The sequence below is a fragment of the Euprymna scolopes genome, chromosome 9 (genome assembly GCF_053919585.1).
Source record: "Euprymna scolopes isolate OS-2025 chromosome 9, ASM5391958v1, whole genome shotgun sequence".
Taxonomy (NCBI): Eukaryota; Metazoa; Mollusca; class Cephalopoda; order Sepiida; family Sepiolidae; genus Euprymna; species Euprymna scolopes.
Genome location: NC_136490.1, coordinates 99785927 through 99858015, shown reverse-complemented (window position 1 = coordinate 99858015; position 72089 = coordinate 99785927).

Here is a 72089-nt window from a genome sequence, read left to right as displayed (position 1 = left end):
AAGCTATTCTAGGAAAATATAATGAATGCATAACCTAATATATTACAGCATTACGTATTGATTATGTATATGTATGTTATGAATTGAATTTTAAAAAAATCTTAATACTGCAATTTTTTTAAGTTATAAATTCATTTTATTTTTTCTAGAATGTTTTGCTGTTTTCTTTTTCAGTTTTAACAACTAGTCCTTTATTTTTCCATGTTTAAGCGTAACCATATTACTTTTCATTCTCGCACTTTTCTATTATAATATATGGTTTCTTCAGCCTTCCAATAAATTCACTTGTTCTTTGTTTAATTTTTTTTTGTATCTATAAACACATATGTAATAACAACGTAGGACACTCGTCTGCTTTCAATAAATCTCCCAAAATATCTCGATTTTATGCTTTCATTAGTAAACTAGTAGCAACAGAATCGCTGAAGCGACGTGGTTGCTATGTACACCAGTCATAAAAAGCCTCGTTCACTTTCTTACATATTTTTACGATTGGAACCCCAGACAATTACTCATAAATTCTGTTTCACTGAACGAACATGGAAACACTTACAATATATATAGCTGAGAAGGCGATCTATAAACTGTTAATAATTGAGTGAGCGGTGAAAATTTAATGCAGTCAAAAAAGCCTAAAAGTGGCACTTTATATATATATATATATATATATATATATATATATATATATATATATATATATATATATATATACCGTGTTTGAATGATATATTATTTTTAAAATTAATACAAAAATATATTTTAAGTTATTATAATCAGTTTTATTTTTCTTAGAAATGTTTTCTTTTAATTTTTATATTAATTACTAACATGGTACAAACACTGCAATTTTAATTATATTATGAAAGTTGGTTTGTGATTATGATTTTTACTAATTTGTAATTACAACTTTATAAACATATTCATTCATTTATAAGCCTGTATACATAGTTATATTATTCCGATTGAAATTTGTCTGGGTTTCTATTGTTTTATCATCATCTAGTACCACACACTTTTTAAGCCCCACGAAATAATTGTTGTTGTTTGTCAGTTTTAGAAGCATTCCTGACCCTACTTGCAGAAAAGCATATAAGATATGCGAATGAGTCAATTACGCTGAGATTGACACACATTACTACAATATATCTGTAAATATATATATATATATATATATATATATATATATATATATATATATATATTTACAATTATATAAAAGTCGCTTTAGTTGTATGTTTTTAATTCCTTCCTAATAAGTTCTGAAACGGCTGAGCCTATGTTGTGCGAATTTCACAAAACAATAAATTATGTCTAGTCGTTGCAGCAGATAGGAATTGTTCAGAAATATATAATTGCATAAGAATCGAACATCAAAACATTTGACTCTTAAACTAGCTTTTGTCTATTATAGATAAAATAAATAATTGTGACACTGGAATATTTTCCGTTACACCGTTCAAGGGAGATAATAAAAATTAAGCGTATCAACAAACATATTTATTACAATCTGTAGATAGCCTATTGGTAGAGCATTCGAATAAAGTTCGAACACTCACCCTGTTCAAGCATGGGTGTTCCTCGCCATATTACCGGTTTATTAATGGCATCAGTTTACGATAACAGAGGATTACCATTTAAAATCGACGCAAGTAATTTTTCGTCTGTACATATTAAAATAAAGATAAATGAGAAGTGACTTTCAAGGGCATTCACACGTACACACATGTATATATATATATATATATATATATACACATATTTATGCAGATATTTATATATATATTCATATGCATATATATGTACATATATATGCAGGTACATAATTATATATAAACAAATATATACATAAATACCCACATATAAACATATATGTGTACATATATATAAATACACATGTATACATATATATACATATACATGCATATATATGCATACATATATATGCATATACATACCTCCTAATACATATATATGCATATATATAATATACTATATAAACACATATATACATGTAGATATATACATATATATAAACATACACATATATATATATATACATATATATACATTCACATATATATATATGCATATACATATATACACATATATATTCATACACATTTACACACACATAAACCGATATAGATAGCATATACACGTATATACATACATAGCCACATATATACATACATGCATACATATATACGTATGTAGAGAGAGACATAACTATACACACATACACATATATATATATATATATAGATGCATATGTATACATAAAATCATTCCTATATATATAAATATAAATACATATATACATATATACGTATATACATTCGAACCCATCTGTACATATATACACATATATACACGTATATATATATATATATATATATATATATATAAAATTATATCCATATATATAGCTATATACATATATATTCATATATATGTATACATATACACATACACACATATATATAGATATATACATATATATTATATATACATATATATCATATATACACACACATATATATATAGATACATATATAGACACATAAGCACATATATATTTATGTAAATAGATACATATATACAAACATAATCACATATATGCATATATATATACATATGTATATATATAAAGACGTATATATGCATATATAAACATATATACATATACATATATATAAACATATATGCATATCTACATATATATATGCATACATATATACATGCACATATGTATACTTTCATAAATATATACATATATATATATATATATATATATATATATATATATATATATTATATATATGCTGTTTATGCTTATAATTATGAAGAAATTATTTTGTAATTCCTAACTCCTGAATCGGCACTGTTAGATTTCAGAAGCAAGGAGAACTCCAGGACGACTCGTAACATGCAGCACTTAGATTCTTAAATGGTTACATATTTAGTACAGCCCAGATTCAACGTTGCTTAACTTCGGTGATCCAGTGGGAACGTGTTGGTCAATCGGATGACACACACACACACACACACACACACGCACACATAATATATATATATATATATATATATATAAATATATATATAACATACACATATATATGCACATATATACGTATATACATGTGTATATATGTATGTATATATATATAAATATATATATATATAGATATACATATATGTGTGCATATATACATATACATGTGTGTGTATATGTATGTATATATATATAAACATCTATACATAAAAATTTAGGCATATAAATAAATATATATATAAATATATATATATATATACATATATATATATATATATATATATATATATATACATGCATACGTACTAGCAAGAGTACCCGTCGTTGGCTGGGTTCAAAAGCAGCCTACAGAAAATGGACTCTGATTTATGAAAGTATGATAGGTTATGGAAAGGAAGGGTTGTAAAGAGATAATTTCGAATAAGGGGGTATCAAAACCAAATCAAAATATGACGAAAATAAAAATAAAATAGATAAACCCATAATTTATTATACCATACCTGTTCACACTGAAACACTTATCCCAATATTCTGTGGGTCGTTATACTTTGTGGCATATTTTCATTCTATCGAGGTCAAGCGCGAACGAATACCCCATAATTTTTTTTATACCATATTTATTCAAACTGAAACATTATCAAAGTATACTTACGCAGATAGATATGAAAAGTATTCATTAAAGTTTGTGCATGTTTCTATTCTATTAAGGCCAGACGCGAACGCAGGACCCGCAATTTTATTATACCATCCCTATTTAAGTTAAAACATACTTAGCAAAGTAGCCTCATCTATATCAAAAACACTTGTATACGTTTATTTTTAATTTTTTTATTTCCATACTTTGCTGACCAGGCAAGAATGCAGACCCCACAATTTTAATGAACCACTGTTCTGCCAGAACAAACATACCCATTCCTATGTCTCGATACATCTTCTATCATTATATGTAATCAGTTTTTTTTTAAATAGCCAATCATATAGGAGCCTATTCGTGACCAGTCAAGCAGACACACAGACATTCAGCGTTATCTTATAGATGTAGATATATATACATACACCCGCCACAGTCAGTGTTCAATTATTTTCCTATTAAACAGATTTGAACTACATTTGTACAATGTGTGGATTAGAAATCTAGATATAGTTATGTTCAGTTCATGTTTGGAATTCTTATTGAAACGCTGATTCAGATTTATTACAACAACTAAAGTAAATTAATTAACTATGAAAAATTATAGAGATTTAGTAATAAATAATAATTCAAGAAATCTTGATGTGTTTGCCACTAACTACTATTGCTTTAATTCAGTTCTTCTCCAATGCGTTCGAATTATCAATAGGAGTTTGTAGTGTGTCCAGAGACATTCATCTAAAAATACGTCATCATATTTTTATTTCGATGCCGCAATTTATAGTACGCTGGTTATTTATCTATTAATACTTAATTGAATATACAATCAGAAGTAAAATGAGCATAGAAATATTCGATGTGTACAATAAAAACAATACACGAAAATAGAGTGGCCTAACTAGTACTAGCTGTTTGTATTTGTTATCTATGGCATGATTCTTTCTTATTCAATATTATAAATAAACTTACAATGTTTATATATATATATATATACATATATATATATATATATATATTAGTATATATATATTAGTATATATATATATATATATATATATATATATATATATATATATATATATATATATAATAAAAACAAACGTAAGGTACATATATGCACATTAAGTAAATTAACTTTGCATGTATATATATATAAGTTTATAAAGTTTATGTGCATATATATATATATAACTTATATTTATTGTGTTTATATATATATATATATAGAGAGAGAGAGAGAGAGAGGAGAGAGAGATAAGTGAACATGTCTTTCTGTCTGTCTGTCTGTCTGAGTACATTTCCGACAAAAGAACTCTGTTAATTTTTAGTTTACAGACTCGGAATTTGATACACAGGTTATGGAGATTTGGCTGTTAAGGGGTGAAAATTCAAAGATGTGATCTTTGAGAACTCTACCAAACTGCTCCGCCAATTTTAGGTATAGACACTTGAAGTTTTAGATATAGGTTCCTTGGACATGGATGTAACTTAATGATTTTATAGGAGCCCAAACAATATATGTTATGGGGTCATAATCGGGGTTGTAGTTTAAAATAAGTTGAACTCTGCGGTCTCTACCAATTTACTAAGACAATTTAAGGTCTAAACATTTGAAATTTTACATAAAGGGTATTCAGAGATAGGGCAAGGTTTTAAATCGGTTTGAATCGAACATTTGAGCTACCAATATATATATATATATATATATATATATATATATATATATATATATATATATATATGTTTGCATGTCTGCCTAAAACTTTCGACAGAGGGAACGCATTTTCACAGGATCAGTATCGTTTTAAACTAGACACTTCAGACGACAAATCCCGAAACATTGGTTAAAAACATTAATTTCTTCACCCTCAACTGGGAACTTTCTACGGGGAGGTTCTGCTTTTTTCGCCGAAATTTTCGGAAGTCACAATTTTTCCGAGTGTCTAGCCTTAATTTAAACCTGCTTCACTTCCGGTTTGACGGTGGTCGTAACAGGAAAGACGTCACGTTTTTCCCGTTTATTTCCTCCTTCACGGTACGGGTTTTAGCCTGCCTTCATACTACCACCTCCAAACATTCGGCGACACTGAGCTGAAATGCTAGTATATATATACATATATATATATATATATATATATATATATATATATATATATATATATATATATGAGCAAACAATTAAGAAAATATGTTAAAAAACACTTTGAAATGAGTTAAAAACATTTTTAATCTGAAAAGGAAACACTAGATAAATGGATAGTCATTTAGGTAAATTCAATTGTAATTTTCAATTTTATTATAAGCTCCAATTTAGTTGAGCTTTTTATTCTCTCCAGATATGTTTGAAAAGGAACACATGCCTCTGTCTGCCAAAAATATCCCTATTCCTTCCCAACAGGAATATATCTTCAAATCTGTTCTCGTTTTGAACGCTTTCCTTAAACATATAAGGCGGAAGGCTTATCATCATGACTTAAGCATTAAAAATAAACTGAAAGCGCCTATTTCCTCTGAAGACCAACTTCACCCAGAAGTCTTAAATGAACTCCCTATCAACACTCATAGAGAACAAAAGAAATTCGAAAGAATTGCTGCCAACTTTTATGGATTAAAAACTACTGCCAACCTTAAATAAAACCCTTACGTCGAAGAGTTTGAGAATTCCATGTTAAATTTTGTCCAAAAAATTAAATTAAAGAAACAAAAACACCATTATAATCCGGTTACTCGAAAAATAAATAGCTTTGCCGAAAAAGTTGAAAAGAATAAACATATATTCGTCCCTGCTGATGAGACAAAAAATTATTATAACCTTGACTATCCTACATATAAACAAGTTTTCTATAAAGAAATAAATAAATCTTATAAAATAGTGCCTCCTAAGACTTTAGATTCCATTAATTCTGAAGCTAAACTTTTACTGACTTCTATGAACATTCATAATTCACTGAAATAATTTCTTCGGGTACGCCTAGATCCCCCTCAAAGATCATAATCCTAATTTCAATGACACCCCCTCCATCAGATTGATCTGCCCACTTGACTCTGACTTAGGAGCTGTAAGCAAATATATCTCAGATAGAATCATTCCTTCTATTAAAGAAAAAAGTAAGTTTCCTTCTTTGGCTGAATTCAGATTCCGTAATTAATTGGTTTGTCTCCCTTAAAAATAAACACCTCCTTAACTTCATCACATTTGACATCCAAAATTATTTTCAATCAATTTCTCCGATCCTTTTAAATAAGGTTCTTATCTTTGCTAAAAGAAATTCTGACTTAACTAATTTAGAAATAAAATTAATTCTCCTAGCGGGAAAGTCAATTAAACAATAAGCTTTGGACTAGAAAGGATACCCCTGAAAATTTTGACATCTTGATGGGTGCTTCTGACTCTGCAGAAGTTACAGATTTAATGGGACTCTTCTTACTGAAAGAACTTAAATACCACTTTAAACATATCCAAGGGGGTCTTTATAGAGGCGATGTCCTTTTTACAACAACAGCCAGGCAAGGAAAGTACAACAAAACAATTGAAAAATTACTTCTTCTTCAATAACTTTGGCCTTTCTATAATTATCGAACCAAACAAAAAAAAAATTCAATTTTTCTAGATGTTACACTTAATCTTAACACCGAAACTCATAGCCCCTATCATAAACCTACTATTACGCTTTTATACGTCCATAAATCTTCTAACCACCCCAGCTCAATTATAAACTCTACAGTACCATCTGTCTCTAGAAGAATGTCTGCTCTTTCTGCTGATAAAACACTTTTAATCAAAATGCTACTTTCTTCAATAATGCCTTATTGAACTCGGGACACAAGGAAAATATTACATACAACAATTATGCTCCTCCTGCACGCCGCCTTAAATATGTAATCACACACAATCTGACTCGTAAGAAAGCAGTTCAAATAACAAGATCTGCCGCTATCAATAACAATGAACCAGTTTACATTTATAATCGAAACCAAAATACTAATCGCAATGCCTCTAACCCACCTAGTCGCATTAGAAGAAAGAAAAATATTTCGTTAATTCTCCATTTAACCATCCTCCATCTGATATAGTTACTAATCCAATACACCATTCGAGCAGCCCTTCCATCTACAATCATGAAACTAGTAATAAAGATAATAATAATAATAATAATAATAATAATAATCATTATATTAATGAAAATAATAATATTTCTCCTAACAGCCATCCTTACGCTAACAACACTCAAAAATAGTCCTCATACAGAAATTATCCCACCATTTGTTGAACATTCTGAACAAAATTCAAACTATTTAACTAATACAAATCAGCAAATTAATATTAATACCAGACCTCGAGCTTTTAATAAAGTACATACATATATCGGCGCTACGTCAACATTAATTAAGAAAAGAATATTAAACCACATTTCTTCTGTTAACAACCATAATTCTAATAATAACCAAGGAACTTCTCTAACCACTTTAATTAAAAAAACTTAACTCTAACAATACTCACTTCTCAATCAAATGGACTATTATAAAAAAAAGTTAAGTCTTATACTCCAGGCTCTAAGTCATGTCGCCTCTGCACAACCGAAGCTATAACTATAATTACTTCCCCTCAAAATAACAATATAAGAAATTATAAAAATGAACTGATCTCTTTCTGTAAACATAAGTCCAAATTTAATTATGGCAATTTTGAAATTACATAGTTATTACATTTACCCTTTATATAGATATAAAATATTTTTCTTTAACTTTATCGATTTTGGACATACTTCTTAATACTTTATTATTTAATAATCCTTTATTTTAATTCTTTTTCTCTTCTTTGCATGGCCGGTTTTTTATCTGTATTTTCTATTTTATTCTTTAAACTTTCCTATCTATCTAATATATCAAGCTACCCACACTTTCATATATTGTATGTATATTTACTTATATTCTACTATATGAATTTACTTACTTTTTTTCTCCTGAAATTGCAGATACCGGCCATCTTCTCCCCTAAAATATTTTTTTCATTTTTATTCTTATTTTATTTTATTTTATATTATATATTATATTTTATATTTTATATTTTATTATATTTTATTTATTTATTTATTCTTTATTTTCTATTTATTTATTATATATTTATTTATTTATTTTTTATTTTCTTTTAGTGTCGTTTAACAACTCTTGCTGACATTTTTTTAAGTGATAACCTGTACATTTCAGTTGACTTATATTATATTATTTTGCCCCATATATATTTTCGCGCCTTTAACATTTCCTGTCTAGGTCATTTTGACTTTTGTTTCCCTTTATTTTATATTGAACATTATCATTTTTTCTCTCCTTTCTCGTCCCAGATCTTTTTTATTTATAGTTATGTCTCGGAAGTAGAGTGAAAAGCACATCTTATTTTTCTTTTATTAATATTATTTTTCCCTTGTACACATTTTTGAGAATTATTCCATGGATATCTGCCTTTGGATTATTATGGACCATTGTCTTCCAATTATGGGATTTCCTTGGATTTTACTTGTACAAATGGAAATTCTTTTAACTTTCTTGAAGTTTTACATTTGGATTTTACCGTCACGGGATGTTTTTATCTTCCACCAGACTATCCATTCATGTGTAATCACCTTTTCTTTACCATATTCCCTCTGCTTTACGTATATTGTTTTCAAGTAACATCTTTGACTTACTTGTTGTTTCATCAAGTACTTCTGCATGCAAAATCCGATCCCGCATTTTGCTAATTCCTACCCTCTGATGAGAAGGAGAGTATTTCTTCGAAACTCCGCAGATTAAGGACTATCCATTTATCTAATGTTTCCTTTTCAGAGTAAATATGTTTTTAACTCATTTCAAAGTGTTTTTTAACATATTTTATTAATTGTTTGCCCATATTATAAGCTCTATTTCCTATTTGGTTTTATCGAGCTTTTATATCTGGCTGAGATAAGTTTATAAATATTAATTTTTTTAATATTTATAATTTACTTTAATTTTACTCTTTTGGATCATTTTGGTAAATTCAATTGTAATTTTCATTATATATATATATATATATATATATATATATATACATATATATATATATATATATGTTACAGACAGACGCATCGTTGCAGGTGAGTGAATGAGGATCAACGAATATTCAACGCTTCCATATTTTTGTCGTCATTTATTTTGATGAAATGGACTCTACTTCAATTAATACGATTGACATCGCTGTTTGTGGTCTTGTGTCGAAATATATAGGAACTCCCGTTTTCATATTGTATGATGTTAAACAGTATACACAAGTGCACCAGCGGCACATATACTGTCGCACATTTTGAAACCTCAAACTCTAAACTATCTGAGGACATATTTACACCAGCATAGCGCGAAAATATAAAATAAATAAACACTTACTGGATTGGAATATTTTACAATTCGAATTTTAAAATTTTTATTTTAATGAACGGTTATGTTTATTTAAAAAAAAATTGACTTGTCTTGTCCTAAAAATAGCTTTTGAAATTATATATATATATATATATATATATATATATATATATATATATATATATATATATATATATGGGGGGTCGGCGTGTGTGTTTTTGTTTATGGGTATGAATTTTACGCAATGAATAATGTATCTAGCTACGTGCATTTTAATTAGTTACTTGTTAGCAGAAATGTTTTTTTAACGGTGACTGGCCAGATTTTTTTTTTTTTTGGAATTTACGTTGACTTATTGTTAATGTTTGAACGATTATCGCTTCAAGTTAATCCCTCTAAAAAAATGTGTGTGAAATAAAAATAAAAAAATACAAAGAGAAATCTTGCAGCAAATCGGAAAAACACCGATTCACCTATATTATGAAAAGGATCATGTTTAAATTCTCCCGGAATTATTTCCAAGTAAATTATTAAGATAAATTCAATGGTAATATATTTAGTTTCGAAAATTGATTTTTCTCCGAGTTATATCGATGTCGTTAATACAGATTTTAGGGTGTTTTTTCGTAATGTTCATGCAAAAAAATCGTAATTGTTTCAATTTACAATGCTTTATTTTAACAAACAAAGCAAAAGTAGTTCATCTATTATTTTTACTATGAAAAACCCTAATTTTGTAATATTCTTTTTTTATTTAAACAAAATAATACATTTTCACTAAGATTCAAATAAATCTTCATTATATAGCGTGATCAGAATTTCATAAATACTGAAAATTTCATTACTTAACTTACTGGATTGTGATGAATTTTAAAATTAAGATAAATTTAAGATAAATTGTTTACACATGTCGAGCATCGGCTATTCATGTTGCACGTATCAAATTTATCAGATAACAGTAACTCTAGCATATGCTGCATTTTTTATGCAGCCAGGTTTGTACATTCACCTTTAAAATATGTTTTATATTGAATTTAAGCTATTGTGTTTTATATAAGTACTAGATTGCGTGGCCGGCGTTGCCCGGTTGTTTGGAGATGTGTGCTGAGCAAAAAATTAAAAAAAAAAAACAGAAAAAGAACAAAGTTATATTCGGCAGGCAGGCTCGAACCCGTGACGCGAAGACTGAAAAGAAAGTGGAAGTGTGTGTAAGCGTGGTGGTTAAGCAAAACAAACAAACAAAAAATAACGAAAATTGCGAGCGCATAAAAATAGTGGCAGTATGCAGGCAGGCAATCGGGCTCGAACCAGTACCGGAAGGAAAAGAAAGTTCTAAAAAAAAAACGTACGCATTAGCTGTTGCATCCATCACACAAGCGGAAGTGACGTAAGTTGAAAGGCTAGACAACCGAAAAAAGCAATGACTTTCGAAAATATCGGCGAGAAAAGCGACCCCAACCCTGTAGAAAAGTTCCCAGTTGAATTGTAGAAATTAATGTTTTCAGCCAATTTTTATATATTTCGTCACAATTGTCGCCCTTCACAATAATACCAATATCGTGAAAATCCGTCGCCTCTGTCGAATATTTTTGCGAGATATACACACATACATTTCAAAGACATGTGAAATTAATATTATATATGTTGATTTAGATATACGCATACGTTTGATATGAGGATATTGTATGTTGCATATTCAATTAGTTATTCTGAACACGTATTACGATTCTTTATAAGTAAGTTTTTCTGAATACGTATTAGTTATATGCGCTGACACGGGTTCTAGGAGGACAATATTTCTTAGATTAAAAAAATGTGTTTATTTAATCAATCAAGAATCACTCTTTTTACGATGTAAATTTTCCTCTACAATATACCCACATGCTCTAACAACCTGCCCTCGTATGAATCCTTAATTAATATATCAGCTGGCACTATTACACTGTATTTGTAAAACGATTGGTTTCTCCTAAAGCTATTATTTTTTTGTAACCTAAAAAAAGAAATATGATGTGCTATTTGTTACACTGTACGGTAGTTTTATTGATATGCTAACCAGGAGAGGGATTTGTTTAACTAGATGTCAGAAAAAAACACTTATTCAAGGGGCATTGGTAATTAGAATCGAGAAACGAAAAAAATCCAAACTTTTTGCGTTATCGGAATCGGAGAGACATCTTCCTAACAGATGCCAAAACGATTCTTGTAATTGTTTTCTTTTGTTTTTCTTTTGTGCTCATATCAATCTTTATTTTCTCTGTGCGTGTTGTAATGATAAAATGCTAAATATGGAGTTAAACGACAAGTAAAATTAAAATTTAACGCAGCTTCGACAGAAAATGGTCGCTGAGTTCTAGTTTTATCTAAAAAGTGAAAATGAAATAAAATCGAAATAAAATTGTAAGTAGTAACTAATTGTACAGAAAGCAACCCTAATATTACTTCACATAAAACAATAAGCAATAGCTTTTAAGATCCGCCAAACCGGTCTTGTAAATCACTTTTACGATAATGATTTTTTTGCTGAGTTATGAAATAACAGTAGTTCAATTTGTAACAAAGTTCGCTGCCAGTTTCGAAATGATTCAACGGATTGCTAATAGTCGGTTAATTACCACGAATTAAAAGTAATGAATCTGTAATTTTTCCTGTTTATCAGTGTTATTAAGAGTCAATTGATAGTTATAGATGCAAATGTTAAAAATAAAGATTTCGTCGTACAATTATTTTAAAAAATAAAAGAGTGTGTTAATACTTTAGTAATACGTTTATATTTATTTCGTTCCAGATTGTTTTAATATACCACTGGAACTCGGCAACTATTTTCTTTCTACACCGCTGGGGCTATACATTGCTATCCTCACTTGGTTCTTGATTCTATTCGCCAAAATCATAGTATTTAGATATATTATGAGAAAAGGAGGTAGTTTGGATATGAATGGATGCTATCCAACAAAATTTTAAACGATGTGCACTACCAGAGCTGTCACCTGCACCTCACTTTTCTACGCAACATCTAAGGCATTTCTTTTATTTCTGACCAAAGATTTAAATTATAGCGTGCATACATTACTGGATACTCACAGCGTGTTCTCCTAAGCATTTTCTCCTATTAGATGGATTGAAGTATCGAGGAAAGGCTATTCTCTATCAATTAGAAGAGCGTTTGTTTATCAATGATCGTTTGAGGCGTATCGAAAGGGGAGTAGTGACGTGAAAGGCGTACGAATTTTTTTTATTTACAGTTGATACCGCTCTTCGATGCTCTTGTGTGGCTTATGATCTTTCCTGTTTGTTTCGGTCATGTACGACCAATATATTGATGTTAGCAAATGCAATTTATCTATACGGGAATAGTCGATTTAGCACAGGAGTGAGGAGGTAAGTGGGTGGTTGAATTTGCATGGCTGCATGCGCACTAAATATATTCTTAGAGTAGCAGAGCTAGAAATATTTGAAGAGAGAGGAAGACAGGACGAGAGAAGTTAACAAGAAAAAGGAACATGAAAAGAGGAAAGGCGGCGCTGCTATGAACATAGTATAAAGGCGACTGTCAAACAGACATCGATGTTGTTGGTTCATTTGTAACCAGTTAGAGACCCACGCACTCTACGCTCCACCTTGTTCAACTGTATATATTATAAATTGTTTTCGTCACGTTTAAAGTATAATTGACAGTGTACGTTGTTTAAATAAAAGAGGAATTGCAACCTTCATCTGTATTAGAAAATCGACACATGTGTGTATATAAATGTTGTAAATAGCACAAAACAAAAAATATATATGAGTGTGTAAGTGCGTGTGTGTATTACCGTGATACTTATTAAAATGCTGAAGTGTAAACGTGTATTTCACTGAGGCTTTTTATATATAATTTAGTGAGAGGTACAACTTACCAACATCTCCCAGAACTCTTACATAGCGTTAAGTTTGAGAAAAAAATGGCATGTTCTAATACGAAATAATATGTAATTTGTAATAATTTGTAATAAACTAAACAATTCACCCAATTGCCGGTTACATAAGTATTTCTCTTGTCATCGACCTCTCTCTTTTGTGCAAACATTATGTCATAGTTTTGTAATGTGTTTACATACATTTACAGAAAGAGTGTCTGTTTTTTCTCATCATCAATATATAAGTGCCATAAGTGTGAATTTATACATCACACACTCTGAATATATAAATATATATATGCATATATATGTCTGTGTGTATATAAATTAATCGAAAGACGAAGTCATATTTACTTGTACGATACATATTCTAACATATCACATAATTGATATAATAATGTATTATAAAACATATATCGTTATATATTATGTATTGATATAAATCTAGGAAATAATATTAAATTTGAGCTACTAAGTGAATGCAGTGATGTTAAAAATGAGTTAATTACTTAATTAAGACATTATACACTTCGTCTCTGTCATGCTAATATATTGATATAATTAGTCTAACATTTAATCATGTATTTTATATATGTATATATATATATATCATTGTGTATACTTTATCAGAAGCACATACACATAATATGTATATATATATATATATATATATATATATATATATATACATTATTTAAAAAAGTTAAATTGTCTGTCTGTCTGTCTGTGTGTTTCTGTGTGTGTACATTTCCCTCCGAAACTGGTCTCTCAAATTTCAGCCTACACACTCATGAATAGGCATAAACGGGTATAAAAATGTGGGAAAATCTTTTAAATCGGTTTTCGGGCAGAAATTGGGCTGGCACGGAGTCAAAGTTCAAAGATTTATCCTTTGAAAACTATACCAAACTCCTCCCCCAATTTTGGGTCCAAACACTGTGATTTTAGATGTAGGTTGCTTTGACATTGATCAGACATTTTCATTTGATTTGAGTTCAAAACACTAAATGTTAAGGAGTAATAATTGTGGTCAAAGTAAAAAAATATATATGAACTCTTCGGTCTCTATAAAATTACTCAGTCAAATTTAGATCTAAACATTTGCAATTTTACAAAAAGTGTATTCAGACATACGGCAAGCTTCTTAGTCGGTTTTTGGCCGAAAATGTGGCTGCCAAAGGTCAAAGTTCAAAGATTTTACGTTCGCGGTCTCTAAAAAACTATTCAGCCAAGTATTAGTCTAAATATTTGAAATTTTACATAAAGGGTAACAAGACATGTAGCAAAATTTTAAATCAGATTTTTTGGGCGATAATTTTTCTGTTAAAAGAGTTAACCATTGCAGACTCTACGAAATCCAATCGGCAAATTTGCGTCTAAACACTTGAAATTAAAGATGTAGGTTTCCTGGGCATGGGTTAAACATTTTATATATATATATATATATATATATATATATATATATATATATATATATACATAAAGAACAGTATAGGGCACGAGAAAAGCCAGGCTGAACTGCTAGTATATATATATATATATATATATATATATATATATATATATATATATATATATATATATATATATATACATAAAGAACAGTATAGGGATCGAGCAAAGCCAGGCTGAACTGCTAGTATATATATATATATATATATATATATATATATATATATATATGTATATATATATATATATATATATATATATGTGCGTGTGTGTGGGTGTGTGTGTGTGTGTGGGTGGGTGTGCGCGCGCGACCATAGAGAAAGGAAAATTCTGCTGTCAACTTCGTTACTAAAGCAGTGTTTGTGAGGTAAAAACAAAATTTAAATGGAACATTCGACTATCTATGCATCTTATATTGGGACTGTGTTTGCTTTTAGAAGGGGGCACTTTGATTTCTGAAAGTTGATGTAAAATAAAACAATGTATATAACAGCATATGTTATAGAGATTGGTGGTCAAATCTATGCTATATGTATATAAACTATATCTCTCTGTGGTCATGTACTTCATATACTTCGTTGATATATAAAGATTTATATATATATATACGTATATGTACATACGTATATATATGTATGCATATATATATATATATATATATATGCATACATATATATATATGTATACATATATACATGTATATATGTATACATACATATATATATGTATACATACATACACATATATATGTATACATACATAAATATATATATGTATGCATACATACATATATATGTATATATATGTATGTATACATATATATATACATATATATATATATGTATACATATATATATATATATGTATACATACATATATATATATATATATGTATGCATACATATATATGTATACATACATACATATATATGTATGCATACATATATATGTATACATACATATATACGCATACATACATATATATATGTATATATACATATATATACATGTATATATACATATATATATATACATGTATACATACATACATGTATATATATACATATATATATATATCTTTGTGTTTATCTTTGTATATAAATATTCATATACCTACGCAGACAGGAAGTTTGCATGACTTCAGAAACATAATGGAATAAGATAAAGCTGATAAAAGAATGATCAGTGTTCGCTGACAAATAATAAATTTTATCGAATATTATTATTTTCTTTTTAAATTGGCTTTACAAATAGACACAATAGACTAAGTCCCAGTGACTCTACATGCTCGGATGCCATAATTAGCTATTCTAAATTATGGAAAGCAGAGCAAACTTTTTATCCTGGTAAATCTGCAGCCTGAGCGTCGACCGTTCCTCATGATAAAGACTGTCTAAGCTTATATTTATTACAACTGAAGAAAATTTTGCGTAGCCATCAACATAAACACAGCCACACGTACAGTTTCTCAAACACACCTACACACTCATATATATGTGTATGTATACGTAAGAATTAAAGCATGAGAAAAAACAGAATATTGTAAGCAAGGCAAGGATAAATGTTTGTCAAGTATTAGTAGCATGACATATTATTTAATCAACTACAGTAAAAATCTAGCTTTTCTCTCGAAAAAGCTTAAACAAGAGTCTTAGTCTGACGTAGGCTAACTTCTGAAAATCCTTATAGCACAAATTAGAAAAGATCTATGCGTATTGTAAATTAAAAATAATTATGAATTCCAAGGCAACCAATTCCTTCGATAAGATATCTTCACACACACACACACACTTATATATATATATATATATATATATATATATATATATATATATATATATATATATATATATATATATATATTCAGAATGTGAGGGATTATATAAATAATCCATAGGGATTTTAAAAAGTAAAATCTAATTTTTAGACGGCATGAATGGATTAGAGAGAATTTTAAATTACATTGTAATGATGGCTAAACTTATGCATTCATAGTCTGAATGTTTAATATCTCTGTTGCAGATATTAACACAGTAAGTGTCAAAGAAAGCAACATCTTCGCGTCAGAACCAGAGATGTGTCATGAAATTCCTCCAAATATGCATTGAGTATTGTAGTGTATATCTGGTAAAATAAAGTCGTCGATCGTTTTAATGGTATTACTCCCGCCTTCGTATCTCTTTAACCTTTTTAGTTAATATATAGGAGGTTTACTTTTTGGCCGACACTGGTATGGCAAATGCGTCCAGGATGCCAATGCACAGCCGCCCTATATCGCTGATAGAACTGCATTTAGAAAGGCGTTTGATATGTAGAAATATAAATTCTGAAGCACAAAGATTTGCTTTTGGCACGACTTTGATATACTTTACAATAAATTTCATATATGTTTTTGAATTTCAGGCTTAAACTAAAAATTCTATTTATCTGAAGTGAACATGTAAAAATAGATTGTCTGCCCTTAACGTTATATCAAATATATAAAATTATAGCAATTAATTGGACCGAAAATAGTATAATACGCAACCAATACTGTTAAGTCCTTTGCCACTTCTAATATTAAACTGAAACGTTCAGAAGAATCTAGAACTGATCCAATAAAAATATTGATATACAATTCATATCTAATATTTAACAAAATATGCCTTCTTGAGTCAAAATGTTGATACTTTTATTCCCGGAAACGGAAGAAGTAGGTGGCTGTGTAAGTTCTACAAATATTTTATGGTGTTGGAATAGTAACACTCTTGAAAGTCACATTTCCTAATAAGATTCTCATTTTAAATATTTTGTGTTTTATTATTTGTTTCAGTCTACCGATTTATTTTTTTTATTTTTTATATTCATTATATGAGCGTTCCATTCAATTATTTGAAGGCAATCAAGAATTATTGAGGAGACGATTAATAATGAAAAACTGTAAATCAACTTGCGTTCAGTTGCCCTGATGTGCGTATAATTTTATTTTAAGTAGCGCTATATCGAACACTTTTGAAAATAGACATTGTTTTTCTGGTTCAGAACATTTATAATATATATATATATATATATAAATATATATATATATATATATATATATATATATAATATGTGTGTGTGCGTGCGTGCGTACGTGTGTACGTTATTCTTTTACATTTATATAGACAATAAAACGCCTACACGTAATACCGCAATATGGTCTGTGTAAACCAGATCCAAGGACAAGAATTTGATAGTTTACGACATATATGTATGAAATATGCTAACAAAGACGAGAAAAATGATATAATAATATGTCCTGCTTTTAAATTTATCGTAAACACTCAGGTAAAACCAGAAGAACCCAGTAGCCGATCTAGTGAATGGTTGCTATCAACAGAAGAAACCACTTCTATTAAAAGCAATCGTTTATTAAGTGGCATGACGAGGAATACTGGTTTACACAGCCCATTTGTCCGACGCAATTGTATGTCCAATGTCGCGACAATGTAAATTCGTATATATATATATATATATATATATATATATATATATATATATATATATATATATATATATATATACGCATTTACATATATATACGCATTTACATATATATTATATATATACGCATATATATACGCATTTACATATATATATACGCATTTACATATATATATATTATATACGCATTTACATATATATATACGCATTTACATATATAGTATATATATACGCATTTACATATATACACACATATATATATATATACACACATATATATATACACACATATATATACACATATATATATACACATATATATACACACATATATATATACGCACACATATATATATACACATATATATATACACACATATATATATACACACATATATATACACACATATATATATATATATATACACATTATATATATATATAGTAGAACACCGGCGTTAAAAATTACCTGGTTCTTTTTAGTGCGTCTACAGAAAAGAGTAGCAGTTCTTTATCGTTCATCTGATTTTCGCTAGTGAGAAAAATGTGTACACGAGATGAAGAAGGCTGGCAATCGAGTCATTGTGTGCTTATGTCATCAATTCCAATTTATTTTCACAAGGATCTGTTTTATATTTCCGAATTTGAAACGATAATTATTGGTAAAAGGTAAATGTTATTAACACGTACCTGAGAATATTTACTTTATTTTAAGAGTTAGGAGGAAAGCGAATTTCAACGCATTGCATAACGAAAGGATGAAGCAACTAGAATAATTTGATTTTTAGTGTTTGTAATTCAGGTGACACCCTATATGTGAATGAAATATGACACACTCTACTAGTGCTGATCATGGGAACAATAATAAACCGTATTTTTCACAGCATTTGACGGAACCTCGTGTGACGAAAAAGACTTAATATTTTCATTGTAAGCCTTGCTTTCCTATAAGCTGTACAGCCTGAAGAGGTCTCGAGTTACTGGTAACTTGCTGACGAAAACATGATCATGACTGTGTAGCAACATATTAATGCTTGTGTAAAAATACATAAATAAATATACATTGCGTGTCAAATTATTAACAAGATAACATTTTCTTACCATTTTCAGAAACTTACCAGTGGTGTCGTATCAAAAGCTACGGAAACATTAGCAATGCTGAGTTGCGCGTATTGTGAAATTTTCGTACTTTTCCGAAATCGGAATTGCTGAATCCATTGTATTAGAGGTGTGTAAAATTATTAACAAGACAATTTGTTTAGTCAATAAAAATCGGTCGTAAAGGTGGTTTGAGTTGTTCTAGAAAGAGTACTATTAAAGAACAGTTAGCAAAAGGTAAATCTACATTCGAAACATCGAAAATGATAAGTAGGTACCATCAAACTGTGAATAATTTGTATAAGACCCTACAAAGGTACAGAAGAGCGCTGATAACGGTAAATCTAGAGTTGTTTTACGTCGTTCCCTACTCCAAATTTAGCGTAAAGTTATTAAGAACCCTGGGAAGACAAGTCGAGAAGTTTTTACCAAGCCGAATTAAAGAATGTTACAAAAAGTACTCGATGTCGGCTTCTGAAAGAAATAGCAAAGTCCGTTCAGCCTGTAACAAATCTTACATTAAAGCAACATCATATACAAAACCGATTGAAATAGGCAGAGGACAATAGGAAAACGAATTTTTCCAAAGTTATGTTCACGGATTAAGTGCGTATAACACTTGATGGCCCAGATGTCTGGAGCAAGAGATGGATCCTAGATGGACTACACCGTTATCAGCGTTTTCGGCGCCAACAAGGTGGTAGTGGGATAATGATTTCGTCTGGGATTATCAGAGGTACTTTAGTTGGCCCATGGAGAGTCCCAAAAGACGAAAAAATGACGTAAAATGCTTACATAGCTTTCCTACAGGAGCACTTTGAGCCATGCTTGAAGAAGCAAAGGTTGACCTTCAGAAGAACCATTAATTTTATGCATGAGTATGCTCCCTCGCATGCAGCAAACGAAAGCAAAGATTATTTGACACAACTGGGATTCTCTGGGCCAGGGAAGATGAGAGGTCTGCGAATTCACCAGATTTTAACCCAAGTAGGAATTTATGGAGTATCATGAGGTGACACCTCTATGAAAGTGACCGCCAATTTAAGAGCAAAGATGAGTTGCGGGGTGCTCTCCAAGAGGTATCGTGAGGAATAACTGTTGACAAAATTACGAATTTGACTAATTCTGTCATTTGACGTCTTTTACAAGTCATTCATAAAAAAGAATCGGATATCCCCTAATAATTATGTCAATGTAGAAATTCGTATGTAGTAATTGTGTTCTAAGCATTGATTTGTAGCTCATTTAATGTTTGAAAATTATTTTAATAAACAAGTCATGGGTATATTTTTTTTGTCTCAACCTCGTTTATAACTTGACACATTGAAAACAACATATAATTCTATCTTCTGCTGTAGTTTCATTAATACAATTTGCATACTTTTATTTTCTGATTGGAATAACTGATTAGCATTGTAAACACTTTCTCAAATTTTAATGGATTTTTATTCACTCCTTTCTTAAATATTAAAAAAAAAATGTATCCTCGTTAATAATTTGATACGGAGAATATATATATATATATATATATATATATATATATATATATATATATATATATATGGAGAGAGAAATAGGTAAATATATGTATATATATGCATATATATTTCTTACACAAGTTCAAATGTTGATTTTTCAAAAGTGATCAGTATATATGTAGATCTATTTTAATTGAAATTATATAAACACCAGAATAACCTTACATGAAATATTGTACGTTTAAATTATGTTAATAGTTTCCTGAGTTGTTTTTGTTGTTTTTGTTGTTTTTCTACTGCTTATATAATTTCACTAGTATATGTATAATTAAATATATGTGTGTGTGTGTTTGTTTGTTTGTTTGTTTGTATATGTGTGCGCGTGTTATTTCATACTAAAACGCAAACTTTAATAATTGGAAAAAACGGTGTTACAGATGAGTAAATTACTCAGTTTTATATATGTATACATATATCCGACATGTGTGACACTCATATATCGATATTCAATTTACACATCTATTATACATATTTATTGTACATGTCTTTATATTTCATTTTTGTCATATGCTGTATGCTCCTATAAAGAGTTCGACTGTATTTTCTTTGATACAATATTGCTTTCATTCAACACCTTTATTTTCGCATGCTAAGCATATTTCCACATTAAAAAGTTTCATCCAAGCTGTACTCTCATGCATAATTAGTGTTCTTAAAAAGTATACGTAAAACTGTTTTTATTAGGTGAATGCTTTGATTGAGTACGCATACGTTTACTAATGGCGTTTGCCAGTAACGGCTCACATTCAATAATTGAACGTTCAAATAAGTGTGAGAGTCAGACTAGGGAATTCACTCCTTTGATGTTGCTTCTATCGATTCTGTTTACTTAAAAAATGTCAAGATAGCAATCTGACATTCTATATGAACCATTGAATATTGATGAGTTTAAAGACTGGATGCTTGCAAAACAAAGGCAGAAATAGCATTTGCTTTTAAGAGTATGTTTCGCATGTTTAAATGAATCACAACTATGATGGAGAGTTCGTACTTGTTTATTTCTAACTCAAAGGCAGATTGGGATTTTGGAATTATACATGACGGTAGATTACATAATACAATGCGTGATAATCATTGTTGCAAATAACGAGATCAACTATGTTAGGCTTAAACGGCATCGAGTATGTTGACAATCCAATTGAAGACAAGGAGGATTTACAAATTATATACATTTATTTGGTCATAATGATTACCGCGAGTACTTGAGTAATTCAACTAATAATCTTATTTTTGGAGTTTGGGCATTTAGAAATTAACACGCTTTACAAAAATAAGTTTAAATCATCCGATGATATTTTTCATTTTTACAAATCATAAGATATCCAGCTATTTAAACATAATCCTCGGGTAGATTTTGACCTTGATATGTTCTGACTGGTTAGTGATCACTGGATAATGTAATGTGCACTCTAATACTGCTTGGGAAGTAATGAAACTGAATTTCCTTTAACTGACATTTAAATATGTGTCTCATTAATCGTTTATCATCTAACGTGGACATTGAATCGTACACAGTATTTTCTTCACAACACGTTACTGAAATCTATCTGTCATGTTTTCCAAATATTAATAATCAGATATGTAGGAATATATAATTTGAGCATATCTGTTTATATATAAGTTTATATATAAGTTTTACAGTATATTCAAGTTGATCAGTTAAGAATATAAATTATATAGGCATTACTTATTTTTGGCTAAATACTATTTAATGAAGGCAACCGAAATGGGCAGAAAAGGCACATATGTCTTATATAATGCCTTTTGTCTGTATATATATATATGAAAATGCCCTAGTATATGACATATACGGAAAAAAGGGGACGCATCCTGTCATCAATTATAATGACTATTTTTTATATTATTTGAATAACTTATATTGATTTTCTAAAACAATTCAATTGAACCATTATTTTTAAAAATTGCTAATTAACCACTTCGAAACACAATTTCTTTTACGTTTCTCTTTATCTCTCTCACTCTCTCACTCTCTATCTCTCTCCCTGCCTTTTCCTCTCGATTTTTTTCTATCACCGACTGTTTAAACTAATTTATGGCTTGAATTATTCCTTTTGTTTAGATAAAAATTTAATTATTTTCCCTTCATTCATTACTATATTCGACTTAAAATAAGTATATATATATATATATATATATATATATATATATATATATATATATATATATATATATAGTGTTGTTAAGCTGGATTAAACCCGACAAGATAAATAGAATGGAGGTGGAATGACCTAAATACTCAACGGTTCGCCCGATTCATGTGAGATTTTGCAAAATGGATGGAGTAGGAATATTTGGGGCTATATATAATCATGGGGAGAGAAGCGTGTTTTGTTTATGAAAAAGCCCATATACATCGGGCGGAGCGTTGAGTTTTCAGGTCTTCCCACCTCCATTATATATATATATATATATATATATATATATATATATATATATATATATATATATATATATATATATATATATTAGGATTTTCAGAATGTGAGAGATTGTATAATAAATTCCACAGCCAAACAACGTCGCATCATGGCTCTTGTGAGCTGCGACGTTGTTTGGCTGTGGAATTTATTATATATATATATATATATATATATATATATATATATATATATATATATATATATATATATATATATATATATATATATATATATTCACGGATATTTTTATTGTCATCGAAATCCGTGAAACCGCCCGCGAGGAAGCTTCACATGCCTCCATGAAGTAACTTAGTCCAAACTATATGCTATTTTACACAGCATCTAGAGAATCTACTGTTTCTTTTATAAAATTATTTTACATAAACCGGAATTAATTTTTATATTTTTTTATATTTTTGCGAAAAAAATTGAAAGAATTAGAGTTCTTTTAGTGACCAATTTTTTGGGGGGAAAATGACATTATTTTTGATGTTTAAACTAACCCCCTCCTGACAAATAATTTAAACTCTATTTCCCCCCCTCCACTGGAAAACAAAAGAAACCATTTTTTTAAATTTAGATTTCATCTGTATGTTTTTTCCGCAAAACATTTAAAAACTTACTAATTTTGTATGGCAAAAACTGTTAAAAAAAAGAAGCACATTATAAGTTATGTTTTCATTGTCCTCCCTCGCTGGCGAAGAAATGAACCTAAATTTATGTTTATCTTTTTTTAAGAGAAATCACTGAAAGTAAGGAAGTGTTCAATTCCATTCCAGTTTTGTAGGTACAGAAATACACGGAATCTAGTTTAGTGAATGGAAAACGTACATTAACTTAATCAATGAAAGGTTGTTTAAAATTCCATTCTAGGTGTTTAGGCAAAAAAAAAAAAAAATTTAAAAACGACTATGGTAGGAAAACGCGAACTTGAAAATATAATGTGAAGTGTCCGGCACGGTAACCACTACACCACGGAGCACTGCAACTGAGTTTAGTGGTTTTAAGTAACGTAATATAGAATGTGAACGGTTGTATAATGCAATGAGATATAAAAGTCCATTTAACTTAAAATCGGCTGCTAAGTGTATTTCGATGAGGCTACGTTGAAAGAGAGAAACAAACATGTCATAATTAAAGTTGGATACATAAGTAAGAGTTGGAGACCAATTCAAAGGTTAGTTAGTTTCGGATATTTTTTTTTTGTTAACGCGATTTTCTATGTGTAAACTGAAGTCGTATTGCAGAACACGAATTTCTGTAAGAGAGTGTTTGAATAGTATGCTATGCAATTTTTTTGAAGTAATATAAATGGTAATTAAGCAACGTAAAAGTAAGCATGAGATAAGAATGAATGTTTGTGCGCATATCGGTATCGGTTAATTCCGCGGTGCGTTTCACCCAATAGGAAGCATAGAACGGAAAGGCACGGTAAAATTCAATTCCAGCTTTTTTAAGAAACTACGAAGTACATAAAACCCAAACCGGTGTTCCGTCCCTAACGGTCCCTTGTGAACGATCCCGGAAACGGTGAAAGTGGTGGCGGGGAAGGATGAATTAATTAGATAGAAAAGATTTTACTACTTCCATTGATTTTAACCGATTGTGGCAGTGAATTCTCAGCAGAAAAAATATAGGAATCTACGATTATCGAGGAAGTGGAGAGGTAATATGCCTATAACACACCTCAGATATTGTGCTGCAGTTTGTGCATATTACATTTGCAGGATATATCTTGATTTTAATCCTATAAAGGTCCAAATCATAGGGGAAAATTAGTTTATTTTATATAGGGATATATATATATATATATATATATATATATATATACACATATATATGTATATAGTGGCGTAGCAAGGAAGGGGGTTGTCCTCCCCTCGCGGTAGGTTCCAGGAGGCGGAAGTTTGAAAGAAATATAAATGAAACTAACAAAAATCTGAAATTGTATGCCGACAAGGCTCTAAAACATCGTGACATTTAAAGATATCGGAATCAGAAATATGTGTTTTTATTTAAGAAGCGGCACACGTCACGGGCGCCATGTTAGCGGTTAAAAATAGAAAATAGAAAAAATAAATAAAAGCTAACAAAAATATCGGACATTTTTCGCGGAGAAGGTTGTAAAATTCGAAATTTTTAGAGGTATCGGAATCAGAAAAATGTGTCCCTATTTTACTAGCGGCCCATGTAGAGGGGACGTCATTTTGAGGGGGTAAAAATAGAAAAAAAAATAAGGGAGGAAAGGACCGGGGAAAAACGTGATGTCTTTGCTCTTACGACTACCGCCAATCCGGAAGTAACGTAGGTTTAAATTAAGGCTAGAGAATCGAAAAAAGGGGATGACTTTCGAAAATATCGGAGAAAAAAAGCGACTCCACTGTAGAGAAGTGCCCAGTTGAAGGTGAAGATGTTTTTAACCCATTTTTCGATATTTGTCGTCTTAAAGGTTTAACTTAAAACGATACTGATATAGTAAAAATCCGTCCCTTCTGTCGAAAGCATTAGGCAGACGTGCAAACATACATATATACATGCATACATTTATATATTTGTAACTCAAATTTTCGACACAAACCGATTAAAAAGGTTGCCCGATCTCTGAATACGCTTTGTGTAAAATTTCAAATGTTTAGACCAGAAATTGTCTGAGTAATTTGATAGAGCTCGAAGCAGTCAAATTCTTTTTTTTTTAATTTGACCCCTATTACGACCCCTAAACATTTATTGTTTTGGGGTCAAACCAAGTTATTTCAAGTGTTTAGACATCAAATTGGTGGAGGAGTTTGGTAGAGTTCTCAAAAGTCTAATCGTTGAACTTTGACCCCGTAACAGCCAAATTTCTCGCCGAAAACGGATTACAAAGATGTTCCCAAAACACGGTACCCTGTATATCAAATTTTGAGTATGTAGACTGAGAATTGATAGAGTTATTGTGTAGGGAAATGTACACAGATCCACAGGCATACACAGAGACAGACAGACACTTTTATAGATACTAGTATTTCAGCCCGGCGTTGCCCGTATGTTTGGAGGTGTATGTTGAGCAAAAAAAAAACGGTATTTTTTTTTTTAATTTGAACCCTATTATGGCCCCTTAACATTTACTGCTTTGAACTCACATCAAATTATTAAGTTAGATCCCTGTCCAAGGAACCTATATAAAAAATTTCAAGTGTTTAGACCCAAACTTGTAGAAGGAGTTTGGTAGAGTTCTCAAAGGTCAAATCGTTGAACTTCGAACCCTTTACAGCAAAATTTATGTCCGAACACCAATTACAAAATTTTCCCAAATCTCAGTACCCTGTATATCAAATTTCGGGTCCGTAGACTGAAAATTGACAGAGTTATTGCGTAGGAAAACGTACACAGACACACACACATACACGTTCACTTATATATATATATATATATATATATATATATATATATATATATATATACTAGTGATGGGATTATCCCAAAGTTTTTCCTGATTCTGATTCACTTACCGATTCGTTCTTAAATTCCTGATCCGATGTGATTCCCGATTCCGAGTTCGATTCTTTTTTAATTTCTAAATATTTAATTAGTTATTTGGTTTTGTCTTTTTTTTCGAATTACTCTAAAACCTTCTCAGGTCTGCATATATTTCCGCAAACAACAAGTGCACTTAGTGTGTGTGTGGGGGGGCATATATTAAATATACGGTGAGTTTGTAAATATTTTCTCGAATATTTTACTTTTAATTGATTGAAAATAATAAACCAACTAAATATGCATTTCTCTTCTAAAACAAAGCCGATTTACATTTGTCATTAGTTGGGCAAATGCAATTTGACTATTGCAAAATCAATTGAAAATAATTAACGACTCTTATGCAAAATAAAACGGTATAGGAACAGTATAGTAAACCAAGTCCCCTCTCCATTTGAAACATGAGTTCTAAATAAAATAGCTACCATATAGAAAACAATTCTTAACTTAAGAACGGATATGAATGTATTCTTAACTTTTCAATACATTCTCTCTACCAAAAAATGTTCATGTCTTTAACCTAATCATCAATATTTCCCCTGCTATTACTACTTACACTGCCATACACATGTAGTAGATTGATTTGTTTTAATGCGAAAAAGATAATAAAAACGAAACAAAAAAAGATACAGATAATTATATTAGAATATATTTTACTGATATTGTAAGAACACTCTTGGCTAAAAATGACATTTTCTTTTTGCTTTATTTGCATTTCATTTTTATGCGATTGCATATGGACATCTTGAAAATCTTGTCGGAAATAAAAAGTACAATCGATTATTTTAAAATTTAAACTTTCGTACATTAATTTTACTGAAAATGATGAATAATCATCATTTCCAGACTACTCTTACATTGTAGAAATGTTCTGCATGAGTAATCTTATATAATCTTATATAGAAAAACAAAAGAAAAACTCAAAAGCAAGCAACAAACTTTTTTTTTTGCCTTATATAATAAAGAAACGATGTGTAAATTAAAAAATTGGAAGATAAACAAATGAAATATGTTTTTTTGTTTTTTTTTACTTATCGAGTTAACAGAAAATTAAACCTTTCGTCAATTCGTGGCTGTGAAATGAATCGAACCGGAAGTTCAGTTTTATCAACAGAACAGATTCGCAGAAACGATTAAATAAATATATTTATTTTATTTAATATTTTAATTTTAATTAGGTAAATTTATTTTAATAACATAAAAACATACCTCGACTCTAAAAATGGGTTGTCCGAAAATTTCAAATAAATTGGTAACGTATAAACATGGTTTTATTTGTTTAGAACGAACCAACTTTACATTTATATATATATATATATATATATATATATATATATATATATATATATATATATATCCATAGAGTAAGAGAGAGAGATAGAGAGAAAGAGGGGGGGGAGAATCCTCATTTAAAATACATGATAAATTTGTTTATGCATCAATAAGCCAAAATTCATGGAATCCGCATAATTTAAAATACTCAAAGTGTATGTTCGGCTGTTGAAATCTTTATTACCTAACACAATTTTGTTTTGAATGATGTGTTACATTGTAACAGCATTGACGAATGATTTGTGTATATGGTATACATTAAGATGGAAAGAATCAATGGACGATTACACTAATGTATACCCTAGTTTAGAAAAGAAATATATGCCTTTACATAAGAATTTGAGCATACTGGTAAGGTAGAAAGAAAGAAAGAGGAAGAGTATACAAATAGCGACAGTGAGTGCGAGAGATACAGCGTGAGAGAGAATACGAATCCTGTTAAGCATCTTTTAGACTACAATTTTTCTTGCCTGTAAAAAGATGACATTCATTATAAATTGTTACTAACATAGAGTGGGAGGTCCCAATGTGCTCCTTTCTTAATAGACCCTATCAGAAATATCTCTACACGCAGATGTCATTTGGCGCCACTACGGATATAGTTAGTCTATCTCTAACTCATACACCTATAATTCCATTTTTTTTTTCATAGTTTTTATATTATTTTAAGTTTTCTGCCCCCCCCCCACAAAAAAACGGCTTCGCTTTCTCATTCACTGAAACCATCACGTGACATCATTTACCGCCAACGAATTCCCATCTGACATGACTTATTGCAATCGACTGATATATCAGATCCTCCAAATTCTTATCGGACCATGATGCTTAGGGGATCGTATCGTACCACATGACTAAATTTGCTAGTAATTTTCTTGTTTTATACATTTTTCTACATCATTTAATGACATGATAGAGGGGTGTTTTTGTCATATGCAAGAGTAGAAATTGAATTTTAAAATACCAATCCAGGGCATTTAGAAACTTTTAGATGAAAACAATGGAATCAGTATTCATAAAAATAGTAATATTTAAGACTATCTAAAACTTTATCCAGCATAAACATCGGTGTGTTCAGTCCTCGGGTGAAAGGCGATTCACCCACCCACAGACGATTATGTGCATGAAAACATACATGTATGTATTATTTATATCTCTTAAAAGAAAGGGTCGAGTGTTAAATTTTACATTAGAATGGAAGTTATACTGTAAATGGCGACATACACACACACGGACTCATGTTATACTGTATACTTACGCACGCCCCCAGGCATAAACACAAATATAACATATATATTGATATGTGCTTTTGTGTTTGTATGCGTGTGTCTGTGCTCGTGGTATATTATAAAAATATAGCTATCATGAGTAAATATGAATATGTGTTGTCTTAATTTAGCTAAAAAGAATGTGTTTCTGTGAATAACAATTTACATCATTTGATAAACTATATTATTCGAATATATATATATATATATATATATATATATACATATTATCAGTGTTATTATTATTATCATTGTTATCATTATCGTTATATTTGCTTAGTGACACATGTTTTTGTAACAGAATCGTATCAACTTCATAACACTTTACAGAAAAGTACTGAAATGAAGTTACTGGATCGTTAGTAAATATTATCTTCATAACTTTATGTGCATATGAATATATATATATTCAAAAAGTTTGACTTATATCCAGGCAATCTAGATCTAAAATTTCCAAAATTTATACACAAAATAGGCGGAGGTGTTCGGTAGAATCTGCAAAGATCAACTCTTCAACTTTCGCCCAAAAACGGATTAAAATTATTGCTTCGTGTCTCAATTCCCTTTTTGTAAAATTTCAAATGTTTGGACCCAAAATTGGCTGAATACTTTCTAGAGACCGGAAAGGTCAACTTTTAAAAACTTTTACTCTTGGCCAGTCAATTTATCGTCCAGAATCGATTTAAAAGCTTGTCATATGACTGAATACCCTTTACGGAAAATTTCAAATGTTTAGAGGAAAAATTGGCGGAGTAATTTAGTAGGGACCGCAGAGGGTTTTTTTTTTCATTTGACCACAGTTTTGACCCCTTGACATTTACTGTTTTGGGCTCAAATCAAATGTAACCTAAATTTTGAAGTGTTTTAAGCGAAAATTGGCAAAGGCGTTTGGTAGAATTTTCAAATGTCAAATAGCTGAACGTTGACATCTTCGCAGACAAATTTCCAGCTGGAAAACGATGAAGAAGATTTTCACAATTCTAAATACCATCTATGTAAAACTAGCGTCTATAGACTCCAAATTTACTAAGTAGTCTGATAGGGAAATGTACACACAGACACAGACATACACACATGGACAGCCAATTTTACTTTTTTCATTATATATATATATATATATATATATATATATATATATATATATATACTAGCAATGAGAGTTAACATTGCCCGATACTGAATGCTAACTAACTAATATTTAGCATTCCCATATTTTTATTTTCATAGAAGTCAGTGAAATTGCTATTTTTCAATAAAATCGATAGATGTCCTGCTGTATGGGGGTCGATTGCAGTGCCCTGGTAGGAAGCTACAATGCATTTTGCCTACATTACACTGTAAAGAACATACAGTAAATTTTATAAAATAGCATTGATGTTTAACATGTAAATGTGGAGTATTATATTATATTTGCTCTAAATAGAAGCATTCTCTGTCTTATTAAAGACCCTACTATTGGTGTTATATATGTCTGGCACTGCAGCTTGTGCGACGAAAATTGTTTTAATGAAATTTTAAACTGAAAAACTCAAGTATAATGGTGCCATTGTGATTTAAACAGAAATGGTTATTAGTGACACGCTCCTGTCACACCCCCCTGTTGATTTTATCTGTCGGAGTTTCGGTCTGTGTGTTTATAAAACTTTTCAAATGCACTTGCGATGTTAGCGTCTGTAAGGTTTTTTGTTTGGTTAATATCGTTGTTTTTTTTTTCTTTCATCGGATTATTACCTTTATCGATACATATCGAAGACAGAAGACATGCTCATAGAACATTGGTAGCCATATAAAGCACCTTCCATAGTCAGGTCCGTACCGAATGGCATATATATATATATATATATATATATATATATATATATATATATATATATAATTGGAATTCATTATTGAGATGGCTATTATTTATTAATTTTATCTATTGCGCGCTATTATCCTATATTTTTCTTAGATCTTTCACGGCGTTTCAGCCAACTATTCCTCTGGTCTTAGTCAGGTGCTAACCGTAACGGGATAGGCACTCCGAATCTCCTAACTGCATCTACTGCAGTAACTGCCTTCTGTAGTTGTTGTCTCACGACGAAAGGAAGATCAGACAATAAATAAACATGAATTAATAAGACCAAAAAATCCAACCGAGATCACCCGTCGGGGCCCGTGGTGCAGTTGATAGAGACGTTGAATCTCTACGGTTCCAGATGAGAATTGTCTGAAGATAGCGGTTTTTATCTTACCCAAAGTCGGTCAGAGGCTCACTTGGTCAAACACGTGGTGAGAGGCCAACAACTACGGAATGCAGTCAGGAAATTCGGAGTTCATGTCCCGTCGCGGTTACCACATGACGAAGGCCAGGGGAATAGTTGGAGGAAACGTCGTGAAATAACTAAGAAAAAGACGAGGATAAGAGTCCGCAATAAATAGAATTAATAGTTATTATTACTTATTAATTTATCTAATTTAAGACCATTCTATATTTACAATACAATGGACACCACTTATATAGAAATGCTAATTAACTGATGTTTAATTGCTTTATTGTTTGGTTCCAAAATTATGTTCCGCTATCCGGAAAAAAAATATCAATTTATAGAAACATATTTATATGATTATTTCTAATTCCGTGAAATTTCCCCGAAATCTGATAGTTTTCTTATTTATTTACACATAGATAAGTTTTTGTCTTCTTAATAAATATGTTCATAGTGGTCTTCATCAATTCGATGTTTTGATAGTTTGTAGTAATAAAAAAATTCTATTCTACCAGTTATTATTCCAAAACTACAAGATTGTGAAACTCATTTTCCGTTCATTGCTTTCCCCTATGAATTGAGGATTGATTTTTAAAGACTTAATACATTAGTCATCTAATATGACGGTAGTATCAATTTTTTGTTCTTTTTATCTTTTTACGTAAAGTGGATTCACGTCTAAATAAAAAGCAATAATTTGTTGTTATTTATTTATATATGGATAAATGCAGAAACTATGAAATGAAAAACGAATATAAAATATTTGTGGTATACTGTGTTTACATAATTGTATGCTTATATTTATTTAATCTTTATAAGAATTTATTATATATATATATATTATATTATTATTATTATTATTATTATTATTATTATTATTATTATTATTATTGGCTCATAAGGAGTTTTCACACAGCGGTCCAGGGATCTTTCCCTGAAAACAGCCTGTGGTGTTCCCTGGAGGCTGAGTGACAACAAGTCTCCTCAGCTTTCCAGTGCTCTCCACCTCTTTCGATTACATTTGCAAATAAATTTACATTATCGGAATAGCTGCGTCTCATTGATTTCATGTTGGCAGGAGCTATTAGTCTTTGCTGGGATTTGAGTGGCGATAAGCCTCCCCAAGATCCCAGTTCTCTTCGCATTTATTTGGCTGAAGTCTGGTCAGTTCATCATTATTTCCTAGTTCCTAGACTCTACTTGATCATTTGGTCTTGCTCTTCTTTGGAGGGGGTAGTGATGTTGCAATAGGGGTAGGGTTTGGTTAGAGAACTTATAGATATGCGGTTTCAGTGTTCTTCGTTCCATGTAGTGTTTCGTGTTTTGTCTTGCAGCAGTTGGCCTGGCCCGCACTTGTTGCTCGTGTGTGTTAGTTTCCACATTCAAGGCTTTTCTTAATATTTCAGCTGTTTTCACGATTGTTGTTCGTTGTATTTTTCCAGTCATTCCTTTGATTTCAATTTCTCCCATTTTTAAAAAAGTTTTTCGGGAGTGTTCCTATTGTTCCTTCTATCATAGGTATTATCTTGATTTTCTTCATCTTCCATATCCCTTTCCGCTCTCTGGCTAACTCTGTGTATTTGCTCAGTTTCTCCTGTTCTTTGATATTCATCCGGTACTCAGCTGGAACAGCAAAGTCTACGATTAGACCGGATTTTTTTTCTTGTTAATTATTACGTCGTCCGGTCTTCTAGCTTGGATGGGTTTATCAGTTTGTATGTCCATGTACCATAGGACTTTGTGATTCTAGTTATCAAGTACTGTTGCCAGCTTATCTGTGTACCACTTGCCTGTGCGTTCGAGATGTATAATTTCCAGTGTACTACCCTTCCCAGTTGGTCGTGTCTTTTCTTGTATTCTTTTTGGGCCAATTTGCTGCATTCAATTATTTTATGGTTTATCATCTCGCCTCTTTTCAACAGAGTCTGCATTTGCTGTTTTCTTGTGTTTTATCGAGCTTTGCTTTGATGTGGTTGGTTCTTATCGAGTTGGCTTGTGCTGCAGTGATTAAGGATTCAGTTTATCGGCTTATGTGCCCTTTTTGTATTCATGTCGAAGTGTTTTGTTGTATTCATCTTTTGTCATCCTTATAAATCTTCCATATAGTTGTTTCTCTTCCCACTTTTCTTTTCTCGTGTTATCCTTTGTCCCTCCGTTTTCTGTTTCATTGATTTTTCTATGTTTCTCGCTGCCATGAGTACTCTTTCATTGTTTTGCATTAAGCATTTTTCTTATTCTTTTTTGCTGTAATTCACAGTCTTCTATATTAACCAGTCCCCTCCCACCGTCTTTCCTTTTTACGTAGATTCAATCTAAATCGTCCCTCGGGTGTAGTGACTTTAGCATGGTCATGAGTTTCCTTGTTTTCTGATCGTTGTCTCAGTTCTTCTTTAGTCCACCCTATGAACGGTCCAGTCTATCTTACTAGTGATACTGCCCAAGTATTTATGTCCTTTTTAGGTTCTGGCTATATAATTTGGTTTCGAGAAGTTGTCTTTATCTCCTGAGGTAATACTTTCCAAGTCTCTTTTATTTTGTGTTGCTTTGATGGTGTTTGAATCAAATCTGCTGCTTGGATGGTGTTTGCTTCCATTCTGTTTCTTTGATGGTGTCATCCATATTTTATATATATATATATATATATATATATATATATATATATATATAATCTTTATCAGAATCATATGTGTGCGTTTGGATTCTTACTCCGGCAGGGTGATATGCTGTGTCTTGTGTGTAAGGTATAAATTAGTGTTAATTTCATGCTTGCATGCCTTATCGCTGCCAGCTAACACCGCTGGGCTAACCTCGTTGTGGAAAGGGAAAAGCTATGCATAAGTCTTTCCTGCCAGTGAATAGCCTTTCCATCATCAAAGAGTCCTACAGTGCCTCGATAAAGGGGTGCCTTGCACTCTCGGGCTAAACTTGTAGAAAATCTTGGAGTAGTAGGGGGCCCCAGAGGTAGTTCCTTATGGCCCACCGATGTGTGGACATGCCCTGCACCATTACCAACCTCTACTGTCTTGTTAATGCCTTAGTTGACAGAAGACTAGAGAAACCAACCCCAAAATCAAACACGACTGCCTTGTGGACCTTATCACAGCAAAAGGTTAAGAGATGGAAACTCTGACTTCATATCTTTCTTCTGCAGTGCAGGTTTCCTCAAAAGGCTATGAAACATCATCCGGAGCGTAAAGTCGTAGTAGCGGACACGATAGGGCGACTGTCTACATCACTGAGATTACTTTCGGTAAGAAGCTGCGGCCTCCTCTGCTGACAGTCGTCGCGGGTCCGCTCCACTGGACATGCGTATTTGAGGTTTAGAGGGTGTCTATCTGATGCGCAACAGGTACTGCACCTAAATTGCGCAAGCAAGTTTGGGGCCAAGGTGGAAAGTCCTGTGGCAATGGAGTTAGACTACCCCAACACCGAGGGATAAAGCACTGAGGCCTCAACTAGTCAAAAACTCACAGACTGCATGACGGTGATGATGATGATGTTGATGATGATGAGGTGAACCACTTGTTTCATTGGATAATTTTCTATCGGAGGTGCATTCATATATATATATATATATATATATATATATATATATATATATATATATATATGTGTGTATATATATACATATATATATGCATATATGTATACATATATGTATACATATATGTATACATATATATACATATATACATATATATACATATATATATGCATATATATATACATATATATATATACATATATATATACATATATACATACATATATATACATATATAGACATATATACATATATATATACATACATATATATATACATACATATATACATATATATATACATATATATATTACATGTGTTCGATAATTATAGCAAATACCGTTATTGTATCATCGTGAATTCCCCTATTTAGATACGTTCAACAAATGAACTTATATTAACGTTATAAAGTGCTAACTATAGCTATGAAAACAACTTATTCTTTTCCTTGTTTTGACGGAATATCCATTGACACCTTATAGTTTTTCATGTTGAGACATGTGGGTCTCGGTTGATTAATTATGTCTAACTATCGGATATATACTCAAGAGTCAAAACAATGAAAAATATGCTGTTGTCCTCGCCTTAGTGATAACATATTAACAAGAGTAGTGTATTCTTGCATTAAACCCAACGTGGTTTATTGTACTGTAGTATATAATATGCGGATGTCTGCAACGGAAACAACGTCGTTACAAATGTAAGTATTTTTTATAGTGTTTTACACTTACCGTACAGTTTATATAAAACACCAGAAGGCGTCAAACAAAAGTTTTTTTTTGTTTTTTTGTTTTTTGTTGGGGGGGGTCACAATCTCTTGCCAATTGCAAGGTTCACAAATATATTATATCTGTTATTATGAAGATAATTCACTACCAATTAATGGAAAAATTTAAAAAAATACTCCTTTTAATATGAAGACAAAAATAATATTCATTAGAGATTTTCTTTCAAGATTTTAAATAAATGAAAATCAAATAAAAGAAAAATACTCATCAATGGAAAATTTCATGGAGAAATAAATGTCCATGAGCCCAGAAATGACTTTTTGTTTTCTTAGTCCTACTGGTGAATTCACACGCTCACGCAGGCATGATACTGAAGACGGTAATTGAGATCAATTATTACATGTTTCCAGCATTTCAAGCCCCCATGCGTCATAACTTTTCCATCGCCACAGGACCATTTTTATAGAAAAATGCCTGAGGGAGTATCTCTACACAGGTGATTTTACAGAGTCTTAGCTTTGTACGACAGCTAAGTCTCTCTCTCGGTTAAAAATGTTGAGATCCCGCAACAAGCAAGAGCAAGATAGCCAGCAACAAGTTAAACTGCAGACCAGATTAATGTGGGTACTGGTCTCCCGCTTTATGTTTTTTTTTAATCAGAGATTTGATTCTCATAGAAAGGTTGCCTTCACCACGGCTTATGGGAGCCCTCTCCACCCCAACACACAAACGCACATGGTGCTAGTTGGCCGTTGACCCTGAAAAAGGGTTCATTAGCCCTTTGGAAGGTATTGTTTTTAATCCTCACCAAACAAGTCTGATGGGGGAACCAGTTTAGTCGCCGGTGACCCGACCATAAGGCAGGTAGTACTGGGTTACATGGTACCAGTAGCATATGACATGACCTGACACACACACACACACACACACACACACACACACATATATATATATATATATATATATATATATATATATATATATATATATATATGCATACATATATATATGCATACACATATATATACACACATATATATATACATACACACATATATATATATGCATACCCCTTTTTTACATACACATATATATATATATACATATATATGCATACATATATATGCATACATATATATGCATACTTATATATACATACATATATACATACATACATATATACATGCATATATATACATACATATATACATACATATATATACATACATATATATATACATACATATATATATACATACATATATACATACATATATATATACATAAATACATCTATATACATACATATATACATCTATATACATACATATATATATATATATATACATACATATGTATACATATATATATACATATATATGCATACATATATATACATATATATACATATATATATGTACATATGTATACATATATATACATATGTATACACATATATACATACGTATGTATGCATACATATATACATACGTACATATATGTATATGCATACATACTTATATATACATAGATACAAATATATACACAGATACATGTATATATACACATACATATATATACATACATAGATATACATACACACATACATATATATACACACCTATATATACACACATATATATACACACATATATATACACATATATATACATATATATATACATACATACATACATACATACATGATGGCAGCAAATTCGTTTTCGAATAGTGTCATTACTTGGTATAGTACACATAAAAATATATATACAGAAACATGAAAACAAATCAGTGCTGGGCCGAACGAAGGAAGCTTTTAAGCCCTGCCTAACTGGCATTCTTTGGCACTCATTGGGTAGACATGTGCGCCACTAGCAGCATGTTCTTGATGTATATTCAAATGCCGCTTTATACTACCTGCTGTTTTGCACATCCGCCCGTAGTTGACACAGGTTAGATCTGGCGCCACAAGACGGTTTTGTGGCCCACTGCGCTGATGAGTAGTCTGGTGGTTTATCAGCACAGCTCTGCTTAGACATAATCTCCCGCACACCTCACACTCCAGACCAATTTGTCGCCCCAGCCCATCCACTGCTTCTTGCACTTTACCTTTCCGGATATCACGTTTCAGTCGCTCATACTGGGTTTGATCAGCCTCAAACTTGCCCACACCTCCCCGAAGGTCCTGCTCCACTCTTCACGATCCAAAGCAAGACTCTCTCAGGTTCTCTCATCCATCTCACATTTTTTTAATGTGGACCTCAAACAATTCTTGTATTTCATTTTAGGCTTGTGAGCCAGAGGTCTTCCCTCGGCGAGCTCGTTATAAAGGAGTTGTTTGGGAAGTAGACTCTCAGACATCCTCACCACATGACAATCCATCTCAGTCTATGTTTGATAATGAGAGCTTCAATGCTCAGACATTGGTTACGTTCTAGAACCTCAACATCACTGACATACATTTGCCAACCCACACCTAAGATTCGCCGAAGGCACATCTGGTGAAACCGCTCGAGACATCTCAAATGCTTTCTGTATGTTGTCCAAGTTTCACAAGCATAGAGAAGAGCAGAGAGAACGCATGCGGCATAAAACTTAATTTTTGTTAGCAGCGAGATCCCTTAACAACTCCACAAACGCTTGTCCAACTTTCCAAAGGCAACACTTGCCCTACTGATCCGTAATGATACTTCATCATCCAGGACACCGGACATACTTAATGTGCTACCCATGTATACAAACTTAGCGACAAACGCTATCTTTGACCCATAGATATAAACTGATGGCTCATAGTATGACATGTCTGGCGTAGGCTGATACATTAAGACAGTTTATTTTTTCAGATTGATATTCAGGCCCAATGTGCAGCAGGCAACCGCAAATGCATCCACAAGACGTTGCATATCAGTTCCCGTATAAGCCACCAGATCACAGTCCATCGCATACACACACACACACACACACACATATATATATATATATATATATACATACATATATATGCAGTCATATATATATATATACATAAATACTGACATACATATATATATACATGCATATATATACATAAATATATATATATACATAAATATATATACATGCATACATATATATGTACATGCATACATATATATATATATGTATATACATAAATATATATATATATATAAATATATACATAAAACATATATATATATATATATACATACAAACATACATATATATATATGTGGGTGTGTGTGTGTGTGTGTGTAAATTAATAATTATTATACGAACTAACACAACGTTTCCGAGTTACGCAATTATCAGTATAGAATGTCAATTCCTGCTGGTAGAATACAGCCATGAAGCTATCTTTGATTCGATTTGCTTAGCCTCTACTTCAGGGCCTCAAACAATTGCCACGAGAAAGAAGGGAATTGCTAACTCATAAACGCTCAATTCGGGGGAAAATTTTAGTCACACCAGAGTGTTTGAACGACGACAGTCGTGAACGTCTAATAAACGCAAATTGACTGAATCTGAGTTTATAATTCTGAGACACTGCCCATCGTTAAGCATTCCTCAAGAAGCTTGATAATTATAATTAAATAATAATTAATCTTTAAAACTATTCTATCTATATATGTATGCACGTATGTGCATATATTTACGTATGTATGCAAAGAAATGTTATACCTATATATTTATGTAAGTATGTATATTTATGTATGTGTGTAAAGAAATAACAGGAAGGCTTCTCGGTTTTAGCTTGGACCTTGGTCTAAAATGGAGCAAGTACATCAAATCTGTTGCCAAGGTCACTGGTAAAATGGTGGGATCCTACTATCGATCCAGTAGATATCTACCTGCTGATTCAATTCGCTACCCATATAAGAGTTAGGTATGTCCAAGGATTATTGCCATACCTGTACAGAGGCAGCTAGAAATATTACACTGCCTTGACAGAGTAAAACATAGACTCCATATCCTAGTATGAGATGCCTTATTCGCTTCCCGGCAACATTTTTCTCACAAAAGAAACGTTGCGACACTGTATCTGTTTATCGTCATTTTCATGGCAAGTGTTCGTCTGAGCTCTAATCTATGATCACTCTCACTAAACACTCACGGGAAAAAACTTGTCTAGCTGAAAACACTATCAATAATTTCCCCCACGCTTCATCTATGCCTAAACTTAAAAGTAGATTCCATGAACAAAAATTCTTTCTTAGAACTGCACACATCCGGAGCTATCTCTCGTTTGCTTTCTTTCCTGTTAACTACAATACGGTTGCCATCAAGTCCCATGTAAGCAAGTTCTTGATGAGAAGTTCCTTTACACTACTAACGATTACTATGATATTGTCCCATTGACTGCTTACCACTCTTTAACCCTTATCCTCGAGAGGCCCCTGGGCCTTGATGAGAAGAGATCTCTTTGTAAAAAAAAACGAAATAATGAAATCTAAAGTGTGGATAATATACTCTTAATTAGTCTATAGGATTGTGAATTGTAACTTATTTTTGGAAATTTTCTTGGTATTAAATGTGTCATAAATTTAAGTTATCAGTAGGGCTATGACAACAGCATATTCTCTTCATTCATTTAACTCTCGATTGTCAATCATCCGATATCTTATATGCTTTTATATAAAGTGCTGTTGTTCTCGGTTGATTAACTGTGTATAACTGTGTCGGATATATACTCGAGAGACAAACCAATGGAAAGAATATTACGTTGTCATAGCCCTAGTCAGCATATATTAAAGCAACAACGCATGAACATATATTAAAATCACTAATAATTGTTTTTTTGTTCTGTGTGCACCACATGTTCAAGCTCCAGAGAGAACAACTCAGAGAGATATTCGTTGTTACTAGCCTTTGAAATGTTGTCATAGATGGAAATGTCGTATTAGTATATGTCGATAAATGAACCTGAAGTGTGTTTTAAATCATTGGTTGGTTCGAAAAAGAGTCTGGGTCTGTGATGAAGCTTTGAGCAATGACACCGTAGATACGTTGAACTTCTGTCCATCGACTAATACTTTAATGAACCTATTAACAAGTTGCCTGCCACTAACCGCTCGTAAAATACGCTTAAATATGATCTTCTGATTAATGCAGATTTCGTATTTATTGTCTCTGGGTAAGTCCATTATTCCCGAAATAAGTAGATCAGCCTATCCTATAACAGATATAAAAATGCATCTATTTGATGTTTGCACGGTTTGTTAAGAAAAAAAAACGTACTGAATTAGATGAGTTAATTGATTTGATGTGTTAATTAAATTTTTTTCCTGATTTTTTCGACATTGCTTGATTTTAGTTACAATAAAACCGATACTAGTATAACAGGAAAAAATACGTTTATTGTTTCTGAGTATAACGTCTTTTCGCCTTTTTTACATAGGTATCACTACTTATCAAGGTCAAGCAGCCACTCGAGGATACAGGTTAAAGAGTGTACAATAGTCAATTCGACAATATAGTAATCGATAGATATGGAAATTCGGTAAATTTGTTAACTTAAGTGGAACGGCTCACCAAGAACTTGCTTACGTTGGACTTGAAAACAGCCATATTGAAGTCAGCTGGAAGGTAGGAAGACAGTTCCACACGTGTGCAGTTCTAAAAAAGAAGAGTCGTTCATGGAATCTACGTTTAGCGTTAGGCACCGATAAAGGGTGGGGACTTATTGATAGTGTTTTCAGTTAGACGAGTGTTTCTTGTGAAAGTTTGGCGAGGTGGTATAGATTGTAGCTCAGTCGAGCACTTGCCATGAAAATAACGATAAAGCAAAGAAAACTCACAATATCTCTTCTGTGAGATAGAGGTTGCAAGGAAGAGAAAAGGACATCTCTTACGAGTCTATGAGACCTATTTTGATCTCTATGAAGGCAGGATAAAGCGAGACCAAACTCTAAAATCTAGTGAACTTTAAAATATAATGAACAATGTTACAGTATGTATTGCTTAAAGTGAGGATATATATTCACCGTTTCTACTGAATTGAATAAGTAACATGCAGAACTATCGGACGGATTCGAACCTGGCACGCTTAATTTATATTGTCTACGTTGCTAAATAACCTCGCCGCTTTTATTAAATAGTATTCTCATAGATGACGCCTAGAAATAATAAATGTGCACAAGAAAAATGTGAACGTGTGTCTCAATATATATATTTCTAACTTATAAAACGACGTTACGTTTTTTCCTCTTTTGCAAATGAACGCAGAGAAGTCGATGGCGACGGTTTCAATATGAAAGATGTACATTAGATCTTGACATTTTTTGATAAATGAGAGTTAATTTTTTGTTTGTTACTTAGCTTTAGATTTTTGTGTGAAATCTGTTTTAATAATTTGATATTGCATAGTGCTATTTTATCTGTGATTTTTTTTTATTATGATTATTCGCAACCAAACCGGATTATTATCTAAAAGAATTAGATTTCGCCCGAAGAGACAATACGCAGAAGACGAGTAAAAAGTAAGAATTAAAAATTAACTTTTTCTTCCAAGTTGATGAATCGATCTTATCAAATAAGAAAAAAAAAGACTTGACAAGAGACAAAAACGAAATAAAAATATAAAAATAAAGTTAAAATTGGCAAAAATATTATACATCAGTTTTCTTTTTGTGTGTGTGTGTGTGTGTGTGTTTTTACCACGATCGTATTGTATGAATTGGTCTTTTTTCTATTTTTCCGATTAGGTTTAACAATGTTCCAGCATACTACAACAAGGACATTTTTTAAGATGGTGCAAATCAGCTTTTGCAAGAGGATTTGCGTTTATAATATCTGATGCAACTAAATGTTTGCCAAAAACGCAAGACTGTACTAAAGTATTGATAAGGATTAATTAGCATTGATATATGTAAAACCACACCGTCTAATATAACCACCTTGGATCATTTTGGTAAATTTAATTGTAATTTTTATATTATATTATATATATATATATATATATATATATATATATAAATATATATATATATAAATATATATATTCATATATATACATATACATATATATACATATATATATACATATACATATATATACATATACATATATATATATACATATATATACATATACATATATATATACATATATATACATATACATATAAATATATATATATATATATATATATATATCTGTGTGTGCGCGTGTGTGTGTGTATGTATCCGGGGTTGAGAGGTTGATATGGGTATCTAAAACGGTTTATAATATTCAGAATTGAAACCGACGGTACCAATGATTATCACATCCAGAACATTCTGTAAACAAAATATAAAAAATACGCTCTTATTTTCGGATGTTCCTTATGATTGAGCACTCTGCTGATTTCTCCCCACCCCAATATATATATATATATATATATATATATATATATATATATATATATATATATATACGTTTTATTTTTTATTACCGTAGCTTTCTGTTAAGTTACATTATTGTTTCAGCTACTTGGCCGTTTTTTGGCCGTCTGTAGCATCCTCAGACTTTTACAGAAACAGTTTCTGTAAAAATCTGAGGATGCTACAGACGGCCAAAAAACGGCCAAGTAGCTGAAACAATAATGTAACTTAACAGAAAGATACGGTAATAAAAAAATAAAACGCATATCTGCCCTACAACAGTATTTAGCACTTTCTTCAGTTTTTATTAATTACAATTTCCACTAAATATATATATATATATATATATATATATATATTATATAAGTACATATATATACTAAACAAACTATATATACTAAACAAAATTTATATTTATAGCTATATTAAATTATCAGAACAATAAGGCAAAGTAAGGAATAAAAGAAAGAAAAAAACACCATTATCATTAGACATATCTCATTAGAAGAAAGCAGGGTCGAAATCATTCCAAATGTAAATATTGATAAAATTGTTTAAATAACATTTAGATTGGAAATGAGAATGAAGTAAAACATATTAAAAGTAGGTGTTAACTGTAAGAAAATTAAAAATAGAAAAAATGTGAAAAATTTTAAATAAAAAAAAGTATGAAAAATATGAATAATATATCTAAAAGAAGTTACGTATTAGGAATAGGAAGCAGAGCATAGTTCCATAAAAATACTACATAAGTAGACAAAAATCGGAGGCCTGCAATATAAATGCTGGCGTCCCTCAGGGGTCAATCCTGGACCTAACTCTGTTCCTGATCTACATCAATGACCTCCCTAAACACATACTTAAATCATTCGTTGACATCTATGCTGATGACACGACCATCTACGGCAACACATCAAAGGCTGTAAATTACGAAGTTCTCTCTGATTCTCTCTCCTCTGATCTCGAGCGCGTGGTTCAGTGGGGGAAGATGTGGCTAGTTACCTTTAATGCATCCAAAACCAAACTCCTATCCTTACATCATCAACGCTCTGATCCCCAGCTGGCATCAATTGTGATGGATGGCTCTCGTCTGGGTGAGGCCCCGTGTTTTGACAAGCTTCTGGGTTTGACCTTTACTCCTGATCTGAAATGGAACACGTACATCAAGTCTGTTGCAAAGGTCGCTGGAAAGATGGTGGAATCCTTCTACCGCTCCAGAAGATATCTCACTACTGATGCAATTCTCTATCTGTATAAAAGCCAGGTACGGCCAAGGATGGAATACTGTTGCCATATCTGGGCAGGGGCTGCCAAAAACAGCCTATCATGCCTTGACGGAGTACAAAATAGACTTCGTGGTTTAGTGGGGGATGCCCTTTTCTCTACCCTGCAACCCCTCTCCCACAGAAGAGACGTTGCGAGCCTGTCCTTGTTTTATCGTTATTTTCATGGCAGGTGCTCGTCTGAACTCCAATCCCTGGTCCCCCCTCGCCAATCTTTCACGAAAAACACCCGTCTAGCTGAATCCACTGTGAAAAATTTCCCCCACTCTATATCTGTGCCTAAATCAAAACGCGGATTTCATGAACAAAGCTTCTTTCTTAGAACTGCACGCCTGTGGAACTCTGTTCCGTCTGCCTGCTTCCCTCCGGACTACAACTTGGATGTCTTCAAGTCTAATGTTAACAAATTCCTAATGAACCGCCCCCTTCAGTAAACACTTCATCAAATCTCCTCACTAACGTAATGTACTTGCAATAACCCTTATCCCTGATGGGTTCCGGGTCTTGATAAGTGGTGACCACTGTGTAAAAAAAAAAAAAAAGAAAAAAAGTAAATAAAACATAGTGGTAACTACAAAATAACAGGGTAGGCACGGCCAAAACAAAATGAGGGAGTATGTATTTTTTGACGGAGTGTCGCTTTAAAATCTACCAAAAATCATGTAATTATTCAATCAATACGAAATTTCGCAGATTATTAAGTGTAGCATGGACGTTATAATGGGGCACTTTTTTATAATCACTATATATACATATATATATATATATATATATATATATATATATATATATATTAGCCTACAACCCCTTCATTATATATGCGTCCAAATATGCTTCAAATAATTCGCAGAAACTGAGCAAAATATATTGTATTGAAAGACGGGTGAGGATTGTAGATAAAACAAACTTACAAAAATAAACTGCTAACGTATCAGATTTTAAGTTTGAAAATCCGATTTTTAAATGTTTTATTTTAATATTTTGTGTTTTGAATATGCTAATAATCATTTTCATCTTTCAGATTAGCAAAAAAATTATATATTTTCATTATTTTTGCGAAACACACTACTTTTGGATCTTTGAAAAATAAATTAATATTTTCATTTTAGTGAGCGCAATATTGCTAATACATTATTAAATAGGAATTGCTTTGAGGAATCGATACAAAAAAAAAACGAAAAGATCGGCAAATGAGTGCGCATTTTGTTAAAAATATATTAATATCCTTCGGCAATTTTTTGTTTATTCAGCTATGGTTGCTTAACCGTGCAGAGGTTGTTTTCAACACATACGACGCCTAGCATTTCTTTAATGGTCACCAATTTGGGGCTGGTCAGGCTTATCGTTGCTTAGCATCTAGGTTTATGTAGGCAACATATATATATATATATATATATATATATATATATATATATAAATTATTTATATTTATATCTCGGCAGTAGAATGAAAAGCATATTTTATTTTATTAATATTATTAGAATTTTTTTCTTTTTTCCTTGTAAACATTTTTGTGAATTTTTCCATTGATTTCTGCCTTTGGATTATTAGGGACATCTTCTTCCAATTACGAGATTTTTGGATCTTACTTGTGCAAATGGAAATTCAATTAACTTTCTTGAGATTATATACTTGGATTTTACCGTCACTGGATTATTTATCTTCCACCAGACTATCAATTCATGTGTAATCATCTTTTTCTTCACCATATCCCCTCTGCTTATTTTTTTTCAAGTAAGATCTTTGACTTACTTGTTGTTTCATCAAATACTTTTGCATGCAAAATCCGTCCCATATTTTGCTAATTCCTACCCTATGATGAGAAGAAAAGTATTTCTTCCAAACTATGCGGATTAAGAGCTATCCACTTATCTAGTGTTTCCTTTTTAGATTAAATATGTATTTAACTCATTTCAAAGTGTTTTAACATGTTTTATAAACTGTTTGCTCGTATATATATATATGTGTGTGTGTGTGTGTGTGTGTGTGTGTGTGTGTGTGTGTATCTTATGAAAAATAATGAAACCCTTCACTTAAACGTCAACCCGTACGTTAAAAGACATTTATAAAATAGTTTATTTAGGCACATGCAGGCTTCCATACTTAATTTTAAGCTATCATTAAATTTTATTTTATTTTCAATTCGCTAGGTAAATCTATAGATTGATATTAAAAGTTGGAATGCTTTCAAATTCAGCTACTTTATTATAATGTATTTGCATATTGTCATTGTAAATTATCCTAAACCTTATTTAGATGAAAAAAGTATTTGGTTTCAAAATTTTTACAAAATTATTTTAATGTTTCAGTGATCGAGACAAAAATGACAGTATATGGTGTGGTTTTGATTTTTTTGTTCACTTCTATTAAAAATAGCAGAACAAGTTTTATGTAATTCGGCTATTTATATTACAATATTCAGGTTTTTATCCTTCTAAAAAGTAAACAAAATTTCCGATGTATATTAGATTTTAATAGATTATAATTCGGTGAAAAAAACAACTTGCTTTTTCTTTCATTTTTTTATGACGTGCTTATAATAAGGCACATTAACGAAGAGCGAATAATGAGAAAAAAATGAATATGGAAGAGAATAAAGAAAGTGAAGAGAGTATATATAAAAACAGGGAAAGCAAACTAAGCTTACGGAAAAGCACGTATAAATAAAACTATCCGAACGTCGATAAAGTATGATCCAAAACTTTAAATAATTCAGATGGAATATTTGATTATTCATATTGAATGAATGTCTACAATTAAATTAATACAAGTTCAACTACAGTCGTTAGTGTATGGTTCTTGAAAGAAAAGGCTAGAGCAACCGTTTTGGAATACAACAATTTAAGATTTTTGTGGAATTAAGTAATTGTAAAATCCTTCTACATCTATAAATCCGTCAAATAGTTGTAGATCACAGGAAATTTCTACCCCCCCAAAAGCACATACAAAGATCTCATGGATTATGTAAAATTAGAGCCAAATGAGGGCAAATATACTCAAACGGGAAAGTTGACATTAAAATTTACAGACGGTGTACGTTTCACTCACGTTAATACGATATGAAATTTGAGTATGCATTAGAGCAATCCTAAAATAAAAGGTTCCATTATGTAGTTCCAAAACGGGTATGGCCAAAAGAAGTAGAACGTTATACTTTCGAATTTAAGCCTGTAAGCCGTGATTATTCTCCGTATAATTTACGAATAACTGAAAAACAAAAAAAAAGTAAATTGTAGAGAGAGCATTTTTTAGGTCCAACAATACTTTTTTTTTAGCAATTTGAAAGTTATGCGTGTTGTAAAGATTCTAAAAGGGTAAATGTGGCCAATACATGGGCTTAATTGGGTTGCTCCACTCTACTAAATATCTTAAGAAAAATCTTTCAGAAAAAATACTGAAAATGCCAAATTGGTAACTATAGCCAGATTTTTATAAGCTAAATGCAAAATTTCAAAAACAACAAATAGTGCGTGTGTAAGCGTTTATGTATTTTACAGACCATTATAGATGTATTTTGTGTGTTTTAAACCGACGAATTTATATATATTTATATTTTAGAGAGCGTTGCTTCCAAATAATCGCGTGTTTTTTTATTACAATTAGTTATAAAAAAAAACTAAGGAATTTTATTTAATGATATAAGTTACGGAAATAAAATAGTTGGCAAAACAAAAGTTCGTTTTATTTCGTTTAATAAAATTCAATATATTTTTGTTTAGACATAATAATAGAAAACGAAAATTTCAGGAAGCTAAACTCCTTAGTTTATTTCATGGAATATAATAAAATAGATATTCTGCAGAAAGTTGCACTACTGGCCAAAAATAAGGTCAATTAACTTCATAATTTTTTTCGACATAATAATAAGACAACGCAAATATTTCAGAGCTAAACTCTTCGATTAAGTCTAGCGTTAATTACACGTCATTAGTGTTTTGCTTCTAAATCCTTGCGGTTTTTACTAACAAAACATAAGGAATGTTATTGCAAGGCATATGTTGCGGAAATATAATAACTAGCAAAAAAAGTTCGTTTAATTTCCTTGCAATAAAATTTAATAAACTTCCGTATTATTTATCTCTGAATGTCGTAAAATCGCATGGAAATAAAAAAAACACACTAAAACATATACGGAAGTTTATTTGGAAATGAAAAATAATTTCCAAATAAAATTCCTTATATGTTTTAGTGTTTTCTTGATAGTTCTTGAGAAATATAAATGCAAAAGACGTAATTATTCACAAAATTTAGTTCGTACCTTTTAGTACAATATGTTCCGATTTTTTTTCAGCATAATAATAAAAATACGCAAAAATTTTTGGAAGCCAACCTCTTCAGTTTAGTAATTTTGTGCTAGCGTAGCGTTAATGTATGTATTTAATGTTGAGTGAAGCTTCCAAATAATTTCGGGTGTTTTATTACGATTTGTTTAAAATACAAATCAGGGAATTTTATTTTATAAATGCTAAGCTCAAAATAGTTTGTAAAAAATAAGTTTGTTATATGTCGTCGAATAAGATTCTGTATTTTTTACTTATAAATGTAGTAAAAAATAAAATAATTTACAAATAAATTTCCGTATATTTTTAAGTTGTTTTTTGATGTGTGTTTTTATGCAAGTACAAAAGACACAAATATTTAGGAACTGAACTCCTCAATATAAAAATATATATGAAATGCGTCGGTTTGAAACATCACAAATGTACACGTATTCGATTTATTATATATAAAGTCGATCACCAGAACTGTGAATTGATTTCTTGTTTTGATGAATACGCCTTAATATCTCTCTTAGTGTCGCTATATTTTACTGTTAGTAAGTGTATGTTAATAAAGAAAAATTACATTCTGGAATATGAGAATCTTCGGAGCTCAGCCAATCAGAATGGACGGACTTTAGCGCGGAAGTATTTATTTTCTATTAATCGGATATTGAAGAGATTACGTTAGGTCTATGTATAAAATAGCCACTTCCGGTCGGTGTAACAACAGAATATGTGGAATGTGTAAGATGCATTACGGTGACATCTGGTAGCAGTGCTAGGAGCAAATATTAAGAGAGGAAAATAAGGATTCCATCTAAAGATGTTAGGATTGCGATGGTGTTGGTAGTAAGATGCAATGTCGAATATTATCCTCATGACTGAATGTGTTTAAAATTGTGTTCGAAACCTACAAAAGATAGTGGCTAATAAGATTAATGCATTGAATTTGTATGTGTCGTCTGTTTTTGCAAACTTACGATACTTTGATCCAGATGGGCATTTCTGGAGATATTTTATTGTATATGGACATAGATAAAATAAAATTGACGAAAAGTGAGAGGAAAATCCATCCATGTAAATGAAAGTCATAATAATGCAAATAAAGATCCGGAATCTTATAATATAATAATGACAATTAAATCATTAGTTGTGATAGGATATATTTATTTAATAGATTAGAACATAAAATTGGGCAGTATATTTGGCCATCATTTAGAAGGTAATTTAAATCAGAGAGCTAAGTGTTAGTTACATTATTTTAAAATTATATGTAAAAAAAATATTGATTAAACTATTAAACAAACAGATGTCATGAGCGGGTAAGAAGTTTGAAACAAAGTAAGTATGATTAAAACAAAACTAACTATAATAATAGAAAGTGGACTTTGAATCTTTATTTTTAAAGAATGAATACATTTTATAATTTAGCATGAGTAATATATGGACAAGGAACAGTTCAGTTGACATATATATTAGGAGGGTGCGAATACGTTTATGTTGAGCAAATTAGATTAGTCGACATGTATATGTTTTAAGCAAACTATTGGTCGAATAGGAATATGCGACCCGTTTATTATTTATTGAAAATAAATATTTAAATATAGAAAGTATAATAAAAATATATAGGCGGGCGCAAGCAAATAGTATACAAAATTATAATGACCATCTACATAATCCTCATAAAATAAGAGCATGATATACACTGAATCCTTAAATATTAATTTATATATACCTTTAATTAATTAAAATTAAAACTTATCATATATGATAAGTGTATGTAAAAAATAAGATGGCGTAAAAGCGGAATAAATAAAACATTTACATGATTATTACATGAAAAATTCTGCATTACGATTAAACAATTGAAAGTTTTAACTTACTTAAAAAGAATAAACGGTATAATAGAAATCAGGAAATACTTCGTTCATATACATATATATATATATATATATATATATATATATATGTATATACATACTTATGCATATACATAGCAAATATAGATATACATATACATATATAAATACACAAATCTATACATATATATACACATATATACATATATATACACACATATATATCTATACATATACATATCTATACATATATATATACATATCTATACGTATATATACAAATATACATATATACACATAATTATATACATATACATATACATATATATGCATATACATATATACATATATATAAACGTATATATTAATATATATACATATATATACATATATATGCATATATATATATATATGTATATAGGTATGTATATATACATATATACGCATGTATACATATATATACATATCTATACATATATATGCATATATGTACATATCTATACATACATATGCATATATACATATATATATATATATACATATATACACGTATATACACGTATATATACATATATATAGAAATATATATATATATGCATATATTCATATATATACACATATATACATATATATACACATATATACATATATATACACATATATACATATATATACACATATATACATATATATATATATATATATATATATATATATATATATATTTCATCCACTCTAGGACTCTTCAGGCTTATGCGCGAATTTTGTGGTTGTTTGTCTTTTTTATATACGCATCTGCTTTTGAGATTTTCGTAAACCAATCAGCTTTCTAGCATCCACCGCACCCTTCCTATCAGCCCAGGAGCATGCACTTTTCCGACAAAGGCCTATTTGACTTCTGGTTGACCTGTTTCTTTGTGTGTGTGCTCTATTAAGCCTGGATATTTAGTTTCTTGATCGGTTTTAAATTTACGTTAGAGATTTTTTTTGTTTTTTTTTAATGTTATTTCATATATAAATATATATACATGTACATACATATATGCATATATACATATATATATATACATACATATATGTGTGATCGTTTATGTATATTCATGTTTATTTAATGCATTTTTTGTTTACTTTCTATTGTTTTTGTTAGTTTAAAAACTATTTTGTATCGCTATCCTGAAGTAAATTGTATCTTGTGAACACAGTTGTTTAGATATTAGGGGTTCTTTAAAGTACAGGATAACAAATTTTTCATGAAGGCATAATCTACATGGGTCGTCTAGGTCCCTACACATGGTAGCTTGTTTTATTATTTTCCATTCGACTACCGGCGTAGCCAGACATTGTTGACACCCTGTATAATCATATATATATATATATATATATATATATATATATATATATATATATATATATATATATATATATATATACACATTTATATACATATATATATACTAAAATATGCACATATATATACATTATATATATATATATATATATATATATATATATATATATATATATATATATATATATATATATATATTGCAGAACAACTATTTCCAAACACTGGTATGTTTATTATAAAGAGAAATTACTACACACACATACACATACATATATATATATATATATATATATATATATATATATATATATATACACATACATACATATGGAAATCACATTTACTGTCAGAGATAGCAATATGTAAAGCGGTTTTCCCTGGTAGAATTGTATATAATTTACCACATATTACTTCATGTTATAAATTAATAAGGATAATAGTTGGCCTTTGAAAATATCGTTTCCATTTGAATTATAGAAATTAGAACATCAAATAACTTTATGTGTTGTATTTTTTTTTTATCTTCCAATTGTATTTTTTTTTAACTTTTGATTAAAAAAGAACTATTTTTTTTTTATCAAAAAGTCTTACTTCTTCTGATATTTTATTTTGTTAAACCATCTTTCCCCTCGGAGAGATAAAATCTAACGTGGATAGCTGATTGTACTTCAGATAAATAAAACTAATGCCAGTTTTAAATTGACCCTGAAAGCAGAATGATCTTATTGGATTCTAGAAAAATCCATTTGTATATTAAGCGCCATATTTCATGTAGTGCCCAACATTAGATATTTGTCAATCACCTTTTATCATTTAATATTGAACAATTGACCACAATGTGCTTGAAAGTGTATAAAGTAGGGACTAACAAAACACGCGTTCATATCTATAATATAAATCTCCCATGCATGTTTAAGTGTATATGTGTGTGTGTTTGTCTGTATATATTTATGCATGTATGTATGCATTTAGGTATATGTGTGCATGCATGTATGTATGTATTTTTGTATGTCACGCAAAAATATTTGACAGAGGCAACAGATCTTCACGTGATCAATATCATTTCGACAAAGATCGAATAATTGGCCAAAACAATTATTCCTTCACCCTAAACTGAGCAAGGAGGTTTAATGTTTTCGCTGACATTTGTTGCGAGTTATTAAACGCTCCCGTTCACGACGTCGGTTAAAGGGCGTTATTTCGACCGCCTGTGACGTCCCAACCACTGAAGGCACATCTGTAAGACAGGGTTTTTTTTTCACCTCTTTTTCCTCTTGTGTGTTAGAGGTTCGAGCCTTATCACTACTTTTGTATTTTTTTTCGTTCAGAATTTTCCTTTCTTTTTTTTCTCAACCAATACCTTACAAACGCTTCCACTTTATTTTCCACCTTCACATCACAGGTTTGAACCTGTCTGCCTTTTACAATTTTTATTTTTTGCTCAACACACACCTCCAAACACGAGGCAACGCCGGACACCCAGACTTGTATGCCAATAAATGATTATATCGTCATCTGTTTTTTATTACTTCCATAAAAAAACCTTATAACAAATATGGTAAGTAGTCTTTTTAATTTATAATTTGCCACATTTGATTCATAAAAGAATTACATTTTACATCCTTGAAATGCTAGATGCAAAACAGATTACTTTCCTATTGACTGATCTATTCCAACCGATTTCGCATAATTCTCTAATAGAATGTAAATCTGTTAAGCTTGTCCATCGAAACACCGTAAAATATTTCCCTCAAAAGATTGACAGGAAATCTCCGGGTGGCATAGTCGAGTGGCGTAATGGCTTGCTCTGACCCCAAAGCCTATAAATCATAATTGATGGGCAATGATTTATTTTCAAATAGACAGAGATAAACATCTGTTAGAGCGGAGTTTGACTGATAGGAAGAGGTGATATAAGGATAGCGATGAAGGAAGATAAGATATGGAAGGGATAGTGAACAAAAGATGTGCGAAGATGGGGAGATGGAGAGAGGAGAAACCGCATCTTGTTGAACTCGATAGTGTGCACAAATTTAAAATAATCCCTTTATTTAATCCACAGGTATAGTTTGCTCTCATTTTGTAAACTATGGCCGAGTAGTAGAACTGATTATTATTTTAGTATTTTATCTTTTATGTTATGCTAGGATCCATTAATTTTACATGTTTAAAACAAGGTTATGGATGAAATGTTTATTATTTTTAATTAATGCTTCCCGTAACAAAGAGTTAGTAAGCCGAGAAAAGAAAAAACATTGGTTTTATGATGAAAATATGTAACAGAGCGGCTAGCGCTAATAGCAAAAGGGGAAAAACAGAGAAAATTGACACACATTGCCGAAAAGCGGCTGGGGCACACGTGGGTGGCACAGAACTAGAAGAAAAGCATGTGCCGGCATAATATGTACATGTGAACACATACCAGTGAGAGAGATATTTAAGTCTAGTCGGATACGGCAGGGTTTTGTCAACTCCATGGCAGAAGAGACGTATTAAATAATATGGAATGCGTTGTTGGAAAGTTCCGGTAATAAATGGCTTTTGTCGCAATAGAAAAAAAAGCAGAGTCGAATTTCTTCGTTTTAGTTATTTATTTATTTATTTGCAACTGTCTCGGACACAACGTGTTGAGTTCGTGTTTACAAATGTAACGACGCCGTTGAAGAAAATTAAGAACGACATTACAACTAAGTATATGCTTGCGATTATCATCGATCTGTTGCTAGTACAAAAAATACTGATATAAGATTATTTGAAAAATTAAACACTGGCAGCGTTCTGACAGCTTTATTTCCTGGTGAAAGTTAATGCAATTTGAAATAATCTGGATGGTAATGCTAAAGTTTCATCTGAAGCGACACAAACACATTGTGATGTAAAGATTAATAGAAGTGTTATTTTAATTTTAATGTAGGTTTTCTATAACTAAATGCATATATATATATAAGAAAAATAGAGAGTGTAACTTGATTTTACATTCAGCAGCTGCCAATCAGTCGTTCTTATTTTTCTATCTTTAGCCATCCATATCCATGAGCGTTGTTTCTTACAATGAGGGAAGACTTGTCGCATATGGCTAAAAATCTGTTACATCTACCATTTATTCTTGTCAAGTTGTTGACTTTTAACTTTGAAGTATCATATATATATATATATATATATATATATATATATATATATATATATATATATATAGAGAGAGAGAGAGAGAGAGAGAGAGAGAGAGATGTGTTTATTTGTTTTTGTTAGCGATAGTTTTTTGAATGAATTCCATTATTCATACAAAAGCGCATTTTTACCTAAATGCTTGTTGGGAATAATTTTCCCTTTTACCAATTTTGTACACCTTAAATTTGGAGTGGCATATATTATTATTATTATTATTATTATTATTATTATTATATTATTATTATTATTACTATTTTTTAGGTAAAAATGCGTTTTGGTATAAATAATGGAATTCATTCAAGAAAGTATCGTTAACATAAACAAATAAAAACATCTACATAAAAGTGATACATTTCGCAGTCCTGCGAGTTTAGCCGCGTGCTAGACGTTTAGGCTTCTTATCCAGAGGTCCTGATTTCGAATCTCGCTAGATTCAGGCACTCTTATGAGTCGTAGACGACGAAACATGTCTCAGTGGATTGTTATATATATATATATATATATATATATATATATACATTATTTTTAAAATATAATTATCAACTGACACGTGTTTCGTCGTCTACAACTCATCAGAGTGGTTGAATCTAGCGAGATTCGAAATCTCGATGACACGGTAGTGACCTAAACCCCTTACCGCTTACCCATCTCGCACGACTATTTGGATACATCGCGATTTACTTAGATGTTGTCTGTTTTGCATTTAGCGATATTTTTTGAATGAATTCAATTATTTACAAAAGTGCATTTTTACCTAAATGCGAGTTGGGAATAATTTTCCATTTTACCAACTTGGTACACCAACATGGGGAAATGTATATATACGTATATGATGATTGCAACGTCTTGTCAGACCAGTGCCACTCCGGCAGGCACTAAATGTCCATGAGCTGAAAATAACTTTAGTCCTGCCGGCCAAATTCACACGCTCAAGCAAACATGGCACTGAAGACGGTCATACATACACACACACACACACAGACACACACACACATATATATATATATTTATATATATATATATATATATATATATATATATACATGCAGGCACACATACATGCATATATCCACATACATACAACCCACCTAAATGCATACATACATACACAGTGCATAATACAAATATATACACGTACATACACATACATAAACATACACAAGAGGGGCAGTTGAATATATACATACACATATATACATACACACGAAAATATACACATACATACATATTTGTAAACATGCACACATATATACACATATCCATACACAATTCATAATACACATACATACATATACATAAACATGCATATATACACATATACATACATACACACATACACATATACATACACACATATATAAATACATACACACTTATACAGACATATACACATACGTACACATATGTGCATATATATATGCATGCACTTACCTACATAAGCATACGTATATATAAATATGCACTCATCACATACACATATATGCGCATACATACGCATATACATATGCATACATACACATATGCATATACATACATAAAAACAACATATATACGTATATACATACACACACAACCATATATACACATACGTACATACATACATATACACATAGATATACACACATATACATACATATGTACATAAACATACATACACCTAACCTTTGAGATTTGAAAATGGTTGAGTGTGATGCAAAATTCGCCCCAAAATATTTTTACTCGTCCGACTTGATGTCTTTGTTTCAATCAATAATCTTCTATATAAATAAAATGAACTCATTTTTCCCGTCTGATTTTGACATTAATGGGATTAAAAATCAAGATATTTCATGCAAATATAATATGCACAAACGGCAGAACAATATCTGAGGTGTGTTATAGGCTTATTATTTCTCAAATTTCTCGATAATCTTAGATTTCTATACTTTTTCTGCTGAGAAGTCACGACCAAAATCGGTTAAGATCAATGGAATGGTAAAATATTTTCTCTCTAATAAATTCCTCCTCCCCCTGCCACCACTTAACACCGTTTGGGGATCGTTCACCAGGAACAGTTGAGAAGAGAACACCGGTTTGGCTTCGTAGTCCTTTCATGTGAAGTTATTTAAAATCACTAAACTAAGCTGCAGTGCTCTGTGGCGTAGTGGTTAGCGTGCTGGACAATTCACATTATATTTTCACGTTCGCGCCGACCTACCGTAGTCGTTTTTTTTTTTTCCTAAACAACTAGAATGGACTTTTCTTGGTGGCCGAACTGTTAACGTTGAAGATGTTTGGGGTTTTTTTCACACTTTATTTTCCTACTTTTACTCATGACTCCGGGTTTGATCCTTCCTACTTACCTACCATAACATTTTTTAAAACTACCCCCCGGTCCTGGAAACAAACACTCGGGCAACGCCGGGTACCCCCGCTAGTAGTAAATAATTTTACAATAATTAAATTATATTTTTCTTCTTTATTCTTAATAAAAATATCAACAAACTATTCTGTCGATACCTAATTATGTCGTAAAATTCTATGCAAAAATTAAAATATCCTAAACCGTGGGTGTTGAAAAAATCTGCATGGTTTAATATTTTTTTTTAATTTAAACGGTCAATTTTCTTTGTAATTTATGAAAAAAAAACTTTGATATAGAACAAAAATTAGTCTCTTTTCTTTCTATTAAAACAAAGAATTCACCTCGGAACAACCTTATTAAATGTAGAATATCATTTTTTAAATTGGGTATCAATGATTTTTGGAAAGTTGCGCAAAAAATAGCATGCACATATTTGAATTTATATAACTGATAAATTACTTACTTGTATAATTTCATTTTCGGTGCGTGCTTGACGGAACGATGCGTTTTCCTCTTACAAATGTTCGTCTTCACTTTTGTAAGCATGAAGTGTATGTAGTTGTAGAATCGAATAATTTTTTTCCACATGAATTTAAAAATCAGAGAGCTAAATACAGGCGATATTTTGACGACACGCCGAATGTGTAAATTTGACCTATTGTTTACCTTTATCGTGACCACTCTTTTTTTAATACAATATTCCAACGGTCTAACAATGAAATAATGCACAAATGATGAGACATAGTTCATTCTAAGCCACCACATATTTGAGGGGCATAGAATAAATGAGTTTTTTTTCCGTTTCTTTATTTAAAAAAAAAAAATTATTGACTGACGGGCGAGTGATTTACGACTTCTAGTCGCCCCAATAAATTTCAATGGACTGTGGCGACCGGTCGTGTAAAGTCGCAAAGGATGAATATACCTATACCTACATATATACATGGATACATATAATGATGGGTGATCAATTATTACATGCTCCAGCATTTCAGGCCAGCATGCGTAAAAATTTTCCATCGCCACACGACCATTTTTTATAGACAAATGCCTGAGGGTGCATCTATACAAAGATGATGTAAGAGAGGTGTAGCTTTGTACGACAGCTAAATCTCTCACTCTCTCTGTGTTCAAAATGTTGACATGCAGTAACATCAAGAGCAAGGTAGCAAGAAACAAGTCAAAATGCAGACCATCTTAATGCGGGTACGTGTATCCCGCTTTATGTTTTTTTTTTATCAGAGATGTCCTTCCCTGAGAGGGGTTGCTTTCACCACGGCTTACAGGATCCCTCTATACCCCACATACACATGGATATAACAACATGCGTTTAAATGCATATACATACATATATACACACACACATATATATATACATATATATACATACGCATACATATACATATATAGATAGAACATTATACACATATAGATGCATATATATACACACCCATGTACATATACTCACACATACACATACACACATACCTATATATATATATACACAATAATATATATATATATTAATGGTCTGACAGGACCACAGGGGAAACAACGAAGCAAAATGGAGCTGTCCTGCAGGACACTATATTTACAAATGTAGGCACACTTTTGCTTTGAAAATCTTGGTTCTTTTTTTTTACCAATATTCATGAAATTTTAACCATAGAATCATATAATCTTCAAAAATCCCTTAAATATACATATAGTTTAATCCCAGGGAACCAGGGATATATAAGGATTTCAATATTCAATTAGGCAACCAGTATAATATATCCATATATACTTTTTTATTCCGAGTTAAATATGAAAATAAAAGGACTTCTTTCTCTTGCACACACGAAAATATTCTAATAAAAAATCATTTATTTTAACAAATTTTTTTTGTTTGATTATTTCAAAATCTTTTCCTGTCCTTTTTTAACAAGTGCATATTTTTCCCCCGTTTAGGCATGCACTTTATTCGGTTATCTCTCGAAATCTATACGGATTTAGACGTATACTAAAAATAATTGATAAGTCTCATTAAAGAAGTATAGGTGTCTGTATTTTTCGGCAATTTTGCCTATATTTCTTAAATATGTATTGGTGTACATTATGTCTCCATTAGCACCATTAGTAGTAGTAGTAGTATTAGTAAGAGTAGTAGTCGTAGTTGTCATAGTAGTAGTAGTAGTAGTAGTAGTAGTAGTAGTAATGGTTACATTTACACACTGTGACTGATGCGACATGTAAAAAAGGCTTCCTGGATAATTTATACAATTGTTTCGAATAGGTTTTAAGTCTAATATATATAAACGCAGAGAGAGGACATCTATATTTATGTATTAATTTTATTGCCAAAATAGTAACTGTTCACTGGAAACTAACTCATCTATAGCACGGCGTATACTTTGTGAAAGGATAAAAGGGTAAAAAAAATAGCAATAAACCGAAAAGATAGGTAAGGGCTTAAATAAGTCTCTCCTTGGGTAAAAAGGAATAAAAAAGACACGACACGGTTAGTTTAATCCCCGCCCATCACAATTAAATATTCCTCCCTTTTAATTCAACCTCAGACGATGAAATCCTTTCGTGCCTCAAATTTAGTGCAAATCAAAATTAGATTAACTTGTATATCAAACCGTGTTATTGTTTATGTAGGCGTACGCGCTCGAAAACTATAAAAAACAAACACAAAAAAAAACTTATGATTGAAAATTTGCATAACTGCACGAAAATAAACGCAAGCACATAAAAAAGGTAAGGTATACACATGTATAGAATAAAAAACTTACACGCATTCATGACCTTCAAAAAAGCATACACTTTTACATATGCACGAACTATTACATAAAAGGACACACGCACATACTCCACCGCCTGCATTTACACACCCACACACAGACACCCACACACATATATATATATATATTTGTATATATATATATATATATGTATATGTATGTATGCATATATGTGTATATATATGTGTGTATATATATGTACATATATGTATATATAATTATATATATATGTATATATATAAGTATATATATGTATATCTATATATATATAAGTATGTATATATGTGTATGTATATATATATGTGTATATATATGTGTATATATATACATGTATATATAGATATGTATATATGTGTATATATATGTATATATATGTGTGTATATATATGTATATATGTATAAATATGTATATATATGTGTACATATATATATACATACATACATATATATATATATATATATATATATATATATATATATATATATATATATTGAAAACATAATGACGTTGACACACCGGTTTCCGCTGCATCACCGAAGTTAATACATTGAACCTGGTCAGTAATAAATGGGTGACCATTTAGAATTCCACGTGGTGTATGTGCTCTCCGCTTATGTCGGCATTGTTTCTAGTCGTTCCGGACTTCTGCTTGCAACTAAACTCAAACAGTCCCGATTCATTCAGGTGAGAGGTGGTTGTATTACGCAATCCTTGCCTCACAATTCAATGGGCAGCTGCAACTACAGGGGTATCCATTTTCTTTTGAGACTTTACGGAGGCATCATATATATATATATATATATATATATATATATATATATATGGGGGGGTTCGATATGTACACAAAGTACAACTATAATATAGACAGATATATATGTGCATATACATATAAATGTAGATATATATATATATATATACATGTATATACATATATGTCGATGTATATACTTACATATATAATATATACGCACATATATACATGTATACATATGCATATATACACACGCGGACCACCCACATATATAGAGAGAGTCCAATAAATATATGCATATATACATATGTATATATATATGTGTGTGTGTGTATGTGTAGATATATACCGATATATATTTATATATACATGTATATATACATATATATATATATATATATATATGTATATAACTACTTAATTTACTCACAAAAAATTAATATACGAAAGTATAGAATTATGCGTAAACTTTAAGTATTTACTTCAAAAGTGATCAATACCTATGTAGAGCTAGTTAATAAGTTATAAAATGTATATGGCGATTAAGCTATACTGAATATTCCGCGTTTCATTTACTCTAGGACTCAGGCTTATGCGCGAATTCTGTTGTTGTTTGTCGATTTTATATGCGCATCTTCTATTGAGATTTTAGTTAGCCAATCAGATTTCTGGTATCCACCGCGCCCTTTCTATCAGCCAATGAGCATGTATTTATCGGACAAAGGACTATTTGACCTCTGGTTGACCTGTTTCTTTTTTGTGTGCTATATTTGGCCTGGATATTAAGTTTCTTGATATGTTTTAAATCTAGGTTAATGTTTTTTTTTTAAATGTTAGTTTATATATAAATCTATATATGTGTACACATATATATATATACATATATATATCTACATGCATATATGTGTGATCGTTTATGTATATTCATGTTCCTTTCATTTTGTTTATTTGTTTATTTTTTATTGTTTTTGTTAATTTTAAAACTATTCTGTTTCGCTATCCTAGAGTAAATGTTGTCTCGTGAACACAGTTGTTTGCTATTTCTCTTCTACAGTTTAATATATGTTGGGTTTCTTTTAAGTACCGGATAGCAAATTTTTCATGAATGCATAATCTACATGGCTCGTCTAGGTCTCTTCACGTGGTAGCTTGTCTTAATATTTTCCATTCGACTACCGGCGAATATCTGCTTTCCTTAAGTTCCCAGTATTTATTCACTAGTGTTGTTTTCATGCGGTGTTTTTTAGTGCTGAATGTACTTTTGTGGTCAGAAAAGTACATTCAACAATAAAATACACCGTATGAAAACAACACTACCGAATAAATACTGGGAACTTTCTTTTTTATTTTTAGCTACTTTCCTAATTCCATTTAAATATATATATATATATATATATATATATATATATATATATATATATATAATTTAAACATTGTTGTGTTTGAATATATGGTGAAGTGGCAGTCATGTATAATTTAAACATTGTTGTGTTTGAATATATGGTGAAGTGGCAGTCATGTAGAACTGCTTTGAAACTTGACTGCTTACACATTTTCGACCAAATTTCAAATAACTATTACAGTTTATATATCACATGTTGAGCTATATTGTAGAAAAAAAATGTAAATTTTCCTTCAGTAAAACAGACGTTATAATGAATTGTTTCCTGTTCAAAATCGTAAAAGTATGTAAGGCCGTGAGCGACGTTTTTATGACTTGTTTTTATAGCAACATCGTCGCTCCCGCGAGTACTTTCGCAAAAAGTGAAGGAAATCGAGAAACGTTATAATTTGGGGGGTAGTAAAAGCAGACGAGTGCCGTACAATTTTATTACACATGTGTTTAGGGGAGCCAAAACAATAAGACTGAAATAAGACAAAGAACAAGTTAATTTTTTGGAAACCTGAAAAAATCATGGATTACAATAGAAAAATGCGAGTATATAAGGTATATACTAAGCTTAAAGATGAAAAAGTAAAGGACTACTTGTTAAAACTGGAAAAGTAAAGGACAGGATATTTTAATAAAAAAAAATATAATAAATTTATAACTTAAAATATTGAAGCATTAAGATTTTTGTATGAATTAAATTCATAAAAATATAATCAATTCTTAATGCTGCAATACTTATGTTATGAATTTATATTTTTACAAGAATATCCTCTCCTTTTGTTTTTATGTTTCAACAACTACTCTTTTACTTTGCCATGTTGAAGCTTAAATATATTACTTTCTGCGTTCGCAGGTGTCTATTGTAATATGCCCTCTCTCTCTCTCTCTCTCTCTCTCTCTCGCTCTCCCTATATATAATTTAATGCTAAAAGAGTCAATTTAAGAGAATGAAAAAATTATACCTAAAATGGTATGTAACCACTAAATGAGAGCCTCCTATCAATGTCCGATCATAGACATAAATTGACCACAATTCTACTTATGTAAAATAGATCTTAGAGTGTGCATATAGTTATGGGTGTTCTAATAGAAGAAGTTAAAATATTGGAGGAGTATGAGTATATATATATATATATATATATATATAAATATATATATATATATATATATGTATATGTCTTATTTATAGTATTCCGAATTTAACTAGGTTAATATAATTTAAAATTAATTAATCGGCCATATACCAATACTGTTTAAGCCAAAAAGAGATGGCTTTACCTATATCCTAGTAAATTATCATATTTCATAATTGAACATTCATATATTATTTTAACAACAAAAAGACACATAGGAAAGGATTGATAGTAACAAATAGTGTATTTCAACGTTAGTCTTCAAATGACATAATGTTGTAATTTGTCCGAATAATTTTGAAAAAATTGTAACTACCGAGGAAATACACTATTTGTTGCAATCAATCCATTCCTAGATGTCTTAGTTTTTGTTAATATATATATATATATATATATATATATATATATATACATATATATATATACATATATATGTATATATATATATGTATACATATATATATATATATATGCACATACATATATATACACATACATATATACACATATATACACATATATATATACACATACATATATACATATACATACATATATATACACATATATATACACACACATATATACACATATATGCATACATATACATACATACATATACACATACATATATATACACATATATATATATATACAAATACATATATACACATATATACATGCATATACATACATATATATACAAATATACACATACATATATTCACATACATATATATACATATATATACGCATACATATATATACATATATATACACACATGTATATATGCATATATATATTCACACACATATATATACATATATATACACACATATATATACATATACATATATTCACACACATATATATACATATACATATATTCACACACATATATATATACATATACATATATTCACGCACATATATATACATATATATACACATACATGTACATACACATACATATATATACACACATGCATATATACGTATATATATGCATATATACACATACATATATATATATATCTACATATACATGTATATAAGCGTATATATACATATATATAAATATAGATACACATATATACATATACATATTCATATATATATGCATAAACATATATATACATATATATGCATATATATACATATATATACATATATATATCTATGTATACATATACATATACATATATATGCTTACCTAAGAATATATACACATATTCTGATAATATGATTGAATATTTACAATTTTGCGCAATATATATTAAGACATAATAATTTATTATATGACAACTTTATAAAAATCAGAATCTATTATTTATTGGAGATTTACTAATGTAAGAATATATATACATATATGTGTGTATGTGAGTGATAGTATTTCATAACAGAAGTGTTTATACGAAAATAGTATTTATGCAGTTTGTTAAGCTATCTTAATCCTTGGACCAGTTCATACCTATTTCTACTTTTTGTGCTGAAAACATAATTATGTACTTCATTTACAGAATTATCTGTTCACTGTTATGCAGGACCAGAGTTCAGCAAAACATTCAAGCCAAAGGGTAGGATCGTGTTACAATTACGAATCAGAAAAAATAAGGAAGAGTATATGAGTGGATCTCTGTCAATGTAAATGTTTAAAAGCATAATAAACATTGATAAATCGGTAAAATAAAAAGAAGTTTTTAATTCTAAAAACAACTAACAAAGATTAGTTTACCACAAAAATGTTAAATTAAAAAAAAACACTGTAAGCAAAACAATTTTTACATTATTACATGTATGTTTGAAGCATTTATCAGAAATATAACAACATGTCATATTATAATTTCCGGCAAATTACATAGCGTAGGTAGCATTGGAAAATGTTGGAGGCCTGCTTTTGTAAAAATGATAAAGAAAGTCGACTGAGACAAGATTATACCTTTGAAATCGACTAATATAATAGCTGTAACCAGTCGCTGGTTAAATATACTCTATTTTTTTGTTTATGTATATTTTTAAATGTTTGGGCAGAGACATATGAGTACTTGAGTTGTAAAAGTGTTTTTTCGTTCACAGTTTTAATAATAATAAAATAATAATAATTATAATATTAATAATCAGGTGGGTTGATGAGAGGTCCATAAGAGCCGGTATATTGTTGGATTCTTAAGTTCCTCTCTTACCTTGTTCATAATATTCCGGTTGCAGAAATTCCCCTCTGGACCAAATTCTCGTACGTTTAGACCAAATCATCGTAGGTTTGCAACAACAGATGGTGCATATAAATTTACTATGTCTACAATATATCCACCATCTTATGTAAATTTAGATCGCCATTTACGACACAGTCGTTAGAACAAATCTTACATTTCATCCTAGGAGCGCCATCATCAACATTGCAACAATTTTTAGAGAAATTCGTTCGGGTTTTAACCTCTAAATACCAAAAAAACTTACCGCACCCAATCATCACTGTGAAGATTTCTGCACTATGTCATATACTCCTAGCCATATAATAAACCTTCCATTTGCCAATTCAAAAAATAATAAATTCTCCCTATAACAGGTGCAATAGTATTTTTAAAATAACATCACAAAATACAAACATATTAAACAACTTAGACACATCAATACAATGTTTATAAGCCAAGTATTCTTATATAAAGCGTACATGTTCATTTTTCTTATAGAATTACGCTGACGTGCTAAATCTTTTCTGTTTACCTATATTGTACATAATCTTTTTCGACACTTTGTTATTGATAAACATTATTTCTTCTTTCCTTAATAAAAACTAGATAAACCTTTCTTTTTTACGTGAGATTCACGTTAATTCTTACTTTTGTACGCTAAATAAAAAAAATGCAAAATGGTAATAACCGATTAATATAGCCAACAACCGCAAGTTACAGTTTATATACTTATGTGTGATTTTAAAGCCTTTAAACTGTATATAATTTACATTATATATACTAAAAATCGCCTTATGTGTAATTTGGAAGCTTGTGCGTGTGTGAGCGCGTGTGCGTGTATGTGCGTGTGTTCGTCTGCGTTAGAGTGTTTTCGTATTTGCGCGTGTGTGTTTGTTTGCGTGTGTGGGGGGTGATACCGTGTTTACGTATGGGTGTGCGTGTGTGCGTGTTTGTGTGTATACCCGAGTTTGCGTGTGTGTGATTGTGTTTGTTGCACCAATTAGACTACACCACTGCAACGCGTGGTTTGGCGAGTACAGCTAGAATTAAATATATGGTCATTGGTATATCAGGCTTGCTGGCGTAGTTGTTTAACCATTGTTTTAGACTATAAACTCGGTTTCTCTCACACTCTTAAATATGAAGAGAAATAATGCTGATAGTGTAAATAGTCGATAGGAAATAGATATTAAAATGTATTATGATATTACATGTATTGGTTTTAAATGTCAAAGTAAAATAAAAGATATAGTTGTCCCCACTTAATAGCAAAATAACACAGAGTAATGATAATAAAGGTACTGCCTCCAGGCACGGCTGTGTGAAACACACGCTTGTGTTACACCTTTTTTACCACAGTAATTATCAATATATTTTCTCAATAATATTGAAATGTTAGTTAGCAGTTTTTCAAAATACGCAAATTAAAGTAATACAATAAGTAACATTGATAATGCCAATTTTGCCCCGGACAACAGGAGTATATATATATATATATATATATATATATATATATATATATATATATATATATATATATATATATATATATATATATATATATATACGCATATATATGTATATATATACATATATATACGCATATATATATATATATATATATATATATTCAGAGTTAAGATGTTCAAAAGTAGGGACTAATGAATACAACAAGGTTGATAGATAGTGCTCAATAACGAGAGCAGAATAAGTTTTATCATTTTATCGAGGCTAAACAGTGACATATAGTCGCTACAATCAGCCATCTGTTTCAGTCAATAAGACTTTGTCAGGTTAGAGCGATCGCAACCTGTATAGTTTTTTGGGTATTTTTTTTTTTTTTTGGAGAGCTCAATCTTTTCTTTTTTTTTTTTTTCTATAGCATCGAATGGTTCAGGGTCGCCTAACGAAGTCTTGTTGACTGAAACAGATAGCTGTTTTTAACGACTATATGTAACTGTTTACCTTTGAAAAATATTAAAATTTATATACATATGTGGGTGGGTGTTTGTGTTGAATACCTATAAAAATCCAATAAACAAACAGTTAAAATTAATAATAATGGCAGTTTTCTTTATTTTAATTGTATTGTTATGTACATTTATATTAGTACGGGCTGAAAAATATTTGCACTAACGAAAAATGAAGGACGTTTCTACATAAACGTACAAGGTATTTCTCCTCTTTATTCTAATCGGTAACACGATTGAAAGTGTTGGGAGCTCTAGTTGTGCTGTATTAATCTATAACTGAACTTTGCGGTGCCAAAAATAATATTTAAAAAATAAATGTCTATTCTAAATATACATCTATGATAATTAGAATTCGAATCTCAGGTGAAAACATTTGCTACTTCTACTACCAGTGTTCTTTTTATACAATCATCAGTGTAGGAAGTGATAATAACTGCTGGCTGGAGAGTCATATATATATATATATATATATATATATATATATATATATATATATATACATATATATATATATATATATATATATATATAACTATTTAATTTACCCACATAAAATTAATATACGAAAGTATAGATTTACTTCAAAAGTGCTCAATGCGTAGGTAGAGATAGTTAGTAAGTTATAAAATGTATATGATGATTAAGCTACACTGAATATTCCGCGTTTCATGAAACGCGGAATATTCAGTGTAGCTTAATCGCCATATACATTGTATAACTTACTATATATATATATATATATGCATATATATATATATATATGTGTGTGTGTGTGTGTGTGTGGGTGTGTGTGTGTGTATAGGTGTGGGTGCGTGTGTGTGTTTGGCAATAAGAATACTTAAATTAAATATACAGTGACGGCCACGTTTCATCTCTGTAGGCAATGGTCAGTCTGAAATCTCAAGGTAGCTTAACTGACATGAATATATTTTATATCTCCTAGCTAACCTTGCGTATTGACAATTGTTGAGGTAAATATTGAAAATCTATACACGCAATAATATATATGATTATAAAATTGCATGTGTATACATAATGAGAATATATATATATATACATATATTTATATATGTAAAATAATATATATATATGTAAAATAATATATATATAGGTAAAATAATATATATATATATATGTAAAATAATATATATATATATATATGTAAAATAATATATATGTATATATGTAAAATAATATATATATGTAAAATAATATATATATATGTAAAATAATATATATATGTAAAATAATATATATATATGTAAAATAATATATATATGTAAAATAATATATATATATATGTAAAATAATAATATATACATATATGTAAAATGATATATATATGTCAAATAATATATATATATATATATGTAAAATAATATATATATATATACGTAAAATAATATATATATATGTAAAATAATATATATATATGTAAAATAATATATATATATGTAAAATAATATATATATATGTAAAATAATATATATATATGTAAAATAATATATATATATATAAAATATATATATATATATATAAAATATATATATATATATAAAATATATATATATATATATATATATATATATATATATATATATATCAGACTTCTTATCTCACTTTTCACATCCGCATGTAGTTCCACACTCGTACACTCGAACTCATTTAGAAATATCTACTTCCTTCACCTGCCTCCTCTCCAACAGCAGATGGTGTTCGCTCCTCTGAGCTGGAAGAAGAAGTAAACGGGGTCGGCATGGTGACAGGTTGAACAGCCAATAGGTTCGGGGTGTGTGTCGGAAGGTAGATGTACTAGAGAATGGAGATAGGCGACTCGCGTACCTCCGAGTCAGTCCCGCGAATACGGTTCGTGGCGTCTCATTATATTCTAATTTACAAAAACGGGTAAATCCTTACTGTTGACTGTGTGTTTTTACGCATCGTTTATCTAGAAACACGGTGGAAAAGAACACGGCTCCACTGATTCTATATTATTTCATACTATGCTTATGTTTTTTTTTGTGTTTTTGTTTTATTTCTATCTTCCCAAAAAGCTTCCAAAGACATTTCCATAATTTCGACGTTACAAAACTTACGTTTCTTTTCTCTTTCTGTCTGGAGTCCAACCTTTTCTCTATGTAGCCTGTAGAAAAAGCTTTCTTGTTATAAATGTCCAATATGTTATTGTATAAGTGTTTGGTTCGGGATTTATGCTGGGTTGCCTTACACTAACCTGACGAAAATGACTTCAAATATTCATGAATACTTAAGTCTAAAATCTTATATTTGTTTTCTGTCTTTGCTTTTGCAAGAACAAAAAAAGGAGAGATATGGAATAATATGGAAAAGGTAAAAAGGAACCTGGTAGGAGACCGTGAAATATATGAGAAAAATATTTTTTTTTAAAGCAATAATGAAAATATGAGAAATAAATATACATATAAAACATAAAAACTTGCAATCGGAATAAAAAGACAAAGGCAGGAACAAAAAAGGAAAGGTAAAGAAACATATAAGAAGTAGGACATCTTAAGGTAGAAAGATACGTCTGAAAAATACTCGAGAAAACTGCATAAATATTTTTTATACATGTCTTTTTTTTATTTGTTTAACTCTCTTTTATTCTTTAAGACTGTTTTCATTTTTTTTTTATTTACGGCATCGTCTTTTTCTTAATTTGCATGTGCGGGTGTATGCTTTTATTTCTTTAATTATTGTGTTTGTTTCTAGTTCATTTTTTTTTCAAATCATTGAATTAAATTTTAACTTCATTTTTTCACGTTGTCTCTTTATTTTTTTCAGTATGTGTGTGTGTGTGTGTGTGTGTGTGCGCGCGTGTGCGCGCGCGTGGTTACTCAGGTTTCATTAACGACCGGTTCTAGAAGCTGTGGTCAAACGGTTACCAAATCGACAAAGATGTTGCATTGCTGCGGTGCATAGAACGAATGATACGTAATATAACGGGGTACACAGTAATGACGACGAGAGCTACTTTGAAAGTTCGCATTTATAATAGACTAGACTGGGTACCCGGCGTTGCCCAACTGTTTGGAGGTGTATGTAGAGCAAAACAAAAGAAAAAAAGAAAGAAAAAGAAAAGTGCCATTAAGCAGGCAGGCTCGAACCCGACCTGGTAACGAACGTGAAAAAAAGTGACATCTTTTGCATTTTCTCCATCACCAAACCGGAAGTGGCGATGGTTTAAATTAAGGCTAGTCAATCAAAAATATCGGCGAAGAAAACACCCCTTTCTTGTGACAAAGTATTCAGTTTAGATTGAATACATTAATGTTTTTAGCCAATTGTTCGATATTGGTCGTCCGAAAGATCTAGCGTAAAACCCGTACCGATCACGTGAACACCCGTCGCCTTTGGCAAAAGCTTTTGCGAGACATCCAAACATAAGACAAACATACATACATACATTTAAACAGACTGGTGAGATTTATAATATAGATGTAGGTGTGAAAGAGATGTAATGAACAGTTCTTTAAACACAACGGGGCGATGAATTATTGAAGAGGTGATACAGTCAATCTTTGGACGGGTTTTCATATAAAGTTCATTACACAAGATGATGAGACAGTTTGATGATACATAAAAACATGAAAGAAAAAACACATTACCTTTGTTGAAATAACGAAGACAAAGGCTTACATT